Source organism: Poecilia latipinna, unplaced genomic scaffold, assembly GCF_001443285.1.
Source record: "Poecilia latipinna isolate Pla-1442-1.1 unplaced genomic scaffold, P_latipinna-1.0 Scaffold312, whole genome shotgun sequence".
Taxonomy (NCBI): Eukaryota; Metazoa; Chordata; class Actinopteri; order Cyprinodontiformes; family Poeciliidae; genus Poecilia; species Poecilia latipinna.
Window position 1 is genome coordinate 1 of NW_015112928.1, and position 57126 is coordinate 57126.

General features: G+C 37.6%; 1 protein-coding gene across 3 annotated transcripts; it reads left to right on the forward strand.

The window, feature by feature from the left end:
• The first annotated feature begins 1215 nt into the window (after window positions 1-1215).
• kiz (kizuna centrosomal protein) lies at window positions 1216-30441 on the forward strand. 3 transcript variants are annotated; one of them, XM_015034795.1, is made up of 15 exons: window positions 1216-1311; window positions 2045-2107; window positions 2831-2993; window positions 3992-4063; window positions 6267-6861; window positions 7017-7275; window positions 11830-11949; window positions 12550-12702; window positions 13745-13895; window positions 15879-16035; window positions 17655-17717; window positions 20005-20094; window positions 20286-20355; window positions 27674-27714; window positions 28285-30441. In XM_015034795.1, exons 1-15 carry the CDS (start codon window positions 1238-1240, stop codon window positions 28386-28388), a joined length of 2175 nt encoding a protein of 724 aa, XP_014890281.1. In that variant the 5' UTR covers window positions 1216-1237; the 3' UTR covers window positions 28389-30441. The 3 variants fall into 3 exon arrangements, with proteins under 3 accessions (XP_014890281.1, XP_014890282.1, XP_014890283.1); XM_015034796.1 differs by lacking the exon at window positions 2045-2107; XM_015034797.1 differs by lacking the exons at window positions 20005-20094; window positions 20286-20355; window positions 27674-27714; window positions 28285-30441 and adding an exon at window positions 17791-19997.
• Window positions 30442-57126: the final 26685 nt, after the last annotated feature.

The following is a 57126-nucleotide window of genomic DNA, read 5'->3' on the forward strand; positions in this document are numbered from 1 at the left end:
TGCTGTTATGTGCTGGACTGTCTCAGAGGCCTAAGTTAAATTCAGGGCAATCCTGGCAGAAAACTAATAAGAAGCTACAAAATACCTGAGAGTGGGGAGTGATACACCTTCAACCAGGACGACAAACTAAAACACACAATCAAAGCTGCAATGGGATTGTATACCTTAGCACATTTATGTGTTAGAACAATTCAGTCAAAGTTGACCAATATCAAATTGGGAATCTCTTGCAAAATTTAAAGACAAATGCTCTTCGTTTAATCTGACTGAGCTCGAGCAATTTCACTAAAATAAATTGTGAGACATTTCAGTCTCAACATGTCTAAAATCAGTGGAGAGACACCCCAAGGATGTCCAGAGGTAATTGTGCGGAATGTTGGCTCAACAAAGCATCTATGTATGGGGTCAAAATACAAATCAATGCCAAACTTTTCAGATTGTTATCTGTGAACATTTTTAGAACAATATTGGGCTTTGATTTGAATCTTACTTCACAGTAAGGCAACACAATTCTGTTGGTTTACCACATATGCAATAAAATATGCTTACGTTTATGGTAACCTGTCAAAATGTTAAAATGCCTTTTCAAGGTGTGTGTGTATTTGTGTACTTGTTTCTCTTGGCACATCATTGAGGCTATGTTTCTGTAAATTCTAAAAGGCACTTATGAGGAAAAAGGAAAAGTCATAATTTAATACATAATGGAGAGAGAGAGAGAGGGTATAATGATAATAGTAACAAGTTTTTAACATGCTATGCTATCTTATTTTAACAAGTTTGCTTCATCAAGATCAACATGGTAAAACATGACATTTTGAGAAATGTCAGTGATAAACTGTGATCCAAGATGCTGTCTAAAGATAATAGGAAACTGCCATTATCTGTGAAAACGAGACATCAGTCTTTTTCTGACAGAGAAGGGAACGCTTATCAAACAAAAGACAACGGCTTTTGATGGATGATATTTAAGAAAGTCAGGTTATAATTCTTGATAATCAGAAATGGCATTTAGGCACTTGCATATGCATTTCTCAAAAGAAGACACTTCGTTTCTAGCACAAAGAGTTAATTCGAAAAAAAAAAAAATAGACCATGTGCATTTTGTGTTTACCAGCAAAGGTTTCTGGGAAGTCGTTCTCATGGTAACCACCGTAAACACAACCGCCTTTCTCTCTGCCTCCTCCTTGTGCCTACCCTTGCTGGTCTCGGCTCTGCTGCGGCTCCAAAGCCGGTAAAAATGGCGGGGTCGACTTACAGCGAGGACCGCTACTATGCAAAGATAGCGTCTATTCAGCAAAACATGCATAAAAGGTAAGCTTCCTCTCTGTTCTTTCTTACCAGGAGCGTCGGGCCGAGGTAGACTAGGGGCTCGAGTTGTAATCTCTGCCGCCTGGTGGTGTCCTTATGCCGCGCGACTCGGGCTAGCTATGCGGCGAATTTGAGGGGCTAATTATCTCTGAGGCTAACTTAAGCTAACGGAGGTAAACCTAGGAGCTGCTCTTGTGTTCATACTTGAATACTTGTCAAAGTTAATCTCTGTTTATTGATTGAGCTACTGTGTGTTTCTTTTATGAGACTGCATGCTAGTAAATAATAGCGTTAATGCTCTTAATAATTAGTCTAGAAATACCTTTTATGTGCTAAGCTATTTAGGTCTTTGAGGGTGCTGGAATCCCCTCCTTGTGGTTTTGGTCGTTTTGTACGTAACTTTGTCAGGTACAAAATGGAGCTATTTACCACCGGACGTTTAGGACTTACTATACCGTATTCGTACAAAGCAAATGGGCAGGTGTAAAAAGTTTAAAGTACAATACACATGACATTTAAGTGTTTTATGTAAGTGTACCTCCTACAAAAGAAAAAACAAAATTATATGCAATGGTTAAGTAGTTATATGGACGGAAAAGGTTTGTTTACAGACGCAATATGAATGTAAGAAGGGACAACATGGAATTGGGTGGGTATGAGAGGGGGTCATTATTTCACTAAGGGGCAATTGACCAGAATGATACCTTTTGTTTACTTGTTTCATGCCTTTATGCAGTGAGAAGCACAGACTGGAGCTGGAGAGGGAGCTGTTTGCTTACTCCAGATCAGATGCAAGAATGTAAGTTTCACCAGCTGACAAAAATAAGAATATGTGGACATTTGAACTTCTCATTTTTGCTTTTTTATTATTTTGTTTATTTATTTATTTTTTCACATTTGCTTGCACATGTGTGCTGTATGGTATTATTATTCACTCTCCAGAGGAAATCTCTACATTGCAACAAAAACAGCCGTTCAGTAAAGTATCAAACAATAGTATAAATTGATTTCTAAAGATTTTATTCTTATTGTTCTAAAAATAATTTTAAAATGCTTAAGTCTTTGCCTTTGGTGAGAAACAGTTTTACCTTCGTGTTATGAATCATTATTTTTCTAACAACGGAGAGGTCATTGTTAGTATGAGGCAAAAGGTACCTAATATAAGGTTGTTCTTTATGAAAATTTGCATCTGGCTAACATGTCATTGTAATAGCTCCATTTTGTACCTGGCAAAGTTACGTACAAAACGACCAAAACCACAAGGAGGGGATTCCAATGACAGCGACAACTTAGCAAGAGTATTATAAATGGTGTCTGAGCCTTAGCAGGGTGTTTTCAGTCTCATTCATATTCACATTTCAAGTCAAAACAGCAAAGCTCATGTTGATATGAGGCTTCTGAGCAAGCTTCAAATTTAAATCATATTGTGCTTAACCTTTTCTTATGAGAGGTCTACCTCTTAGTTTTTGACAATGCTCTCAGATAATATTTCCCTTGAATAACACTTCTCCATTGCCTTCAGCTTGCAGATAAAGTGTTCCAAACTGCGCAGCTATCTCAAAGAAATCTGTGGCAGGGAAGCACGAGCGAAAATGAGAAACCTTCAGCTTAAGAGAGATGTGGAGTGCATGGAAATTAGCATGAAGGAGTACAGTTCTGACCATGGGCCCCTGCAACAACAAAAGGTACTACATTCACTGACACTGCTATGTATTTAATAACACAGTTTCAGATTGCTTATGTAGATTTTCCCTTGATAAAAGCACTATCAACAGACTGCAAAATCCCCAACCCGAGCAAATATTTTATTCATAATCTGATTAAAAAACACCTCTAGCGGTAAACAAATGACTTAAAGAAAAAGATTACTTCAAACACATTTTGCACACATTAGCTTAATTGCCACATTGTACATTTACTACTTAGAAAATGCATAGTAGACAAGTAGCCCATTGAAATTGCTCGCAGTGGCTTGATGTGAGCGAAGTAAACACTCAAACAGTGCAATTTATCACCACAAGCAAATGAAAAAGGGACAAAACAATGAGCCAGTCAGATTATCACTTAAAACTCAATGACAGTGCTTGACAGCTTAATATCAAATTAACAAAATTGGCTAATTATGACTCACTGAGTTAATTGCCCAATATAGAGACTCTGAAGTGCTCCAGAGGTTTAGTCATTCTCTCCCCTCAAGCAGTTGGTTTATTTCCTCTGAATGATTTTGAGCCCTATATGTTTGTTTTTGTTTTGGCGATTTTTAGCATCGCTCTTGCATTAATGGTTTTATTACCATGATTATGACACCTGAAAAAAGAAATATTCCTACACTAATTGGGGAAGGTTTTTTCTTTTTAAAATAAAAAAACATGTTAAAAAAAAGTGTATGTTTGAGCTAAACCAAGATTTATTGTTCGATTGAAATACAATTACTGTGTGAGTTTAGATTAAGGCAGTCAGTCAGATAAACGTTAAGGAGAGTATCTTATTCTACACCAGGCACGCTCACTTGAGTAAACTCGCTTTGACTGATAGCCTGCTGCTCCAAGGTTGCCACTTTAGGTTCTTTGTAGTCGTATAATATTGAGCACTGTTAATGGAGGTATTCCTTTTCTAATGCAGTGTGAATATGTTTATTTTTCTATATTGTATCTGGTTATTTAATACATTTTTTTTTATACAGGCTGACTTCTTAGAAAAGATTTCCAGATTCACTGAAGCGAGCAGCAAGACAGAGGAGCTGGAAGCAGCAAAGGTGAAAACTGTTCATATTTTGGTGCGATTAATTTTTTTTGGGATAAGACCGTCAAGCTTCTTGTGTATGCTACATTTTGTTGCTTTTGTGCTGCTGCTTTATATTTTGTGCTTATTTTGTTGGTTCTTTTTAACTCGTGCTCGATGCTCGTATTTAAAAAATGTTTACAAGTTTTATGCAAATTACAGACAGCTCTATCGGGGCTCTGTTTTCAGATTTAGGAGAACAGAAGAAAGCAGACATTATGCCTGGTAAATCTGTAGAGGAGTCTACGTTTAAACTGTGTATCTGTAATAGCACAGGTGTCTAATCCTTGCTGGGGAATCTGCACAAGCAGTGTAGTTCAAGCCCATAGCTGCTTTCTCCCTTCACTTAAAGCAGTTAAAGCTCTTTTAGATGAAATGTCTAAGACATCTCACAATAACTTGGAGCATGCTGTCTAGAGCAGTCACTTGTAACTGTGTGCAGCCCCCCCCCACCCCCCAACCCCCACTCCCTCAGCCTGTCGATATTGTAATGAGCAAAATGGTACCGTCACTCCATTATGCATACAAGCCATTGGCTGGCAGTGTGCATGTCCCTCAGGCTGCAGCATTCATTAAGGAAAGCTTACCGGGCTGAAAGCTGGAGACAGATGATAACGGGATATGATTTTCATATTTAATACATTCCTTGGAAGAGCACACGCGTGCCGCAGATTGATAGAAGAATCAATTGCTACTTTAGTGAAACACTTTCTACTTTGCCCTGCAGCTACCGATGGAATCACTCAGCCAAGAAATTAACTTTTCCTCTTTTTTTACCTACTTTGTGGATCTGCTGGGCAGGCTGCATGGGTTACAGTGAATGTTATTAAGCAGCTAACTGTTTGGTATTTAAGACTCTTATCAGAAAAGAAACAGAAGCTACGCTTTTTGTTGTTATGTTTGGAGGGAGGCTTTTTTTTTTTGCTCTTTTCTCTCTCTCTCTCTTCCCTCTTGGTGACATTGCAGACATGAATCAAAACTTGTCTAAAGGATTTTTCACAAGATTAAAAGTTAAAGCATTGATCCTGACACATTAGTGTAAAAAATAGTAAGAATAAAACTCTAACCTTTGCCCAAATAAACTACATTTCTTATGAATCAGGCTGGCGACATGTAGCAAGTGAATCTCAATAAATAAGGGTATTATTTTAAATTGTGTTTATGTGAGTTGCAAATCTACTTAAATCATATAGAGATTAATTTCACAGAGTGTGGAATTTGAAACCTTTTCATTTTCCATTATTATGGCTGACAAGTAATGGAAAATTCTGTGTTTTGGAAAACTTTAATATTACATAGCACCAATAATAAACGTAATTTTGATAATTTTGGTTATAATTGTAATACACAATCACTCGGAAGACTCCTGGCTTGATAGTTATCCAGCAGACAGTCATTGGCATCCTTCATGGATGAGGCATGAAACGTCATTGCTAAAAATCTGGCTGTTCAGACTGCTGTGTGCAAGGATTATTCTTGGAAAGTTTAGTTGAAGGGGAAAAACAAGCTGCCTAGATAAAATTTTGAAGCAATACCCAAGAGTTTGCATGGAACGTGGAGGGTTGAGAAGCTAATTTATAGTTGAGCTGGAATTAATGCTGCCACATTCTCCAATGCTGTGCCAAAAATACCAGCATAAATGCCACTTTCTGATCTCCTCCAGTGCCAAACAGTTATTAATACAAAGGAAACCAAAACCAAAGTATTGATTCTATATACTTTACAGTACCTGGACTTATGGCTCAAATAGCCGACATCGTTTTTTTTTTTTTTTTTTTTTTTTAAGTAGGTCTTATGATATAAAAAAACATGTTTTGTAAGATTCATGCCAAATTTTGAGATGAAGGTTTTAAGGTCTTGCTTTTTCTTCATTACAATGTTCCCACAACTCAGCGTCTAAAATCAAATACATTCACTTTGGGGATTTTGGAGAGTTTATGTTCATCCAACAGACTAAATATATTGTTGACCTTTAGATTTTTACTCTATGGCAGTTAAATATATATTGTCCTGCCAGATATGAATCTGTATACTGTATGGGATTTGTTATTTGAATTGTTTAAATAATTTAACTTTTGATTATAGTTTACCAAAACACTTCTAAATGTGTTAAATAACACTTTCCTTTTCAGAAATAAAACTCCAGATGAATGTTTTTCTGCTTTTCCTGAATGCAGATTAAAGCCGTGCAAAGACGACAGTGGGACAACAGCAAGAACTTTAAGCAAGTGGAAATTTTTATGGACCGCCAGACCTCCAGGGGCTATGATGCCGAAGCTGGCACCACAAGTGTACACTCACACCAAGCAGTGCAGCGATCGCCCAATCGCAGCGTTCAGCCGTGCGAACGTCTACCGAGTGGCCTTTTGAAGGACTTCAGAGTTGGCGGAGAGGATGCCGCCAGTAAGCGAGCGCATTTATCAGATGACATTTCAAGCTCAAACGATTCCCCTGACGGCTGTAATTTGAGTGACAAACATGAAAGAGTGTCGGGGCTGCTCCCATCTGCTCGCGCCTCAACAGCGGCAGCTGGTTGTGTGGCTTCTGCAAGTGATGATGAACGAGAAGCTTCACCTCTGGTGACCTTGACGAGGTCTGAGAAGAATCCATTTCCCGGCAACGGTAACCCTGCGATGGCTAAGAATCCCGCTGCAGAACCCACTGACTCCCAAGAGGTGGCTCGCAAGCCTCTCATAATGGGAGATGAAGAGAGAGGTCTTAGCCATTTGAAGCCTGAAACCACTTTCAGAAAAGGAGCTCAAGAGACATCAGGTTTGCAGTGATATTTCTTCCTTACTTCCTTGTTGTAGCTTTTATCTGCCTTCACAGAAACAGTTTTTAGCACTTTATTTTGCCCTTTGAAGTTTTTTATATTTTTCTTAAAAAAAAAAAAAACAAGTGATACTGTTTGGGTTGTTTACATTCAGGAAAATGTGAGAGTGTTGGAGAATCATGCTCAGATGTGCAGTTGTCAGAGAGCAGTTCCAGTGACCTGACAATTTCTTTGACACAATCGGAGCTCGAGGAGGATTTACCAGTGGAGGCAGCATCAGAGAGAAATACCTCTTGCAGAGGAAGTGGTGATCACAAACAGCATCGTCCTGATTCATCCCCCCACTCTGATGAGTCTAAGAACACAGAGCGGTTAAACGGTGAATCCTCAACACCGGGGGTGACTTTGAAAAGGTAAAGTATGTTTGAAGTGTTTTGGTTTCTGAAATTTTAAAGAGACTATCCAATGTTGTTTTGTTTTCACCTGTAAAGCTACACTGACAGCTAAAGTACTTCTGGGTAATGTTGCATGGATTTCCACTATTCAGGGTTTTACAAAATATAAGATTTGCACTGAAGAAAGAAATCTGCATTTCTTCCTTATTTGTGTTTGGGTTGATGACATCACAAGAGGGATGTGAATTTAGCTAATCATCGAGTCATGAACACTACATGACAAGAAACTTTTAATATAGCATTCAAGTTGTGTTTAAATACAAGGGGTTGAACTTTATGTTTTTGATGGCCCCCAAGACATGATGGATGGCGAACAGTGATAGTGAGTGTCTTCTGGACTTTAACTCTTAAGACTTTGTTCTATTTTCAGTATTTTCCATTTGAGTGGTGTCCCTACATATTCCTTACACAAACATCATCTCTCTGATCTCTCTCATCATTTGGGCCCACTCTTCTGTACAAAGTGCTTCCAATATATCTTACAGTTTTTTTTAAATAAAATTTGGATACGTGACTCTGTTAAACAACATCTATTAGTAGAAGGTCAAAGTTTTTGTTTGATCATCAGACGTTCTGTGTTATGTTAGAAAATCCTTGTGATCTTGTGATAAATTCACATTTCCTTAATTCTCTCTTTTATGCTTCCAAATTTTACTGTGACCTTTAACCCCTTGATTACTGTAATCAGTGTCAAGTGTTTGCATTCTGTACAGACTCCATTCTGAATTATCCTATTGAGATGCAAAGGGTGAACTTATGGTACTTTGACACATATATTAATTCACTATGTAGATGCAGTAATACTATATTCATGATATGTTGTGCAGCCTTATCTGGAGTATTAATCTGTCATATTTTATAGAAGTCAACAAGCCTAAATAGGGGATTTTGTAGGCAGTATACTTCTATATTTCCTAAAAATATTGAACTACACGGAAATATAGAAAATATGAAAACTGGTACAAAATTGTTTGTTTACAGGCACGAAATGGAAGCAGGAATAAATTAAATAGGAATGTGTACGTAAACAAGAAAACACCTGGAACAATTTGATAAAAACACAAAGAAAAATGGGAAAGAACAAAAAAATCTAATCAGTGGCTTTATGCCTTTTTTGTGTCATGAGAGACATTTTCACATGGACTGGTTTATGGAAGGATTCACTTTCCTCTTTTCTTATTTAAATTATTTGCATCAAACCAGCAAAATAAATCAAAACCAACTGACAACGGCACATTTTTTCTGTTTTCTTCTGTTATAGTACATTGTCCTTTTAGAATTGGCACAACTTAGTGAACCTTTTTCCAAAAACCTAAGCTAAGCTTGCATAAAAGAATGTTCTGCACGCTCATCCTGAACCACATTGCAGTTAGTGATAGTGGGTGAAGTTCTTTGCAAGTATCAAATCTGGGGCTGACAGAGAGGAGCTGAGGGAGTCACAGTCCATGCCACAGTGTTGTCTGCAGCTTCGCATTAGCAGTGGCTGTTGTGGCAGTGATGCATCTTATAGAGGGGAGAGCTCAGGACCTGTCCACAACAATATTGCCATAATCCAAGATAATGCTCTAACAGAGCAATTTTCTGCTTGAGAGACCTCAGGAAGTCCCCACTGGAGGAGGAAATTGTGGCACCATAGAGTGTTCTGGAGGGTGGGCATGTGGACAGCACTTACAGCCACAAATCCTTAGCGTGATGATGGCTTCTGAGTTGAAGGATCACTTTGGATGGAGTCGGAGTCACAGAAAACCCCATGTGAATGTTTTTGCACACAGTGCTTCTGCTTTTTCCCCTCTTCATATAAGCAGGCCCTTGTGTGCATTTTACAAACCACTTTATTTTTGTGCATTTGTAAACATATTTGTTTATTTTTTTTTTCTTCACTCTCCCCTTATGCTACATTATAGATTATACTCTGCTTACTGTACCTGTTATAAATATCACAAACCTTTCTGAGCACTGTCTAATTGGAAGCACATTATTTAAAAGTTGGTACAGCCTTTGTGTATTTCTAAAGGAGTTTGAAAGATTATATTTCCCCCCCTAATGATGCAGCAGGCACATTTATGTGTGGTCTAGCATACTTTTTATGCTGTGACCCTAAGAGGAGTTGCAGTTAGCCTGCAATGGAGAGACGACGGTGGGGGCTGCTGCCACCATTGTTAACACAGAGAGCTTCTGTGTCTGAGGAAAGAACCAGAGGCTTTGATGTAAAGCTCAGAGAACATCCAGCGTCTATCGTCTGCCTCTCTTTCCCTCTCCCTTAAGGTTAGAGTTTATATCGCTCCTTCTATTCAAACCCCAGTCCCAAGCAATTCATTAGATTATCCCATTATATTTTCTTCCTCCAGCCCGGACAGACTGAGAGAGACTGAAATATTGCCTGGGTTTCTTCTCATAATGGCCCCAGTGTGTCCGCCTCACAAATACAGTTTCACCTAACTGCACAATGTCTCGAGGCTTTTTGGTACTGCCAAGCGCCTTTAGTCCAAATTAAAGAGCAGTACATCATGTTAGCAGTACAGAATTAGTTATAATTAATTCTTATGTAATCACAATGTCGTTGTAGGAGCATGCAAGGTAAAGGAAGGAATATACTGCATGTATTGTACTGTGTATATTCAGACATACATGTATATACACTATATAATGTATAATAAGCACTGCATTCCATTAAAGCTTTTTGTCCCTCTGCAAACTGCTGTCTGCTTATTAGATACTGGTGGTGATTTTCCATGAGTATCAGCCTGGTTGAATCTTTCTTTCAAATCTTCCAGGCAAATTCATATTTTTTTTTGCTGTTTGTTGGGTGCTTGTGCCGCCCCAGACACTATGCCACCCAGGGTAGTGAGCCATATTGCCTATATCATTAAAAAAACAAAAAAAAAAACATTTAGGTTTAACACCACAAAGGTCATTCTGGGACTAAAAAATTATAAGTCTTTCTCATGCAACTGGAGAAAATTCAGGACACTTCAGTGTTTTCAATGTAACCTAATGGAACTTTTTGGTACTTTGAAACCAGAACTTTTAAAAACCTTTCAATACCTCAGTACTGCTAACAGATCCATGCTTAATATTGTTTTTTACTTTTCTCATTTGTTTGCTGTTTTTGTTGTGACTGGCATTGTTGTTTCTCTGATTCTCTGGCCATTTTCTATTTTCTCTCCCTCTAGTCCTGCTTGTCCCTGTAATAGATGTGATTTCCCATTCGCTCTCATTTGTTGATAAAATCTGCCCAACACAGTAAAGCAACCAGAACCTCCCATACTGTTTGCATAAGCTGTCAGACCAGGACACAATAAGAAGATAAATAACAGAGTCTGTCTCTTGAATTATCGTCTTATTGTGGAACATGGACAATATTTAAAGCCACAGCTGTGTTGGGACTATTTGTGGCTGTATTTGTCAGTTTGGTTGAGTTATTTTTGCCATCTGTGCGAGCAGTGTGCTTCCTCCTGACACTAATCACTCAATTTCGGGACCAATTCTGTGTGGTAAAAAAATTACCCAAGTCAGAACTGTGTATTGTACAGTATTACTGCTGACCTCTTCCACCTAGTTAAAACATCCTGTGAACAGCAGCAGCATACAAAGTAAAGATATACACCTGGACTATTTGCAGAAAATTCACTAATTTACTCTCTCCATCTCCGAGATGTTTTCTATAATAATAAAGTTGAACAACTTGTGGCACACCTAAGACACATGTTTTGCCTATTCTTTCAGAATGTTACCAGGAAACAATCTGCGGAAAAAAGGGGGAGCAATTGTCTGCTGACCCTTAACCTGAGAGCCTATTACAGACTGTCATAAACTCTCTCCGGCCTCTATTTAAAGGATGGCGGCTCAGAATGTCTCTGTTGGGGTTTCTGGGAGAATTCAATGAGGGCCACCCAGAGCTTAATGCACAAGAAAGAGATGAATTCTGCATATCCCCATGAATTAGGGATCCATTTCTCATTTCATAGCCTCACTAGGCCAGATTAAAGTTTAAATCTTCAACCAAAAGAAATCACCCAGACTCCCCTCTATTTTTCTTTTAGGATTTTTATTTATTTATTTTTTTCTGTGAGCTTTTACTGTGTTTATAAATTCACTCTGGTTAATACTACGTTACTTATTTTCTGCATAAGTAATTTAACTGGACAGGATTGAGCCTGCGTTTTACTACAGCAGCAGACAGAAGTTCTCCTTTTTGAGTGCCAGGTGTCAGAGCTTTTCTGTGCAACCTGTTATTACATGTGGCACCATCAACAGACAGTGAAGTGTTGAAATCCTGCATTGTTGCCGTCACGTTTTGATGGCCGGATTCTCCGGTGGTCCTTGAGTATCTCAAGGAAATTGCCTGGGAAAAAAAAAAAAAAATGTGTCAGATTTTTGGATCAAATGGCATCCTTTTATTTTTTTTGTTTCCTTTTACAATTTCAAACCAAATCGATTATATGACCTCCACTTTTTATTTCCTTTCATCACAATATTTGCAATGTTTTTTTTTTTTTTTTTTTTTTTTAGCCTCTCCCTGGAAGGACTCTTTAATCTGCTAGACAGCATCGAAGGGCGACTCCACGGCGAGCAGAGCCACGTGTACAGAGATTCCTCAATAGATGGGAGACAACTCAATAGGATTATCAGGTACATCCTTCCTGTCTTTCTTCAAACTTTACAATCTTATCTCCCCCTGTCTAAATGGAAAGCCATGTAAATTTATTTAATAGCTGTGGAGCAGTTTGAGCAGACGAGAAAAACATATTATCCTTCTGCTGAGGGCTCTCACATTAGATGAAGTGTCATCACCATCAGGCGTGCGTCTTTATTTCTGAGGGGTTTTTCAAACGCATGGGATTGTTATAGTAACCACCCCGGCTCGATTGTTATTGGGAGTCATAGAGATAGAGGACAGGGAATGTGTTTCATTAGACAGGGCTTCTTTTTCATAAGGTTTTTATACTTCATAGCATGAATCATTTACCATAATTGCTGCTCCTGTCGTAAAGCATAAAAGAATAAATGTTGCACCAGAACAGGGCTGTCTAACTACATAGTGTGTACTTACCTCCGTCAGTTGTGCGACCGTTTGGTGTCACGACCCTCATAATGTTTAGTCGCGCTGATGTTTATGATTATGCTCGTTTAGGATGTTTGTTTGTCTTCGATGCGTTCTCCGCAATGCTGGCCTGGGGCTCACCTCAGGGCGCCATGGCAATAGCTGACCGCTTTCTATATATCGGGCAGCCTTTGTGACGATGGCGCGGGCTTGATTGACGAGGACCTTGAAGCATGTGGAACTGTCGTCCTTCATGAGCTTCGGAGGTTGTCATGGAGCACGGAGAAGGGCTGCGTCCTACCAGAGGAGCTGGTGAGAGCGCATCAGCCTAATGAAATAAGGTAAGCGTCAGTGGGTGTTTTTTTTTTTTTTACTATCATGGTGCCTCAAAAGTGATAAGAGGTATTTCTGTTTGAATTTTGTTAATTGTTGCAGTAGTGCTGAATTATTTTGTCTCAGTAATGGGTTTTTGTTATTGTTTGAATTATGCATTTACAATGACAATTGTGCAAAACTGTTTTCAATCTCTTAGCTTACTAGCTAAAATATTTACTAATTTATATTAATAAGATTATTTATTATTATTATTTTTTTAAAATGAAATAGACAAAGGTTCTTCAGTTTATAATAGCTTTAAAACAGACATCCAAATCATTATTGCTATAATAGCTGGAGTTCAATAGTTTTCTTTACTAAAAGCATTCTCTCACAGCAGAGGTGAAATCTGCTTTGCAGACTGAAAGTTCGCTGTATGTTCTTTTTTACTTTTATTTTATTTCTACCAAAGGCAGTTTCTGAGATATCGCATGTTACAGTTTGATCGGTCTCCCTTGTCCACAAACCCGAAAGGTCATCTTTGGTGTCACCTCACACGGCATGGGTGAATGTCATGAGTAAATTAAAATGCCCTATCTGCGACTTCCAGTCCTTTTGGATAATGCGCAGTTATACTCTGAGCCAAATCTATGTTCTGCTTCACTAGCCTATTGATTTCACTGAGACCTTTTCTATTATATACTCCAATTCTAAGAGACACATCCAGCAGCGTCGTCCTCTGGAGATGCCAATTGGTTGACCTCGACCTACTATCCTGCTTTTCAGCCTGAGGTCATACCGGTATCTGTGTCTATTCAGTGTTAACTGGAAATTAATCGATAATCTATAGTTCTGACATTGTTTATAGACGTTATGTTACAGAAAAAAAATATATAATTTCCACAAAACATCTGCAGAAATATTAACCTATCAAATGTAATTGGTCTAGTCAAACTTGCTCACATTTATGACTGCTTATGCTCATGATCTTTGTTTACATTTTTTTCCTAAAGAAGGCACATTTTTTGTTCATTTTTCTTGCTGCCCTACCCCCCACCTTAACTACAGCACCAGCCTCCCTCCCAATGCGGCTCGGCTGTGGGATCGCTGGTTCAAGCACGCCCTTGTGCTCAAGGAGAGCCGTGTCCTCAGCACTGAGCGCCTGGTCCAACTGTTTACGCCGCTTCTGCTGGAGCGTGATGCCGACTACAGCCAGCAGGTAGCGTCAAAGACACACATACTCTCTCATAGGGCACACAGAGAGCCATGCAGTAATAACACATCCACCCATTTTTAACAAGCGGACATGGCTTGTTATTATTCTTCTGTTTCTTTTTTGTTTTGCTTGCCCTTGGAAGAAAGTTTTGGTTTTCCTGCTCATGAGATTATTTTTTAATGGAGAGCCTTTTCACACAGCAGTAATTACAAATCACTCTCAAATGGTTCACTATTAAGACAATACTTGCTTTTAATTAAGGTTTTACTCATCAGCTGAATCAGTTTTAAAAAAAAAACATCTACTTTTTAAAAACTTTCTCTTCTTTTTTATTGTTTGACATTTTCCTGACACTCATGTTGCAGAAGTATTCATACAATGCTTTCACATTTTGTCACACTAAAGCCACTGGTTTCATTGTATTTTAGAATGGATTTTTGTGATAGACTAATGTAAAGTAGTTCAAGGTTGTAACCTGGAAACAAAAACGACACTTAAAAAAATATTAATGATAAAACATGTCATCTGTGACGGGATGTTGCTGCCTCCATTCTTGCTTTTCCACTGAAATATTAATGTTTGGTCTCATCTGTGGAGCACCTTCTTTCATTAGTTTGCTGCGCAAATACGGAAAGGTTTCAAGGGGTGCGAAAACTTTCATAATCAACATGAGATTGTTTACGATCACTGTCCAGCTATGGACCCTTGTGTTTTGCTCATTTGTTTTGACTCATATTACTGGGATTATTGTGGCTTCAATTTGTTGCTGCAGTACACCCGACTCAATGAAAGAGGCAACGAGGAAGGCTGTAGAGCCTCTTGAAAATATGAACTCACAAAAGAAAGAGGGGTACAGCCATCTACATCATTGTATCCAAGTGCATCAGAAAGAGGCTGAGTGAAATCTTTCTCTTCCTTTATTGCTTTGAGTCTCGCTCCATCTATTCCTCCCTCCTGCCCTCCACTCCCCCATCTCTCTCTTTATGTCCCTCTGTCCTCCCGTACGACCGCTCACTCTCTGCACATGGGCTCAGACAGACATTTCCATTCACGTCCTGCCACGCAGCCTGGCTACTCCAACAAATGGGAGCATGCAGCTCGCATGCACACACTCAAAGTGGCCCTTTGAATATTCAAGTGCTAACAGTTGCATTCATTGATATTTAAAATGCAGTGGATGAGCGAAAGCCCTCAACACACGGTACATTTAACTAAATCTAAAAAAAAAAAAAAGGGATTTTATGGACAAGGATTAAGACCGTTTCTTTCGCGGGAAAGTCAGATCGGCGTGTGTTTGCATCGTTTCCTCCTCTGAAAAAAAAAAATGAAAGCGTTCGCATTGTTGATCTTTTCTGTGACCTGCTGATAACGAATTACAATGCACTTAAGTTTTGTCACTGTCAAAATCCTCCTGATCATCCCCTTCATATTAGCGTTCATTTAAAGTTCCAAATGGCTGTCCAAGGCTGAGAGGCAGCCTTTGATCACAAAAGAGAGATCATGATGGCAGGATTTGATTTGGGTGTGGAGAAAGGAAATCTGTGTGTGGCATCTCCCTGAACAGCTTCTCTTAATTGTGTATCCTCATCACCACAGAGATAAAAATGAGCTGAAGAGGCGGGAAGGAGAGTAGTTTGTCTCGATCCTCTCAACCAAGAGGAAAGATATCTGAAACGTGTTGCACATGCAGGGTGATTGCATTCTTTAGAAAATTCTCTAATCTCATGGATGAGAAGAGAGGGAGTGAGAAAAGCTAAAGTGATTGAAGGGGAGAGCAGGCGCAACGGCGTGAGAAATAATCTTTTTTTTTGTTTTGTTTTGTTTTGTTAAACGAGTGAGGGGACTTTAAGGTTATTGGATGTTGGTGTATGAACACATATTATGGCTGCACCTCGGCGTGAGCAGCCATGGCCAAAGTTCAATTTGACGCTTCCTTCACAAAATGAGAACAATTAAGAAGGTGGTTTTAATTTGTGCTGTGCGCAGGCCAAAGTGTTGCTGAGGGCACTTCTCTCCCGGTCCAGTGAGGAGGGCCCCTCAGCAGAGGATGAGAGTGACTCTTCTTCTTTGTGCAATAATTCCTCCGCCTTGGCGGACGCAGACGTGGAGCCCTCCCGATCGGTACACACGCAACACATCCAAGGTAACTGCAGATATTTATATCGCACATCATGCTTACAGTGAGAGCTCTAATACAGTTGTATGCAAAAAAAAATGATACACTTAGTACAAAAAAATACAATAAAATCAGAGCTTTTAATTCATTTTAATAAGTTCTTGCATGTAATCAGATCTATAGGTTGCACCAATTGAACCGAGATTTGAACTCTGCTTCTTATGCCACTGTCAACTGTTGGTGTTTTCTTTTCCACAAATTTCTCTCCAGAAACTAATAAATAAAAGTAAAGAAAAAAAAATTATTTCAACCTTCCCACAGTAAACGGTCATCAGTTATTAATATGAGAAGCAGAGGTGATGTCCCACTGGGTGTGTTAGAGGGCATTTTCTTTAACATTTATTTATAAATAGACAATATAGACTGAAGATTTTCTGACTATATTTTGTCATTTTTATGAGATCAATAAAAAAGAGATTATATAATTATTTAAAAAATGATCCAAGTTTTTCTGGCAGTACATGTCACATACAATCAGTAAATAAATAGTCACATTATCTAATAGTCTTCTTCAGTGCACTTATTCTGTAGACGACAGACAAAATTTAATCATATTTTCAAAAATATTATTTATTGAAATTAAGTGGAAAAATTGACTAGACAGCAGAAGTACGCATCTTGACTTACAAAAACCATTACTTATCACAATAAATCTTAATTGTATTATTTTATTTTACCAGGTAGTTAACCATTTAGTAAGGTTAGATTATTGCAGAGTTTTAAGCTCACTTCAATTTATGCTAATACTTAACAGTCTGTGTTACTTTTGCTGCCTGATTTTGAAAGGCTTTTTCAAAAATCATTGTCAAACCCAGCACGTTCCATGACAATGGAGACTGAAGCTTAAAAAGGTCAAATACAGCAATGTTGCTGTCCTTGGTTCATCCTTCCTGTTAACTGTTACAATACTTTTTTTTTTCTCTTTTTCTGTATCTATCATGTTTGGAATCCAGGATTTTCCCTTACAGATGGAGGCTAAAAGCTTAAAATAAAATGGAGCAGTGTTCTACTTTCTTCAGCCTTCCTGTTATCTGCTGAAAGCCTTACCCTCTATTGCCATATTACAGCCTCAACAAACCTCAGGCATGTTTTGACATGTCATAGAAATAGTTTCTTTTTAAATAAGTCTCTGCTTCCGCTTGCTTCACTGATGCGGCGAAGAGCGACTGTTAAGTACCGTTCTCTGAGTAACAGCATCCACACTGAAGACTGCTTTGGTTAGAATGACATGGAACGCATCACCCAAAAGGACTAGATTTTTGAGCTTACAAAAAGCCAACCACTGGTCAAGGCCAAACAAGCTGGAAATCGTTCAATTCAGGTTCCATAGACAGTTTCTTTGATCTTCTTCATAGATGTAAACTCTTATTCATTGCTATTTTACTTTTGTTTTTTTGACTCTTTTATACAGACAAACATGCATGTTCTTTTGTGGAAAGCATGTTTGCAAAGAACATGTTATTTACTTTGCCAGTTTTTATGCAGTCTTTCATTCAGATATAAAGAAGGACCCCCTTACCAATTTTTGCCCAAGACTCACTTTCTCCCTTGCGTTGCTTCTCAGTGTGTGCTTTCCTTTCTTACAGAACTACAAAGCACTGAAGAGGACAGCCAGGACAAAAGCCTGGTGGAAAGTGGTCCTATTAGAGGTAAAAAGGCATTGCTGGTGCCTCAGCATTCACACTGTCCTTATGTTGTGGTTTGTTTTTCTTCCCACTGCAGTGAATAATGGGCTCCTTTACACAATGGCTGAGGCAGGATGATCAAGGTGAATCCAGGGTCAAAGTCCCACCTGAAGAGCCATGCTAGTTCTCTCTAATTATCTCCCAAGAAAACACTAGCAGTGTTTCCAGCCTGGTCCGATGAATTTTGGCAGGACTCATAATTCGCTGGCCCGGCATAATGCGGTTTGCTTTAATTGTCAGGGCGCCAGTGTAGGCAGTGCAGAAGATCTGTCATCGGTTCTCATTATCTTCTAAACAATGCTCCGGCAGGGCTGGACTTGAAAAAGTACTAGATGTGACGGCATCCTGGAAGCAGTTGGTGTGCCCATCCCTCAGCTCACCTCTGAAATGTAAAGCCATTCCCACATTACCCGTGGCTGTCCGATTTCCAACTGGGCTTTTCATGTCTTCGCATCCCTAAGGTCCACAGCCTGCAAAATGAGTCCAGTTTGAAATTGTACACCTAATCAAAAGAGCTATAACCAGCTTAAAAAAAAAAAAAAAAAAAAAAAAAAATTACTAAAGATTTTGCAAGGAAAAGATTTTGCTTTTCTGAGCAACATCAGTGTCGCAATCAAATACCATGACCTTGGAACTGAGAGTAATTGCTCAGAGATGTGTACCTGTAGCCTTAGTGGGTAGATGTAAAAACGGAGGCTGCGCAAAGAGCTCTGGGAGATTGCTATCCTATGTCAACACTTTCAGCAAAAAAATAAATTTTGTATTATTCAGTGTCAGAAACTGAATAATTACTTTTAAAACTAGTTAGGTATTGATAGATTTGGCCACAAGAGATCACAATATTATTTTCCTGATTTCAAATGTGGACATAATTTTCACTTGCATGGCCTTCTTCTGTTTTATTTAAGAATATTGTTTCAGTAATCACCCCAACTATACATTGTCTTAGAAAGTATTGACACCCCTTAAAAAAGGTTGGTATAGAAAGTTCTCACTTTCTGTCATGTTAGACACTCAAACTGAAATATATTTTAATGGAGTTTTATGTGATACACCAACAAAATGTTCTACATAATTGTGTCGTAAAGAAGTTACGAAACATGGATTTCATAATTTTATACAAACTAAAATTTGAAAAATTGTCATGCAATTATCTTTTCAAACTTTTCTCTATCGGCTTTGCTCATCTTCAGATTTTTGCCCCTCATTCTTTTATGCAAAATAACTCAGGCTACATCAGATTGGATGGAGAGTGTCTGTGAACATTTCCAAGCCAATCTTCTCAATTGGATTTAAGTCTGTACTTTGACTAGGTCATTCTAACACATCAATATGCTTTGATCTAAATCATTCCATTGCAGCTCCGGCTGTTTGTTGAGGGTCGGTGTCCTGTTGGAAATTAAAGTTCTGACCAAGTTTTATTTATTTATTAATTAAGTTTATTTGACAGGGACAGACGCACAATAAAGAAACTGAATAAAGTAGCGCTCCCATGCCTGTGTCATGGCGCTTATAGCGTAAGTTGATTTGCAGGACTTGTCCCTTGATGAGCTTTTATAAACAGTACATCTAAGATATGAAATAAGACTAAAATAATAAAATAATTAAAAGTGATGACATAAGCAATCACACACGAAGCAGAGTTTCAAGTCTTTTCCAGCTTTTAGGTTTCCCCCATATGTTTGTTTTTTCTCCTAGCCAGTGTCAGAAACACCAAATCACTTGAGTGAATGATTAGTAATCTTTAAACTGTAAGTGGTATGAACTTCTCTAGATCTATTCTAGTCATTCTGAAGACACCAAGTGCTTTTACACTTATCAGTTTCCGTCATCCAGTCTAGCTCACAGCATTTTAACGGTCATAAACCGATATGCAGATGGTACACAACTTTGGATTTAATCCACATGTGACAGGAGAGGCTGGAATCACAATACTGCTCTACTCTTTGATGGTCCATCATCTAAAAATCCAATTAAAATACATTGAAATTTATCACAAATTTGTATTTTTTTTCTCTCCCCCAATAAACACCATTTCTTCCCCTTAGATATTGTTTCCCAAGATATTGTTTCAGTCACGGGTATCTCACTCCCTTATCAGCAGTGAACCAAAAAAAACAACTAAAACAAAATTCATCATGTCGCCTCATCAAACACTAAAACCTGTGGAAGTCAGAAACCCGGCCTTTTAAGCAAATATGTGACCGTGACTTTGTATGTGTTTGTGTCTGTGTGTGTGACCCCTGAGCAGAGACAAAAGCATATCAGTTACTTAAACAGTCAGCCATGCAGAAAAGACTGCCGAGTTCTGAAGAGGAGGAGGAGGAAAGCAGCTTTTCGGGTGAGCGACTGCAACTTGATCATTTAAAATCTTAATGTCTCTTGTTTCCTCATTTGTGCATATTAAGAGGAGCCCAGGACTAGTTTTGAGCTTCCTTATAAGTATGAATGCAAGTATGGACGGTGAATTAGTCTGTGATGAGATCAATCAGGAATCAAATGGTTTTATCTGGGCTTGTTTGCTCTTTTAAGGAATAAATCATGGCCATGAAGAGGACCTGGGGAGGGCCAAACGCTCCTCACATCAAGACCCTTACCCTCGGTAAGAACATTGTTGTTATTCAACGGGCCACAGGAAATGGGCCACCAGACACTAAAGTGGTTGATGTACATTTGCATGGCGGCTCTCATAATTCCCTGTTCATTTCCATAAGATCAAGGGGGCGCCACCCATTAACTCGCTTACAAAGACAAAAGGCCCCTAAAGCCCCTCTTACTCACTGTTAGCCGGGTTCAACCAGGGTTCCAGGATTCAAAAGCAAATCAGCTGCCACGAAAAATAAATTGGAGCCGTAATACTACTGTTTCCAGCCTTGTTGTCAGAATGCAAACAGATCATGTCAAGAACAGAATCACCGAAAACTGTTTCAGAAGAAGGGGACTCGAGAGTCGATAAGGACAAATGTCCTCTCATTTGTCACCCTCCAAACATTATTTACCGTCTAATGATAACTGGCTCAGCAGAAGCTCACACCGTCTCGGTTGCATTTGAATATCAACACAACTTCATCAAATCTGCAATCGCTTTTTAGGTCCTCAGAGCGCCTCTTCACCACAGACCCATTTGGGCTTTAGTAATGGCTGGGTAAACGTTATGAGGAATAATCTTCTCTGATTTCATGTGATTACTGGGCAACACGCTGACACGAGGGCTGAAGTCTGTATCTCCCTGTCAAACAAGCGCTCCAGTCTGCCTATTAGTCCATGGAAGGGTCTAATGGCCTGGCTCTATTGTGGTCCTCCTCACTCTTGCCCCTGCCAGCTCCACTGACCAACGTATTTAATAAACATGAGCCAATTTTGGGAAAAAAAAAAAAAAAAAAGCCCTTCTGAGGTGGTGTCTGCCTCCCAGTCAGGGATGTGCATGTGGAATCCACAAAGTGTGTGATTAAACAAAATTTGCTGGGCAAAATGCTGACATCCCGAATGCAATGGTGAGACATAAGGTGTGTGTGTAAGTAAAATAGGACAAATGGGTAGTTAGGCATGCCTGACATTGTAATCTCCTCTCAGTTGGGAGAGAGAGACATCCTAATCTTCCCCTTGTCGTAGCACAGATATCTCTAATTTTTCCGCTGTGCTCTGATTTAAGCATTTTCCTTACCACAGCTACTTTTGCAGTTTATTGCTACCACAAGTGGTCTGGAAGCCTCACACTTCAACAGAAGCACAACACTGCAGCTTTTCTCCTTCTCTCCGTCTTTCTTGCCCCTTCCTCATCCCTCTTTGCCTTTTCCTCCCCTGTCATCCCGTGTTTTCCTCTCCCTCCTCTCCTCTCCCGCTTGTTAATTATTTGCTTTATTTTGTCAGCGAGCTGATGAGTGACTTCAAAAGGAGGACGGAGCTGGACTCGAAATATACAAAAATGGCTCCGTCTCTGTTGTCTTAGACAATAATTATGATTTGCCTGTTAAGCCTGGGACTACAGCAGAGGGATTGTAGTTTAAAGCAGAGGCTTTGGTACAAAAATGCATTTATAGCCCTTTGTGAAGCTCCTCATTATGTGTGGGCTCGATTCATTAAGTAATTGGTTTGCAGTTGTTTACATGAGTATTAAGGCCTTCTATTCAGGGCCTTTGAGAGATACATTGTGCAAATGTTGCATGTTATGAATGCAGAATGAGAGGCGGGGGGCCAGTGCTATTGGCCAAACACTGCTCCCGGCTGAAAAGCGAGAGAAAAGCTCTGGGTGCTGCTTTGCATAGTAATGACTCGGCCTTAATAAGCTTTACAGATTAAAAACATGCAGTCTATACAAGATGCAAGGAGATACTCTTAACACATTTATATGCGCTCATTTCTCCATTATGGAGTTGGAGAGATTTGGAGTCTTTCATATTCTTTTTTTTTTTCCCCCCTCTGCTTTGCTTTCTCCCACACAGCGTTTTTCAGTCTGATACTTTTTATGGACTGTTCTGTTTATTGTGTTATAACTTGCAGGGAGGCGGCTGATCTGCAACATTTATTACAGATTTTTTTTTTCCCCATTGTAAATCTTTTGCAGTCAAATCACTTTGTGGTTGAGTGGGGATGAAAAGAATAATGCACGAAGGAGTGAGTCTTAATAAGCAGCTGCACTCCATGTAAAGACCACTTGTTCCCCTTTGTATGCGAGTGCATGCCGCTGCTTCCTCTTGTGGAGGGAATAATCTTGCTTTTCTCTTCTGCAGGCATTTTTAGACGCCACTCCCTTCTTATTTTTCAGTTCAGGTTTTTAACTTACCATTTTAACCCACCCACCCTTTTCCACCCAGGAAAAAAAAAAAGAAAACATCCTCAACGCACGTGCAGACGGACAAAACAAAAGGGCGCAGCCGTCCAACGGGATAATAAGTGCCATGCCTAGAGCCTGCTTGACAAAAACCTTGACTCAACCATTAGTGGTTTACAGCTTTGGTTTGGACAACAGGATGTGCTCAAGCATTCGACCTCAAATCACTATGTGTCAAAATCAGAAGCTCTATCTGTCTCCCTTTAGACCCCTCCCCTCTGCCTCGCGTGAGGTGGGGGCTGCGTTTGCAGCATTGACGATTCACCTAAAAGACAGATGGAGGGCTGGAGGGGGACGTGAGCTGAGAGAGGGGAGGGAAAAGGAGGAAAAATAAAAACGAGAGCAGGAGTGGGGATGGAGTGGTCTTTCTGCTACAAAATCCAACAGTGAGCTAAGTTAAACAAAAAAGAAAAAAGAAGAAAAGCAATGTGGCACATCAGAAGGATTATTTTTTCTTTTCTTCTCTGAATGTGTCATTGTGGAAGCACACTTCATAGAAAAATAAAGAAATTACTAATTGTTTTCTGCTTTTTACACCAAACGTTGTTGGGTTTGCCACTTTCAGCTTAGGCAATAAGAGAAACCTAGAGATGCACCAATCACCTGAACCGAGATCATAATGAGCCAATTTTCTCCTTATTTTCTTTGATCAGCTGATTAGACTCTTAAAAATATTTTATTTTATTTTATTTTCATTGATTATATATAAAGAAAGAACTTTAAACACTTGAAGCACTTTCTAAGCACATAAAAATATATAAATATAATTTTTTTTTTTTTTTTTTTTCACAATAATGGAGATAATCTGGTAAAAATAGAAAATAAAAAACCTGTTAGACTAATACATGTATCCGAAACATGTATTAGTTTCAGGATTGGTGTTACATTTGGAATTGACAGGTCAGACCTCAAAGTAATCTGATATCACTCACACCTGATAACCATTAACCCTTACTCCCTAAAATAACTAAGAAGAAAGGCAGCATTTAGAAAGTCTGACCAGTGGAGGTCACTGTACTACACTTGCTTTTTAGGATTTAACATCTTGTGCGATTATAAAACATGCAATTCTATTTTTGACACGTTCTATTCTTGAATATTTCTGAATATTTATATCGGTGAGTTCAGACCTTGGAAGAAACAAGCCCCCAAAAGCACAAAATATACTATAATAAAAGGGCTGGTGTAATAGGCTGTAATAAAAGATTCTCTTTTCTAAAGTGTAGCTGCAGAAACAGCCAATCAATTTCTGCCACCCCTTGTCTGGGCTATAAAGCAACAGAAGCGCCATGAATGCGCTGCCCTTCATCCAGCCTTTACACCGACAGTCTCCACTAGACCGCCACCAGTCACTGGGAGAGCGTGTTGTGTTGAAATCAGTGGCCCAGATACCTCTCACGTTGAGCTGCAGTACTTGCTCGCTGCCAGCAGAGAGCACTCACACGTTGGAGAGCACCCACTCATGCTGCACTCACAGGCGCCTCTCACTGTTTGCCCCCACGGAGGGGCTACATCCTGCTACCATTCAGGCCCGTTAGAGCACATCTAAGCGGAGCCTAAACAATGTTTTTGCAGGGTCATAGCTGGGATGGGAGTAGGAGTTGATGGGAATGATGAGGTGATGGGTCTCCCTTTACCTTTAGACAAGCACAGCCGAGCAAAAAGTGCTATTGTGCTATTAGCATTTGTGCGTGGGCGACAGGGGCTTAAAAAAAAAAAAGCCTAGGATAAATAAAAGCAGGTTGTAGCTGTCGGCAAGGCAGTGATAAATGCTTGGTAAGCATTATTTTCCTTGACAGTCCTGCTTTTTCCTGGTGAGACTCCTGGATAAAATGGAAAATGCATCTTTGTGACTCTTGGACACTGGTGTTATGAATTTGCTTGATTTGCAGTTAAAGGTTTTATGGTTGTGTATTTGAGTATAGGCATTAACTCACCTCATACGCAAATTGCTGTTGCATTTGTTTAAGCATTATACTGTTAGGTGCATTAGTCTGAACACTTTTGTTGTAATTTGTCATTATTAATATAATTGAGTACTTTTTTAAGTGGCTGCAGATGCTGCTTGCAAATGCTAGATCAAATGAGAAATGGATTCCAAATTGAGAAATAGGTCAGAGTTCTTTTAGTGAGTTGTAAGTTGCTGTGATATTCTTAAAGTAGCATTGTTTCTTTCACTAACAATTATTGTGCGTGAAATAGGAGACAAGGACTGTTTATTAATGTAAATATTTGTATATGTTAACTATATGTCAGTGCATTTCTGACCTCAAATACATACACTACTTTATAGCGATCACCAAAAGCAATTCATACTTTCATGATATTAAAATTTGCTCATTTTTATGCTGTAACTTTTCAATGACTATATTATAAAGTGGCAAATAGAATGTGGTGGAATTTGAGAAAACTTTTAGTAAATGTAAGCTGCTTTAAGGGTATCTTGGTACTTTCCAAAATTAAACATAACACAAAAGCTGGATAATTATTCAGGCTATATGCTCCGGTAGCCAGCTTGCAATTGATTGTCTAAGCGATCTACACTTTTAACACCGCCTTAATAAAAGGGATGGCTTACCCTACTTTAGTTTAAAATTTCCTTACATGCTGGGATTTCTCTCAAACCAACTGAATTTAACTTCTTGTTTCTGAGGGACATGTGTACAGTTTTTTTTAATTTTATTGATCAATTATTTTCAGCTGACCGGCAGCTTTCAGCCAAATATGCAGCTTTATTCTGAAAAATACAGCTGGAAAAAAACCCCCTCAAAATTCTCTTGCATCTCTTTAAAAGCGACTTTGAAAGTTTGGAAAGGTTTGACATAAAATTGGCAAAAAACATAAAAAACTTTAAAACCTTGCTTTACCATGTAATGGTAATGGACACATGCCTAGTAGTAAAACATAAATTACCCTAAATCAAAGTGAGAACTAAAAATGTGTTTCCTCAAGATTAGGAACAACAAAGTCTGTGGGGTCAGTTTGGTTTTAAAGATTATTGGGAACAACTGCTATATTCGGAGATAAACAAGAACATGAAACAATTTCAAATCCCACATAAAGTGAACAGATACAACAATAGGGGGGAAATACATTACAACAACTGTAATTTGCATCATTTCACACATAATGTTCACCTCTGTCTTTCTAGCCTGTGAAACACATGCCAGCCAGTTCTTACATATTCAGATCATTGCCTCGTTTAAGGGAAATTCGGGAAAAGATGAACTGTGATAAATGTTTGTGGAGACTGAATTTTCAGGTCCGTGGGGTCAGATCCAGGCTTGGTTCATTGTGGTAATGATTCTGTCTTAAAATCAATACTGCGCCTCAGTGAAGTGGAATTGTTGATAGGCCGTTCCCGTTCTGTGGGGGGAAGTTCGAGAAAAGAAATGCGCAATTTGCTCTGTGAAACGGCTATTACTGCGGCAGAGGAGAGGAAGTAATTTCACCGATTATTGCTGTGTTTTTGCTGCATCGTGGTCCGCTTTGGGTCCTCTATACCGCAGCTTTAAATGACTATCCCTCCATTGGTGTTTTTGTTAAGCATTACTGTTTGAACTTATCTGTTGTTCAGCGTAAAAACATGAACACTACTATTGTGAGAGTTTCTCTGACTTTACAGGAACTCATTATCTTTATGCTGTAGCAAAGACGCAAAACCTGTTGCGTAACCATTTTCAGGTTTATTTACTCAAATGAAAGACTATTCATGTGTGTTCAAGTACCAAGCTTTTAAAAATTTGCAGCTGCAAAAATATGAAAATCTTTATAGTGTTAGTTTGCTAACGACAGCAAGGTACGAGTGACATGTCTACAACCTAGCTGACTGCAAATTGGCTAACTGAGCAGATACTCCAGCTAAACCATCGAATATCAGCTAATATCTATCAAGAGCAAAACAGGAAATATGTCAAATATTCTACTAATACTACTTTATGTAGTAAGTGTTTGTTAAATATTTGTGCTGAACATTTCTGATTTTCAAAATTTCTGAAATGACCCAAAGTGGACATTTTACCCATTGCATTTGCTAGTTTGCTAATTATCTGTTCTTAACTTTCACATTTTTTGTATGCTTCAATGTATTGTCTGAACAAATTTATGAACTATTCATTTACTAGGAAACACTCTTATATGAATTTACAGGTTATACTGCGGTGATTGTTATGTAGTTTCTAACACAAAAGCAATCTTCCAGTTTGGCCAGGGAGGTTCATCGTTTTTTCTCCTTTCCTCTCGAGTCTTGCAAAGCACCAATGTATAGTTTTAAGCATGAGCAACTGGAATGGAGCCAAGGTAATTTACTCCTCATGCTCGTTCAGTCATATGTGCCAAGATTTAGCGGAGGAGATGAGGGTGATTGAGAGGACAACAATCAAAGAGGTCATGGGTCTGTAGTGATGCAGATGGAAGAAATCGTAACACAGCTCTTTTTCCGTAGTGCAACAAAACAAACTGCATTATTTCTTACTTTCTTCAAAAAGTAAAAGATAGACATTTCATCTATGTGTGAAATAGATGACGGAAAAGCCATGTGGATCTGTACGCTAACCTGGGAGACGATGGGAATATGATGTAGGGGCTTTGAATAGGCTCTGTCATGATGTAAATTAAAGAGGACGCCTTTAAAAGTGGAGGGGGTGGCCTTATTGCATATGCATCGAGGTAGATCAAAGCCTTTTCGGAGGTCACACATTTACATAGCGATATCACCGGAGCTATGGGAACCTGGCAACCCGGTCTTTGGGCTATTTTTGAATAAAGAGGGCCTTGTGGAAGTCTTTTGCCGTCAACAAACTTCCTCCCGCTTTAGTGTCTGAGTATAGCTAAACCTTATTCACTTCTGTGTGGCAGAGTTGTGTCAATTTTGTGCAACTGATTGATTTGTGTCTCTTTATTCTCAAAGATTCTGAGTGATTTTTACGTTGTATGTTTTATATTTGAAGTATAAACTTTCAGCTTAGTTTTTAATGTACTGTGTGCACAATTACTGATTTTGGTGTAAATTTTATACTTGCATTTTTTGTGCGGAAAAAAATAAAAAATTAAACTTTTACCTGTCTACTAACTAGCTCTGTATTTCCAGGAAAGGAAGTTCAAAGGTTCATTCTGCTTTGCAAACAAAAGGTGAGTGTAGACGCTGGTGTCTAATGTAATATATGTTAATTACACCAAACAGACCACCATAAAAAAATTGCCTGTTAGCATAGTGGAAATTCTTGTAAAATTGGAGCTTCACAAAAACTCTCAACCGTTTGATTAAAATTTTCTGTGATTGCAGCTGAGTCTTTTGAAGGAAAAAAAAAATCTTGAAGCCAAATCTAGTCCGCTGAAAGCTTCTTTTGAAGCCACTTATTCAGATGATAAACAACTAAAACGACCTGTTTGGGGGAAGATTCTGCCTCTTATTTATTTATTTTTTTATATAAATATACTATCATTTTTATTGTTTTATAATTTACTACTAATAGAGGAGAATGTTTTTGGCTCTTTTGGCTAGCAGACTGGTAAAAATAAATGATAAAGATAATAAAGAGCAAAGAAAGCTGCTTTTATTTGTGTTAAAAGTGAAACTGGTTTTATTTTTATTTATTTTTTTTGCAATGTTACATAGCGCTCTCTTAATATTGTCTTTTTTAACTTTGTTGTTTTTGCAGGAGATCTTGCTTTAATCATGTGATTTTGTGTTTTGTAAAGACTTTTGGCAGGAATCTGATGACAGCGACTTCGAGATTGAAGCGGCCCTACGTCCTCCGACTTTCAGCGCAAGCAGTGATGGCACCCATGACTTTTATCATTGATGTTTCTGCAATGCTCCGTATTATATCAGTGCGAGACACATGGCAGATCGGCTCTTAGTTATTCACCCCCTGACCATACTTTTATTGGTCTGCATTCTAAATCATATGCACAGCATATTGTAAAAACAAATAATAAAGTTGACAGCTCTCACGCTGGATAAAGTATGTGAAGAGTTGTCCAACGCTCTGATGTTAACCCCGCTTCAGTCTCTTTATCTGAACAACTCTCCCGGCTCATAATAACAGCTCGAAATAGATTAAACTGATCTTTTAAAGTGATTTGTTTGCACTGGGCTGAAAATCCTGCATTTCGAATGCTGCAAGCATCTCAGAGTGCTCTACTTGCTGCAAGCTGGAGTGTAGTGATGTGAGTCACCTGTGAAACGACAAAGCACAATGGCCACTCTGCTCGCTCCGGTGTGACCCGTGAACCCGCTGAAGAGGCTCATCTCTCAGGGCACAAAGTGTAGCAGCGCTAGCAAACTCAGAACATTTAGAGACCCCAACAAATGCTCTAAACATTTTCTTAGGGCCGGAACAGATTTGTGAACTGAAAGTACAAAGATGTGGTTAAAACCTCTCTCTTTTAGTGTGCTAATGACTCATAAGTAGCTGAAATTATGCTTATATTGCAAAATAGTCTTCTGTAATTTAGGATTTTCCCGCACATTGAACACCCTGTGTCTATTATTAACTGTGTGGGAGGCTACATTCCAAGGTTTACATTTATAGTTCATTATTTCTGCCGTGTAAAATTTCCAAGCTGAGATGTGGTAAAAGCCCCCTGGCACACAGTGTCAGCAGGATTCCATTAGTCAGCTTTTGGTGACTTTATATGCCTGAACCTTTCAAAGTAGGACTCCACATTCATTACCAATAATGGCTTCAGTCGGCCCTGACCCAGCACAGGAAAGGGAATGGGGCAGAGCAATTTACAGTTTGCTAAAAGGTTCCCTAACATAATATCCAGTTAAGGAGCATGTCAACAGATACTTGTGTGCGACTGATGGCTCATGGTGAAAGTGGAGTTATATTGTACTAATGTGTACTAACAGGAATATTTTTTATGAAGATCTTCTTTGAGTCTGTGCCACTGAGACAATTGGGATGCTATTCATATCATTTCTTTCACTCTGTTATTGGCGCAAGTACGTGTTGCAGTTAAAAATGGGATTTCAGACTCAGGTTGTCAATGGATGGAGCTCGTCTCTTATGCTTGTTTGGTTTTATCAAAGCAGCTCATGTTTTTCATTGACATTTTTACCTACATTGCCACTCTGAGGTTTACATACATTCATTGTTGCCATTAATGCTTTTAACGTGGGACCTTAAATGATTCGAACTGTCCCTTTATAAGGTGCAATAATATAATGTAATATTGCTTCAGTTAATTTTAAAACTATCAATTTGATGCACAGGCTTGAGTTTATTTGGAATTTTACCTAAACGTGGGTCAAAATCATAAGGACAAGCTCAACTATATGCAGGCACAGACCTGACTTTAAAGCTAGATACTTCATACATTTAAGTCTTGTTCAGGTTGAGGCCAAACGAGAAGCTTAATGTTGCTTTTTTAAAGCAACGATTCTGTCCATGTTTAATTCATACAACCCAAACTGCCACCATCAAATGAGATACAAGAAAAAAAACTTATCAAAATGCTTTTTAGCCAGCTGCTGGATAGAAAATCTTGGATAAAATTGGTTGTGGTATCAGTGCAGTGATCCCAAAAAAACAGGATTTCCCCCCCAAACTGGTGTTGGAATGATTAAAGCAGACTGAAAATACCCTGACTTCAAATCAATCAAAAATATCAAAGCACTAAATCTAAAAGCCTTTTAAACCAAGCTATGTTCTTTTTAATAGGAACAGTGTTTAAATGTCCAGTCGCCAAGTTCATTGGTGAGAACAAAACGTTATTTGTTTTTTTAGCAATTTGAGAAGGGTATGTTCAAGCATGCATATACAATTTTGACTCTGTGGATTTGAGAAATTCTGCCCCAAGGCTGAAATTGAAGTTGAAGGCTACATAAATGTGTAATTGTTCCAAAAAAAAAAAAATAAATAAATTGAAAAGCATCCTTAAAAGCCAAATAGATCCAACATTCATGCCTATGATCAGCATACAGTAATTGATTGGCACGGTACACTATGTTTTTTAATGCAGAAATGTTTTGATAAAAATTGTTTAATTTTATGAGTGCCAAAATTTCAAAAGCTATATTTTTTACAGATACTTTACATATGTTTATTGAAACTAATAAGAGAGAGAGCAAGGAAAGATGTTTTGAATGAGTCAATCTTTCTTGTAACCAATGAAGTCCCCTAATCAGCTGTTTCTGGGAAAGTAAACGGTGAATGAGAGCTGTGTCTACACATTGGGAGGAATGTGTGCATGTAAAAATGTGATTCGTGATTCGTATCTTTGGAGACTTTGCTAAAATATGTAATCAGAAACAAGGGAAATTCACTACTATGAGTGATCCCTCACTCAAATGTTAGGTTTTTTTTTAGGATTTGAATTATTGCCTCAGAGAGAAATGCCAATATATTTGCATAATGGTCCAAAAACTTTTTTTTTTGTTTTTTGTTTTTTAAGGTTAAAAGACCTTTTCAGTTATTTCCTCACTTTGGGGCAATGTCTTTCACATAGGCCTCCAAATTACCATTGATAAAAGGAACATGCATCGCTAGGGAAAGTAAAATAAGGCAATATTGTGTAAATCTGAAGCTGTTTGATGGTGTAGCTACACCAACAAACATAAGTTGAAATCTAAAATAAAAATAAGAATGTAAATTTAAAATGTTTTCCTCATTCATTCAGCTAAATTAATAATTTCCTTATTACTGGTTCTACCTTTGAGTTGTATTTTTAGCATTTGAGCTTTTTGTTGTTACTTCTCATTCAGATCCATCTATTTTACTTAATAGGTTATGTTAATACTCATGTATGTGATAATTATTTACTTGATTTTCAACCTCATTATAAAAATAATTATAGTAAAGAACTTCTTCCATGAGGACTCTTGAGTTGTAGAAATATTTTTTGTCTTTATTAAATGAAACAATTTCCTAGATTAATTCAACATGTCTGGAATGAGCGTCTCGATTTCCATTACATTTCAGATTAAAGCCAATTATGAGAAGTGGTCAGCTCATCATATCTAATTTTTTTGTTAGAACTCTGCAATTTGAAATAAATGCTTCCTGTGTAAGTGTGATGAAAAGCTGATCTTGCTAGTAAAAGTTTCTTTTCATTGTGTCCAAATACATTTAGTCTTTTTTACAAACAATATATTTTCGGAGTGATTTAATGGAATTAACACTTATTATTTCATACATGTAAAGTGGAAGGATAATTTTTTATTTTATTTTTACAAATAAAAACTTGAAAAGTCCAGTGTACATGTTTACTCTGGTTATTGATTAACATCTTACAGATCCACCTGTTACTGTTATAAGTCTTCTTGGATTCGTCTCTACCAGCTTTCCACGTCTAGTCGTAATTGTTGTCCATTCTTGCTAAATAGATCAAGCTCTCACTCAATAGAGAACATCAGTAAAAAGGCATTCTTTTGTCACGGTTTGAGTTTGATTTTGGTTTGGACTTTAACTAGGCCATTTTAACACGTGACGTGCTTTAGTCTAAAACAGCCCATTGTAGCTCTGGCTGTAGGTTTAGGAATCATTCACCTGCTGGAATGTGAATCTCCACCTCAGTCTCAGGTTTCTGGCAACTTTAGGTTTTCTCCCAAGATTTAGCTCATCTACTCAAAATATTAAAATACAAGGCACGATAGTTATTTTGAACAAGAAAAACTAAATAAAAGTGCCTGTTGAGGCTGCTTCACTGTAAGTCAACTATTTTTCCCTTTTGCTCTTATATAGAATATTTATTCATTCATAGAATGTTGTAGATGAGAAGAAACTCACAGCTGAAGCTTACTTTTTCAAATTCCAATGTCACTTTATAGTTGCCGTCAATCAAAGTAGTTGACCATTACAATATCGTCTATCAGTTGCATGTTGAGTAAATACAAGCCTTTCAGTAAATGGAGTGATGCACTTGTGATACACAGAGAAGCTCTCCTGACTGACAGGTCAAGGTCTGATATAATGTGGTTTCATTAGATGTACATGCCTGCAGAAGCAGCTGTATTCCTGCTTGACAATCAAGTAACATTTCAAAGCTGATTTAAAAGAAGAACCAAACATCGAAAGCCTGCTACCAAACAGCGGGCAGAAAATGGGAAAGAATGGCTTCCCCATTCCAGTTTATTCAGCCTCATTTTACCTACAAGTTTACGGCATGAAAGGAAGAAATACTGTGATATGTTGAGATGCTCAGACTTCTGATTGCACTCAAGTCCATTATTCAAAATACAACATATCTTGTGGCTGCATTATGGTGCACCGCAGTTGGAGAAATTGTGTCCTGTACTCCAGATCTCCATGTTTGATTGTTGAGCAGCGTTGCAAAATGGCTCTTCAGTGTGCGGCTTCCATTCTCCACACCACCCTACTCTTACTTTGCTCTGAATAATCATTTAAAGCAAGGTCATTTTGATCTTCTGCCTCAATAGACCTCAATTAAATATTCATTCATTCTGATGCGGCCTCTTCTGCATCTTCTTTGGTATGTGTGTTAAAGAGACAAAAGCTTTTGCGTTTGATTATACAAGCCTGTGTGTGTGCGTTTTTTTTTTTTTTTTAAGAGATCAGACATCATTAAACCTAGTTAAACAATCCTTTACCCCCGATCAACTGTGTTTAGTAAAAATGTTTGCCTAAGCTATTCTGATTTATGTCCTTGAATGTTTGAAGAGAAACAGTTTGTTCAGTTTAGAAAGCTCCTTTAAGCTATGTATCCAAGTCTTTTGTTTATGATGTTTCATGCTCTGCTGCACATCCGTCAGTAGGTTGTTTTAAAGTTTGCAGAAGGTTTAAAAATGGCAATGTTATGTGAAAGATTGAAACATATTACCATTTATAGAATCCAATGCATACAATAATTCTCATAGAACATTTAGTGACTTTGTAAGTCAAGTAAATATCCAATTTTTAGAGTTACATTGTGAATGTCTTAAGTTGATACCATCATTCCAGGTTAATTATAGCAACATGTTAATGTTGACTCAGTTACAGTTGAAACCACATGTTTACATGCATTGTATTAAAAATGTATCGCCTTTGTATCAAAACACCTGCAAATGATGTCTCATCATGGGTCAATAGGCTACACAATCATGTCAAAGACTGATGACAGTCATCAACACCCTTCGCAAGTAGGGTGTGTGTTTGTGCGTTTTGTATTTGATACATTTTCCAACAAATGCTGTGTTATGAGTATCAATAACGCTGTATGGGAGCCAAAGCCAGGGCCTTATAAGAAGAGCTGCTGTTTTTGGGTTGGGTTTAGAGTTAAAGTGTGAATTGAGCTTTGGTTAGATTTAAGTTTAGGCATGTACTGTCCTCTCAAGGCTGTGTGTTATCCCTGTTGCTGACGCAACTTTCATGCAGTTTACTTCCTCTCGACTTTCTATGAATATGCGTGGATACAAAACTGTGAAAAATCAGATTGTCTAGCATCGATCTTTGTGCCCCTCCTTGCGGATGGGGTCAGTGACTGTTTTCTGGACATTTGTCAAGTAAGCACTCTTCCCCATGATTGTGTTGCCTGACCAGTGGGGAAATTCAGGTATACAAGCAGCAAAGTGAAAGGCAAATGGAAGCATGTAGATTCACATAATGGTAAAAATATAAAAAAATAAAAATGAGACACTGTGTGCTAAGGGCAACTTGACAGCACCAGAAAAATAATACTATACAGTTATAAGAAACTACATACTAAATAACTACAAGCTGTATGTATGTTATGGCTGTGTAATTTTATCAGTTGTACGATATTTATCAATATTTTTTTTGTCCTCAAAAAGTATCAATTTTTCATCTGCGAGTATCAATACATTAAATCCTACTTTAAGTTTTATGTCAAATCCACATGAATTAAATGACAACTATCACACATGACATTTCTTACCCAGTTGCACATGTACACTAAAAATGACATGTAATTAAACAACCACTTACAATGAATTAAATAATGAAATGAAATGGATAAATTACATTACATAAGTGAATAAGACAAAAAAAGGTTCCTTTTCTCCATAACCAAACACACAAAGCTCCATAATTAACATTTAAACAAAGCAAATGTATGACAAAAAATAAATAAAAAATACACCAGTATTACACCATCAATTAATTCAATCCAAGTATATGGAACAGTCAGAAAATGTCACCAAAATCACTCTGTCCCTCTAAAATCTTTCAGAAATGAATGTATCAAATCACATTATTTGCCGAATCTTGTGATATATATCGTATTGTGAGCAGAATATCATGTATTTTATTGTATCATAAGATTAATGTACCGCTACAGTCTTAATGTGTATATGCTTAAAAACTGTTCTTTATAAGAAAGTAGAGTGGGGATTTGAGCAACTTATTTTTAAACATTTTTTTTTTACAGCTATTGGGAATGTATGGTTGTAGATGTCAAGTTTATCTCGTGAGTATACTAAAGTGAATAAATATACAAAGAAACCACTTTATCACACAAGGTTGTCGAGAAGGACGTAAAGAAAATAGGTTGTATTCGAACGTTTCAGCACCGAGGACAGTTCTCTGCTCTGCTCAATAGGTGGATTCACTGACCGCCAGTTCAGCACCGCAACACATAGATAGTTTCAGGCAAAATACGGCAATGACTTAGTTTATCTATTAATTTATTTCTGTATTTATATATATATATATATATATATATATATATATAAATATATATATATATATATATATATATAATTGACTCATTTTTGCATTAAATCAAAAATAAAATTAGAAATAAAACCTACAATCTCCAACTAAATGCAGTCAGCCCCACTTAAAATTTATTTAAGAACATTTTCTTTCAAATCCAACCTGGATTCGGTTCAATGAACTGAATCCAGGTTGATTATAATCAACAGGACATCTAACAACCTGCTCCAGAACTGAGAGCCTGCTAGTATCAGAATTAATTTTAGGCCTGGATTTTTCATCTGGTTCTTAGGTTTTGAATCTTAATCTGATGGATGTCAGTGGCTTTGAAACTTCTTTTTCAGAGTTTTCTGTTGCAGTTTTCTTTTAACCCTAACCCCTAACCCTAAAAATTAGAATTTAAATTAAGATACAAAACCCATTTTGTTAGACTTTTGAGAGACTGATCAATCTTTAGGATTTAATAATATTTGGAGTATTTAATTTTCTGGGCATAAGATGTTCCACTTTTAACTGTAGTTTGTCATGTAAAACTATTGGTGTCTTTGATAAATGTTTGTCAGCTGATCTCAGTCAGTATTAAAAATAAGTGATTATAAATTATTTTGTTATTTTTCATTATTGTGCTTATAATAGTTGAAGTATAAATATCTTTAGCTGATACTGAAAAATCAGAAGCTTCCGCTCTCATTTTTTTCCCAAAGAAAAATACCTCAATAGAAATTTAAAGATTTCATCTTTCTGATTGATTTCTCACAAATTGTGAGACTAATTGGGATATTAACATAACCTTGGTTGGCTAAACCACACTACACTACCTGTTTTTGTGGATTTGTATTCCAGTTTGATCTTATTTCATAATGAAGCTGTTAAAAAAGACTTCTTCATGTTGGCTTTTGTTCCAGCGAAGAGCATGTAATTTAATTTCCACCCTCTGAACAAACGCAAATACATGTTAAATCTGATACTGTCATAGTTGTGACAGCACAGAATGTTTTTTTGTTTTGTTTTTTTCAGCCCTACCTACCGTTAAATTTAGCACTACTTTAGCGCATATTTGAGTGCACAGCTTGTGAACAATGGGTCCAAGGATGATTTGCACATGAATGAGGTCTGTGAATAAGAGCATGTGTCACAGAGGAAGGCTGTCTCCATCGTCAGGGCAGAAAGGTTTGCTCCCTTCTGCCCCGACTACAAGGACCAGGTGAGGATCTTTGACACAAAGGGCCAAGTGAAAATCTGTTCAGCACAGACCTCTAAAGACCTTATTATGATGATGCTTCTGGGAGGAGAAATAACAAAAACACTGTTGTCCCCATCCATGTCTGCCTCCAATGTCTTTGCAGATCGATGTCACATGTTTATTGCGCTTTCATCTGTAGATTACGAAGCTACGATTCTGTTCAATCCTACATAATGTATCCATTTATGTGTCCCATGTTCAAGTTTGAACTGCGTCTATGCTAACTTTAGCCTGTGATAAAAATAAATAAATAAATAATAATAAAAAAGCTGATTCATTTTCTCTTTTCTAATTTATTTTCTACTCTAAGTCTAATCTGAAACAAAATGTTGCATTTGTCTTTCACCAGCACAGATGACTTTTTCATAGTTCTGGATGTGTGCTTGATTTTGCTTGGTGGAGCACAAAGTTGGTATGGCGGTGATTATGAACATCTGTCATGTATCTAATTTAATCAAAACTGTAAAGCAGTAGCATTCAGCTTCTATGCACCACAAATTTGGAACAAACTTCCAGAAAACTGCAAAAACACATTCCCTTTAAATCAGTGGTTCTTAACCTGGGTTCGATCGAACCCCAGAGGTTCGATGAATCGGTCTCAGGGGTTCGGCGGAGCCTCTGCCGCAGAGGTAAAGACACACTTGTGTAAAGTTGTGATGACGCCCCGCTTTGCCATCACTTGCTGCAGAGGATCACGTTACATTGCTTAGCCAATCAGTGCTGCGGGAAGGAGTTCCACTCTCAGCATGGATTTGAACTTGTTTTAGTCTAAATCTGCTTCTCAGTGGCATCTTTCCGGGGTTGCTACTGCCTCTAGTGGCGTGGGGGTGTTAACACAGCTAATAATTACATTACTAAATCAGAATACCGCAAAGTATTTTGTGCGTAGGGGGGCTGGAGGAATAAGAAGGGTTTGGTGAATGCCCATAAGAAACTGGGGGGTTCGGTACCTCAAAAAAGGTTAAGAACCACTGCTTTAAATCAAGGCTTAAAACCCACCTGTTTGGGGATGCCTTTGATGAGTAGTACCATAATAAATGGACAATTGATCAGTGTATTTGATGTTTATTTGCTTGATGGTTTTGATGATGGCATTTGACAAATTGAAAAGTTTATTGCACTTTGAACTGCCTTGACGTTGACATGTGCTATACAGGTAAGCTTGACTTTACTTGACATTTAGTATTAATCTCTTTGGATAACCACTTAGAAAGGCATAAAATGCATTCCTATTTCCAAAGGCTTTACAAAACAAAACACATAAGTCAATTTTTGTTAAGTTAATCTATGTGGGTGTTTCTGATTTTTTTTTTATTTTTTATTTTATTTTATTTTATTTTTTTTACCACACATAGTATTTAGTCAAAATGTTGTTCCTGTTTTTTGTAACTGTTATTGCAGCTTTAAATGACTTATCTTAATATTATTGCTTGCAATCCCAATGTGACATTATACAACCATAGTCATCAATAGTTTTATGAGTTTTTATGTGACAGATGCACAAAGAATAACACAAAATACAAAAAAGTACCAAGAAAAGGATTTATAGTTTTCAGCATTTTATGAAGAAAAAATCAAAAGGTTTGGCGTTTGCAGTCCCATTTACTCGCATATCCCCAATTAAATTCAGATTTCAGAAATTACCCAACTATGAAATAGAGCCAAGAAATTTGTGTTAAAAGGACTTTTTGAATTGGTGTTATTATTGGTAATAGTTCCCTTAACTATAGCAGAAATATGTCACATCGCTGTGAGCTTTTTAGAAGTAAAATCTTGAAGGACGCTAAAAGCTGCTCAGACCTACACTGACTATTTAAAAAAAAAAAAAAAAAAAAACTCTTTTTTTATTGGTGCAAAAGTCCTGACTGTGTTAGCAAACATTAGCAATCTACGGTTTCATAAAAGGTCCTTGTAATCCTTGTTATGTTTGGCGCTGTTTTGTTCCACATTAATTATGGAGTTATCTTGGTTGAAGAGCTCTATCAACCCAACCATGAATGGAGTCAACTTTTAGATTTTGTACTAGACTGTCAGGTATGCAAAAAAACAAAAAAAAAAAAACAAAACAAAGATGTTCCTTTATTTGTTGTATACTTTTGGTTTTAAGACTTGCTAATTCTCAAAATGACCCAATGAGGCAAATTGATACAAAATACAACTGACCAGCTTGTTATCCTTCCAGCAGTGATGACATCTTTCTTCTACATTCTCTACTAAATTCAGATTAAAATGTGTTATGCACAGTTGACCGAAAAGTTCAAAACCACACAGAAAAAGAAAGAAAGAAAAAAAAAAAACTTCACAAATGTGTTTGTTCCATTTGTGTGATCTGTCCTATGTATCTGGTGCAGTCTGCTTGTGTTGAGCTTAATGAAGAGGCCCAAGCTGATGCTCTGATCACAGGGCTTCCTGCCTGAGATGCTTCTGATCACATTACAATTAACTACATTTAAAATGGAGGGCAGAGTGTCACATTTATTATTACTTCCCATGGTTCTGTTTCTTTTTCTCCCTCTTCCTTTTTTTTACACTCTCTTCCTTCATCCCCATCTTCTCCCATCCCTATTTTCAGCAGTGGGTAATTAATATGGAAAAACGAAAAGACATCATATTCTGCAAATTCCTGTGAGATTGGCTTGCAAAAGCTGTTAAACCCAAGTAGGCAAATTAGTATTCATGCAGGTTTTCCAGTTGCAAGTCATTTTTTCCTGTGGGACCAAGTAGTAGATTGGGTAGACAGGCAGCGCTCGTCCTTGATTATGTGAGCAGAATGCTGTTGCAGAGCCAAAGCCCAGCAGAAAAAAAATATATAAAATTCCTTCGGCAGTAAATCAATTTCTGTGACCTGCTAAATGTAATTGACTACACTGTAATTCTTTAACCCTGCGTATGAGGCAGAAAACACATCCTGAGGTTGAATGATTATACCTGCCATTATTTAAATTTTTAAATCCCGGTTTCAGCATTGGTTAATATCCATTTACTGCAAAATTATACATATGCCACCATATCAGTGGCAATAAACAATTGCTTTAATGCAACAGCCATGTCTTTGTTTAGTCAATCAACAGGATCTCAGAAAACCTCCTATTATTCAAATGAGAAAATGGTTTAGTAAGGAGTTTTCTGCTTTTAGATGCATGAAAATCTGTATGTAAATTGAGGTGTTAATATTTTAGCCTGTGTGGAATACATGATATGGCCTGTAATATTATAGTTCATTTGACTGGACACGTTTTATCCAGTGGTGGTATGTATAACATTCTTTTCTGGTCATGGATCTGGATATTTTTGAGGTTTTGCTCCAAATATATATTCAGCTGTCTTAGATTCACTAGGATGTATCTGCGATCAACCTAACTCTACTGCAAACCAATCAAGACATCGTTCTGACGGGTTATGCTTTGAATAGAGTCATAGCTAAACTGCCTATGTTAGCTCTGAATGAGCTGCAGACATCCACAGCTCAGATTGTTTAATCTGTTAAAAGTTGGAATACGTTTATAATCTGCAAATTAAAGTCATAACAAGGACACCATAGTTTGCCTCAGTCCAAATCAGAGGAACAATAACTTAGCAGAAGAAGATGCTCTGGTCAGAAGAGAAAAAAAAACTGAACATTTTTGAATGGCTTAGATAAAAAGATAGTCCTGTGTTAGAATGGCCATGTCAAACACCTGACCCAAATCCAGCTGAGAATTTATTGTAAGAATTGAAATTTGCTTCTCTTCTTGTACTTGCAGTGCACATGCTAAAACATGGTAGTGGCAGTATCATGCTGCATAGATGTTGTTCTTCACCGGGGACTTGAAAACTGGTCAGAGCTTTGGAGAAAGTGGATGGAACAGCTGTGCTCAGATTCTTTACCTCTTATGGAGCCATTTAATTTAGAAATTCTCCTCTTAATTTGTGTCTGCTTTTAGAGGGACAAAAATACAAATGTGCCCCAAATATAAAACGTAATCTCTTTTTTCACCTTTGGAGCACGTGCATATTTGAAAATATGCATATCCTCCTGCCTCAACTTGTTCAGCTATCAGCGGAGCCCAGGACATGGGCTCTGACTTTGGCCAGATTAATTAGCAGTCTGTCCTCTTCAGTCTCTTCTGCCCGGTCCTATTAGACCCAGCTCAGCAATCTGGTGGAAGGTAATTTTGCACAAGCACACAGGGTTGCAGCACTGACACCTTATGTTTCATGATTGAAGGCAATCTCCTGGGGACAGTGATAAATTTATTCATGGTACGCTCTCCCATAGCCACTAGAGATATGTCTGTGCCCGCCCCAGAGCATAGCAGAGCAGCCACAGATTTCCTGCGCTGTATCATTCCCTGAATGCAATAATAATACTAAATGATCTGAGGGAGTTGCGTCTTATATTCTTATGCATGCATGCATGCAGGGGGCCCGGTGATCTTTCGCTCTGTGAGAATATGACTCTGAAAAGAAGCTAATGCATAATGTGAGTCCGGTGAATGTTTTTGCATTTGCAAATCTTCACCTTTGCAACCTCCAACTGACTCTCCTTCTCCAAAAGGGAATAAGCGTGTTAAGAAACATACTTGCGCGCACATGCTTCATGTGATCGGGTCACAGCAAGTGTCATTTGTGTAATTCCTTGTTGATGACTAAAATCTGTTGATAATAGAGATGTTAGTAAAGGTGATCAGCGTAGATTAGCCTGGGAAACAGCGGGGGTATTGGTTGGGCTCCCCATCATTAACACTGGCTGTTATCTAGGAGGCGGCACGCTCACCGCTCTTCGCTGGGGGAATACGGGGTCAACAATTAACACGGAGTAGAAATGCTAATGCCCAACTTGAATCAACAGGGCTCTGACTGCCTGCCAGTGTTTATTTACGGCTGGGATTTCAAAGGTGTTATTAGCTTGTGACCAAACAGATGCACTGCGGCTCTGATGTTGCTCAAGGGCACAAAAGGTCACTTATGTCTAATTGAGAAATTGCCTTCTCTTCATGAGATCCATGCTCTATAAAATAATCTAAAGCACTAGAATTTTTTTTTTTTTTTTTTTTTTTTACCTTTAAGTGTATCATGGTGGTAAAATGTACCATTAGGTCATAGTGGCACTGCTAAGAGCTTCAAAAGGTGCCCTCAGCTCTCGTGGTGATAAAAGTAAGTACGAACCTCAGAACACACAAATGAGAGCTGTCACTCCTGAGGCTGTAAACTTGTTTGGAGTTATTGTATCATCAGAGCAGAAGAGGCAAACAAGTACCCTCAAGTCTTGCAGTGCTTGAAAGGGAAGAGGTATTTTGACAATTAGCCCCATGAATTTGGTTCCCTCTGCATCAAAACCCAAGTGCCATCAATATTTGTCACATGGTGCATTCATATCCTCTTTACCACGCTGCCTGCTTTTTTTTTTTTTTAGTGACATTTTTTGACACAAGATTTCACTGCAGCTACAGTCATAGGAAAAAGACAGTAAATTATGTTTTAGTTGCACCTTAAAATGTATCCCACCATCCCTGTCACAAAGGTGACTCAATAGTAATTATAAATTAATTATTTTAGGGAAGGGAAAAATCTAACTGTATATCATTAAAAAGTGAATTGTTATTAAACACTCTCAAATGGTTTCATGATGTAAAAAAAAAACACAACAACTTTTAAACTCAACAGTTTCAGGAAAACAAGGAAAATTTAACGTTTTATATGTTATCTAAGCTGTTTAAAGGGATGACATTATGTGTTTTCCAGGTACACGGAGCCATTGTAAAGCACAGTCAACTAACTGTGTTGCCCTCAGTTGTTCAAAAAATGCTGCAAATGTCAAACATGCCTGCAACAAAATTTTACTTCATAATTTGATGCCTTGAAATTGGACCTCTCTCTCTCTAAGAATCTCTTGTTCTTTCCCAGCACGTCGTCATAGCAATTCTTTTTATCCCATTTATTTTGTCCTTAGGAGCATTACACCAGGTGTTTGCTAAATGCTGCTGCCACTAGTCTGAAGGAACTGTGTGGGGGAGGAGCCGGGCAGAGGCCCTCTTAGAGGCAGAGTGTAGCATTCAGGTATCCACAAATGAATGTCACATAAGATTCTCAAACATACATGAAAGAATAAAAACAATACTCCATGTTTGTATCTGAGGAGGGAATAATATTATAAAAATGATACAATGCTCATAAAATCAATTTTACATAACACCAGCCCTTAAAGTTTAACTTTCATACGCATCTTTTAGCAACGTTTTTCCGAGTTTGAAAATAGGAATTAAGTTACTGAATAATTAACTGATGTTAATTTAAGGCAGCGTAATCTATAGTTTTAGAACCACCTTTTCACTTGTCAACTTCCAGCACCAGAAGGAAAAGAAAACCATCCGTCTGTGGGTCAGCTGAGGGTGTTTGGGTTCTATTAACCTATCCTGTTGTGGCTTTATGATTCTGCCATTTCACTCCTTCTCTTTGATAGAGGGACAGTAAGCTCTAAGAGCAGTTCTGTTTGCCAGATGCATGCTAAAAAGGAAAGTGAAACTGGTCCTGCTATTTTTTCCTGCCCTATTCTTGACACCAAGGGAGAGAATAATAATATAAGCTAACTAGCCTATCCTTAACTGCACTAAAACAAATCGAACCTAAATTTATTCCAACATGTTATTTAGCTTCTCTGAATATCAGCTGTTACTAAATATTGTACATAATTTGCATAAGTTATGTGAGCTGATTTTCAACTTAATAAAAATATTGTTAGCCTGTCAAATGTTCGTGTCAAGTCTAAACTGTTGAATTGTATGGGTTTAGTCCTTGTTGCCCCAGGTATACTGCAATTACTAATAATGTGACTAAGCCATAAAAATGTTGGCCTTCTGAGAGATTAAAGTCATAAATACAGTTAGACTTTTTTGTGCTTTATGTTTGCTCAGAGTTGCAAAGTAAAGACATTACTCTTAGTAGTAAAGAAACATATTCACGGTTTAAAAATAATGTACTTAAAAGTATATGCTTTGGGAGAAGAAAGAGAACAAGTGAACTTAGAGAAATGAAAAAAATCACCGGTTAAATTACAGGAGAAATAAATTCTCTGTGAAGTTTAAGTGGGAGACCTTTGGATGACCTTCTTGTTACCTGTTGATTGCATGTAAAATTTGAGATTTAAATCATCCCCACCAGCACAACCCCACCATGCATACTTCCAACAGCTGTTTTTGCATATTCTGCGTGCTTATGCTCAATTTTGTAATCATATTATGCATGGAAATAAGGGATGGTCAGTAAAATTAACATTTATGAGTTATGAGCGCCTGCGATCTGCTAAATCTGATCGTTGCACAAAATAAATGACTTGAGTTGTAAACACAGAGGAATCAGTAGTGGCTATATTAGTTTTAGCAATCGCAGAACCTTTAACCTTACCATGAACAGCTGAGCTAATCAACCCAGTTTTTTTTACATTTTTAAGGAGATTACTGCAAGGATCTGATAGGAAAACCACAATGAAAATGACTAAATCCATGTTGCAGGAGTAAAATGACTCACCAGGTGACTTACTAGTCATCAAAATAAATGTTTATCTTACAAAATGAATGGCTTTGCCTCAAGCTCACTGGCTTGTTTGCACTTTAGCAGATTAGCACCACACACAATGAAATAAAGAGCTCTCTTTTACTTGAACAAGATTTCTAGTGGAAAAAATCTTCAGGAGAAATCTATAATTCTTTAAGGAATTCAGAAATAAGTTTGGCAGTTTGGTTTAACCATGTAGAATCATTTAAGCCTATGGGAGGCTGACCAATTTTGAATCCAGGGTTTCTTTGGAGATGCAGGGAAAGAAGTTCTTTTGTGACACCCCTCCTTCCTGTCTACTACTAATAATAGCTAATGCAGGTCATTCTGGGATTCTGTATTTTTTCCAGTCTGCTTGTTCTATGTATGTATTTGCTCCTTTCTTTCCTGTCATGGATGGACCCAACACTAGGCAAGGAAAGTATTAATCAGAAAAGCAACCAGGAAACTTGCTTTAAGAAAAATGGGCTAATCTTTAGCTGTAGATTTTCAGAGCTGGTAAGGACAAACTCCAAAAATCTGTTCTAAAAACTATTGTCAAACAGTACATGGATATAAATTCATGCAACACTTTTTGGATTTTTAATTATGAACAGTTTGAAAGTGATGTGCCTTGTTGCTACACATCACCCTGTGTTCTTCTAACATCTAAAATCCTGTAAAAATACATTAATGCTTCTATTTGCCACACAATGTGAAATTTCTAATGGCGCCTCGAGGCTTTTGCATAGGAACATATTTTGTTAGAAGCTCTTCTCTGCTAAGTAGCAGCACATTCCCACCCTTTGGCTCATAATGTGCTCTATTACGATATAAAGATCTCTCCCAAAGAACCTTACATTGTCTGACCTTCAATAATCTAATTTATGAATAGAATATTCATCCTTCAATCCTTCTGTGAATTCACTCATCTGTCCAGAGCAGACACATACCTTTATGTTCAGAAGGGCAATAAGGATTTTATCTCTTTGGAAGATTCTGTAGGCATGTTCTTCATCAATGAGGGTTTAATATGGAGAATAGTCACCATAAAGCAATTTGGTTTAGTAAATCTGTCAGATTTTACAAATTCTGATATAAAGCTCTGATATATATATATATATATATATATATAAAAACAAAAAAAAAAACATTTGAAGCTTAAGCATTGGCTGCAATTGCTTTTATTCCTTATTTTTTATTTCTGTTTAATTACTTTATATATATTAAGCAATATGGTAATATTACCTGTACGTACTAACTCTTGGATTTGCATAAATCTGCATAAATCTATACAAGTTCACAAGTCTGTCCTTTTTATGTTCTGGTGTTTCAGGGTCATTAAAGTTTACAGCTAAACAAAGAATCCTCTCGAGTATATCCAAATGATCATGCACACTTAATGCACTCATGCATAAAGTGAGAGTTTATCATTTATATGCAGTGTGAGAATGAGATGCATCATTGCCAGTCAGCACACTTAATTTACTCAGTCAGGAATCAAACTACATAGTAAACATGAGCATGAATGGGAAAACCTGAATTCCAAATAAATATCTACAGCTTTACCTTTAGGAACGTTTATGAGTTATGATTTAACTCAGACTGTGAGGGTTGAAGTTTGCATTGCATAACATGGACACCTTGGAAAAATCCAGCTCTCATCCATAAATTGCCATCACAGATTTGTAGCTAATTGTGATACTAATATAGTCAAATCATGACAGCAAAGAGTCCCGTTGCCAAGGGTCGCACAAACAAATGCCACATTTAGTATTTGTTTGTGCAAGCAAATGCTAAACCTATTTTTCCATGTATTTTTCATAAATGAAAAATAGTTTGGATACCTCTTTTCTTTAAGTAAATTAAATTATCAAGTAAAAATTACATTTTGTTTTTATTTACGATATATTAGTCTAATACTATGTTTTTTTTCACAAATAAATAAAAATGTAGGTGTCAAACTGTCCTGTCATCAACATTTTCTTACTTTTTGAAGTACAGAACCAAAGGCAGGATAAGCTTTGGATAAATGCTGGAAATCAAACAATTACTTTGCCTTTCAGTCTACAAAATGTTTCAAGAGCTTTTGTTGAAAATGTTTATTTTTGATTTTGCAGAAAATCTACATTTTATATAGACTGCATATATTTTTTTTTTAGTTTGGTGAAATGGAATTTGTCATGACAAATTTTCATTTTTTACAAATCATTTCCACTTGCTTAGAAATACAGGTTTGCAGCTAATCTTAATTTTTTAAAAAAAATTATTATTAATATTTTCTCCAATCATCACGTTGCTTTAGATGTGCAGCAGCCCAAAGCGTTCTGAAGTGAGCAGAACTCAACTGTATAGAGCGGATATACAGAACGAAGGGCATCGCGGTCAATCAAAGGCCACATTTCCTCTCTCGGCTCTTGCTTTGGGGTCTTTCTGGCGGTAATTCGCTGATTTGACTTTGATGTGCCAATTTGTGCTTGATGAATAATTGTCTGGTTTGCTGATAACTTGTGGGAGTCAAGTGTATTCTGGTGGCACTCAATGCAAATGGGACATATTTGGGTCCTTCAAATCACGACAGTGGCCCCTCTACATTTGCCTCTCCGTGCCGTGAGTAAACTGACCAATTAGCTGTGTTTGAAGAAGCCATTTTTGATTAGAGCAATCAGTAAACAGCAAATTCTCAGTTTGATTGTCGCTCTTCCCCCCTCTCCCCCTCTGATTAGATGAGTTGTCACTTGAGAAGTTGTTTTAGATTTTAATTTGTGGCCTTATATCACTGGAAAGTATGGTAATTACCCAATCCATTCTCCATGGTTCAGCACTTGGATTAAAATTCATCCATACCGCTAATGTTGATGACCTCATTTTCCCACCCAAAGTTTCTTAAGTAGTCTTTGAATCTACTAAATCAGGCAAATAGGACAGCCGCTATTAAGATTCTGACTTCAGTACAGATGACATTAAGTTAAATATAAAAGGCTGTAAAAACAAAGCCAATGCAAATTTAATTTAATTTAATTTAATACAAGTTAAATTATATTAGAGTGTACATAAATTTAATTCCAACTTAAGAATACAAATGTAACCATACAGTGTGCTTTCTTGCCGCTTTTGTCCTTATTTCACATGATATTCATTATGGTTGTTGCTTATTAATCTCTTATGACAACACATTAATTAGTATTTAAGAAACTGTCAGATACAAAGCGGATGAGAAAAACATTCTCCATTCAAAAAAAAAATAAAAAAATAAAAAAAATAAATCTCATTATTCACTTCAGTCTTTGAGAGTCTATGTGTGAGTCTTTAATTAACTCTGTAGACTGGTTAATGACCAAAAGCTTATGATAAGTGATAAATTACAGCATGGTGAAACCAAATTACCATTTTCATACAGAAAGGGCATTTCAAGCATTTGAAATTAATTATGATTTTTCTAATAATGTTACAATAAGATAAATATGTTTATTTGAGTAAACCTGCAAAGGGTGCAGTGAATGTTTCCAAACAAAGCATTGAATATTCTTCTTGAAAGGAGAAACCATTTGACAAAATGTCTAATTTAGTGAGGGAAAAATGACACATTCATTTGTGTATAGCGCTATTCAGTTCTCAAGGTAATTTGAAGAGACTTACAGAAAAAAACAAAAATATGGTGGAAGAAAACAGTCGGGTAACAAAATAGGACACCTCTTTAAATATCCAATTATTCACTGAGAATTGTTCACATATCAATGTCTAATTTTGATTTGGTGTAATTCTGAAGTAGAAATTTGTTAAATTACAGGTATAGAACAAAAGAAATATGTACAGCACTCATCTGTACAGAAACTCTTGACGCTGTGTTTGAGGGGTTTCATCCGTGTACAGCCTTTTGTAAAATCAACCCACAGCATCTTAACTGGATAAAGATCTAGGTTTGACTCAGCCGCTCTAAGGCCGTTTCTTAGTTTTCACTTAGTCCTTGTTGAATGTACTGATATGTTTCCAGTCACTGTCCTGTTTGCATCGTTTGATTCCTCTCTAAGCTAAGCTGTTTTTACACATCTTCTCATATTTCCTTCAGTCACTCTCTGATACAGAGAAGAGCTATGGTTGATTTTATGACAATGAGCTGGGCTGGTCCTGCTGCCACACAACATCCACAAACCATGACACTTCTCCCTCCATGACTCACAGTTAGTCTGAGGTTCCTTTCCTGGAATTCTATATTTGTATTAAACCAAATATGTTGTTAAAGAAAAAAAAATAAACATTTTAGAAACATTTGTTGAAAAGCAGTTGCTCTGAAAGTCAGTGATAAAGGTCTGTATAATGTTCATATTTTAATTAGAAGGCAAAGATTTCCTTGTTGCACACCTCAAGACATCATTCATTCAAATTTAAATTAAATTCAAAAGCATTTTAATAACCTAAAAGGGAGATTAAATGTTATTGTACCTCAAGTTATGCAAGTTTCTGTTGCTGTCGATAGTAATGGCTTTGGGAAGGAAGGCTTCCCTGTTGCTGCCTGTATTAAAGTGGGCCTGAAGAAGCCTCTGCAACAGTCAGACAATCTTCATCATATTTAAGTGATTAAGAGGGTACTATGCGTTTTATAAATGCATTGGCACATACTTTATTATAGTAATAATCATTCTTTGCACAATGATCTTCAGAGGTTCCAGAGCATCTAAAAGTTACAGTGTGGTAGCTCTCGAGGACTGGACTTTCGGATCCTTGCTCTGTGGCCTCCGAGATGAGGGATGTCAGGGAAATTGGTCTATAATCACTGAGGGCTCATTGAGGACCTTCTCCTTGGTCAGGCTAAGGTTGAACAGATGCAGAAGAATCCCACTTCGCAGCTCAGACCGTCAAGTCTCGGGGGCTGGACCTACAGCCTTTGTTCTAGTTCAGTCTGTCCAGCTGCCTCTTCACCTCACTTCTAGAGAAAGACAGGTTTGAAGACAAAGGAACCACAAGAATCCCTTGAATTGGTTTGCAGACAAACATTTAAAAGCAGAAGGGGTCATGACCGAGGTGGAAGATAAACATCTAAAATGTGACAGGAAAGCATTGGTTCAAATGAGGATGGGATGTCTGTTTACCTGAGGGGAGGAGAGCTAGATGCTGAACTTGATCCTAAACCAAATCAATGTCCACTCAAACTCCTGATATTGTTCTGCTGGAATTTGTTCTCCAGAAAGATCCTGTACGCCGCCTCTAATCTCGACTTTAAGCTGCCTCTGTATACTCCTCCATTTTTCCTTGTCTTCCTCCCTAAATGCTCTCTTTTTATTGTTCAACATTTTCTTCAGGTCACGAGAGATCTTGTGTTTTTTTTATTTGTCCTTTGGGGAAGTATCTCACTATGCTGGTTGAGGTTATCTTATCCCTCAAAGCCATCTATGTCTTTCTTGCAGTAATAACTTTGTTTTTAATCCACGAGGGTAAGATTTGTGGAGCGTACAACTAATATTTCTCCTGCAAACAGCAGGAGAAATATCTCTGTATTCTCAGTACAAATAAATATATTTGTACTGAGAAAGGTGGACATTTACTAATTTGAGTTTTGATTTTGTTTAGTTGCACTGGACTTTGTTTTAGGAGTATCAGAGTAGTGATGGCTGAAAAGAAGAACCACATGTTTCCTTCCCATTTCACAAGTATGACCTACTTTGCCTTCACCTATCATTTACTATCGCAATGGATACTGTTGTTGTGTCAGGGTATTGTTTTTTTTCTTTCAAAGACACTGTAGGAGAAAACATAGTATGTCTACGACTTGGATCATCATTCTGAATAATGATTGGTAAAAATGTAATTTATGTAGTTTGCAATGTCTTCATTGCAAACTCATTGTCCCAACAAACATTTGAGTTTTGTCGGGACAGTCATTGCTGAGCTATTTTAAGATTAAATTACTCAAACCGAAACATTGTTAAATCTAACTACTCAATGCATTGTTCGACAGCCACACTTACAGTGAGCGGTCTATAGCGACCACCCTATAGAATCTCCTAATCAATACAGCAGACGGAATAGGTAAGACACAGGATGGGTATGTATGACACAAAACCAGGATTAGGGCTGATTAGGGCAGTTTTAACATGTCCTGCTGATTAGGGGCCTCTGAATCTGACTGCTAATTACATGTGAAGTGTGGCTGACCGCACAGACAGGACAGCAGACGCTCTAGGGACGGGCGCCCCAAACTCGTCTCCCTCCCTCTCAATGCCCACCCTTGTCCACTTTCTACCCCCACAAAGGGAGTTCTGGAGGCCCTTTGATTGGGTCTGCTGAATTGTGGAGAGGGGACTTGAAAAAGAGTCCGTTTTCCCTTTTGCTGTGCTACCACCCCCTGCAGGGAGGAGTCAATATACCCATTCTATGCTTTCGTATAGCCAGCTGGCTGCAGAGGTGCGAATAAACACTCAAAGTCCACTGGCCCGTATTTATCTGAAGCAGAACCTTTGTCTCTTGTGGACTGTCTTTTAATTGGTGTTTCAGAAACAAATTCTGAGATCACTATTTGTGCTGATGAGGTTTTAATGAACAGAAAATACACCTTGAGATTAAAATAAAGACAAATAGAAGGAGCCTATGTTTGGGTTTGTGCATTAAAACATTTGAGATGCACAAAGTTCAAATTTGCAGCTACACATTCAGAAGTTGAATACAAATAAACTTTTCTCCCATCCTTTGGCATTCAAATAAAGTTGACTTTTCTTGTTTTTAAGTCAGTTGGGATTAAAGAAAAATATCCCAACTGACCAAGGAAATTGATTGATAGAGGAAATGTTTTACATACATTAAGATTACAATGCCTTCAACGTCTTTTGATAAAGCCTATGATGTCACAGCTTTCGTTAGCTTCTGATTGTTTTTTTTTTCTTTAGCAACATGGAGTCAAACTAAGGCACACCTCTGTTTGAATTCTAAGAAAAGACCTCAAAGGAAGCACTTCCTTTTGTGACTTAAAAAAAATAATTCAAGTAAAATATCAGAAAAAGAACTGTGGATCTCAAGTCTGGTTCATATCTTGGTATACATATTGATATGCTGATATAAATAAACATGGTATGGTAGCATAACATTATGCAACCATCATGACATATGGGATGATGTTCTTCATCCTGAGAATTAATGTGTTTTGGTATAAAATGTGCATATCAACCTCAGAAAAAAAAAAAAAAAGCAAGACCTTGTGAAGATGCCGGCTGAAGCTGGTAAGAGAGTGTCATTATCTACAGTGAAAGGGTCCTGTGCATACCTGAGCTGAAAGGCCATTCTAAGAAAAATAAGTAATTCCAAAAGTAGCACAAAAAGGCACAAATACAACAACAAATACCAAAATTTCTGGAGACATGTTCAAATTTTAACCTCATTCAACTAAAAGTGAAGTGTTTGTCAGCCTAAGTAAGACTGACTTTTATTGTCTTAGTTTGGGCTAAATTTTAATTAGGCATATTTGCAATTTACAGGACATTTTAGCAGCCTTTGATGGGCTAATGGAGTGATCAGCCAAACAAAGTTATAAAAAGACTTCAAGGGGTGGTATGTATTGTCCAGGGACATAGTAGCATTTAATAGCACAATCAAATAATTATGTTACCTTCAGTTATAAAAAAATAACTGAATCAAACATGACACAAAATACATTTTTCTTTGCAATTTGATGCCTTGAGATTGGCTCCCGTCTTCTTTGAAAAGTTTCTGCTCTTTCCAACATGGCGTCTTCAGCATGTCATCACAACAATGGCTTTCCTTTATGGTGTTCACAACTGTTCTTAGGCGAGTTAGACAGAGAAGCAGCTTGTATGATAAGTTCATCTGACCTGCAGGTCCAGCAGGTGTTTACTAATTGCTGCCGTCACTAGTTTGGTGGAACTGAGTGGGATTGAGTGGGGGAGCAGTAAGAGAGCTGCTCAACCTATCCATCGCATCCAGAAATATAATTGGATGTTTTAGATAAACATATGGTCATGTCAGAATAGCCTAGTCAAAGTCAGTAATTGAACGCTTACGTTTACAGCATCTACCCATCCAGTCTGACTGAGCTTGAGGTATTTTTTTTTCAAAGACTAAAAAGGGGAAATCCGTTGACTACATCTGCAAATCTAGTAGATACATGCCCTAAATAACTTGCAGCTGTAATTGCAATGAGGTTCAACAAAGTATTGACTCAGGAGAGTCAAATCCTTACCAGTTACGTTTAAGTTTATAGCTATGTGGCAAAATGTGACAAAGGTCGAAGGGTGTTAAAATATTTGCGAGGCACCCCTTTAAAATAAATAATTTTTGAATCCATTTATATTTCTACCTATAAACAAATGACTTACAGAGGAAGATGTTTTTGTGAATTACTTAATTTTTTTTACAAAGGATTCTTCCAAATGTTCTGGTGCCCTGCAAGCTTCAGTTTAAGAGTTAAACATGAATGATAACCAAAGGTGATCAGCTTCATACACGACACATTATTATATATTCACTCGTTTTTTATATTAGTTCAATATTACTTTTGTTGCATGCAATTAGTCTTTTTGCAAAGTTTGCAGGGGAATCCAGCAATGTGGCCCCCTCCCACTCCTAGCCACCACCCACTGCATCCTGACCACCGCCACTCAGGAGGGCGAGGGGAGTGGGTAAAGAAACATGGGATTTAGGGCGTAATCCTGTTTGTTCTCAGGGTCACATGCTGCACAGAGTTGAGATTGTCAGCTACTGTCTGGAAGTTTATTCGAGGGACAAACAGCCATCTAATTGTAATTCCCTCTAGAGAGCAGTCAGTGTCTCCTGCTGAATGCTGGAGAGGAGACAGGTTGTTGCAAGATGATAATTGAAAAGAAAGTGGGTGGTCCAGTTTGGCCCCCATGGCCCTCTGGGACAGTCATATTGAGACGCCTGCGAGTTTTGGAGGGGGCAGATTAGCGCATGTTATATTTGAAGAAATCATTATGTCCTTCTGGGCTTAATTTGACACACATAGCTGTTGAGTGATGGCTGCTTCTGTTATCTTTTGCCATTCACGTTAGATTGCGTGTGTGAGAGTTTGGCTGTTTGCTGTTGGATCATTGCCCCCTATTAACTTTTTCCCTGGACACTTTTATGAGCTTTTATGAAATTTTGTCCTTGAGTTTTTAGATCTTTTAATTTTACCTTTTATTTTATATTATTTTTTAATTTGTCATCACTTTTTATTTCCAATTATGTTAATTAAATTGTAACAGATTGAAGATTCATTCATGTGTGACTACAAGCACAAAAAGAATAAATAAAGAAATAATAAAAGTAAGACAATTTTAGTGGCAGTCACACTTTGCAAAACAACTTTACGGTATTAAAGACACACAGATCTTATCCATTGCTTACCTTCACTGAACTGCTCTCCAGTCCCAGCCCTATTAACCAGTAATCCTCACACTGGCAGCTGGCCATTACCGTGGCAACGATGAGATGGGAAAAAACTGCTTTGCTGGTTCAAACGTAAAAAGGAGCGCTGTGAAGGACAGAGATGAACTCTTTTGTCCTGTAAATTCGCCTTTTTTTTCATATTTCTGAATGCAGGAACTCCACGGCTAACAAATTTTCACTTCATCTCCTCATCTAGGCTGTTTAAATATGATAATTAAATGTCTTTGGTAGTTTTAATTCTATTTGTGGATATTTTTTCCACATATAAAGACATATTCCAAGGGTGAACGTGTATCACATAAAAGAACCCCTACAGAACAGCCGGATGGTATGAATGCATCTTTTCATTAACTTGTGATTAATTTGATCCGTGCACAGAATAAAAATCACAAAGTTGGTTCCTTGATCATTACGTGAATTCTGTATCTGCATTTTAAAATTGATGATGGCTTTTGCCTGAAGAAAGCGTAAATAGTCTTTGGAATTACATTCATGATGCTTTAATGAGCTCTGCTGCTGCTTTTGCATCAAACATGTCCAGTCGGTTCTTACAATTTTATCCAAAACAACCTTCCGAAAATTCCTCAAGGAAGTGTAAACAGTTGAAGAACCAGGTTAGCAGTACGCGTCCATGTTTATGTCTAGCTAGGTATGACAGGGGCTGGGATGTGGGGGGTGCATCCCTTATTAGAAACTCATGTCACATTCTCCTCTGTGGCGACCAGGACTCGCTGCACTGCCAGTAATCCCCCCTCCAAGTCCCCGTCTGCATCTTATTCAGTTTTCTCATAAGTAGTTAGAGAAACTGTTTTCAGTTGCCACTAATAACTACTGACCTCCAGTGACACAGGCCAACAATGGATTTTTCAGACCTGAAACACACAGCTAAAAGAAGCTGATTAGGAACTCAAGAGGCTTGAAGCAAGAATCAATGGTGGCTCTGTCCTGCCACGGTGCTTCCAGCATGGTGCTGATGATTGTGGGACCTCTATTAGTTATGCCTCATTAAGTCCCACAAACTCCTCTTTCAAGAAAATTAGTTGGGCTGGTGCTGAAATCTATTACGGTCGGGAATACCCCACGGAGGTGCTTCTGCTTCCTGGCTTTGAGACAGAAAAGGCCGAGGAATGACTTGTTTTGGAGTTTAATAACTTTTTCAAATGTTGAATTCTAATTCCTTCGATGATGCAATATTTTGTATCCCTAAAAAAACACTCTCACTGAGGTAGATCTTATAAAATATTCATCTGATTCTGCCTTTTGAGTGCTAACATAGCAGCTGCCTGCAAAATAAATTAAAAAAACTTAAAAAAAAACTACAATCTTTCAAATGCAGGTGCTTTAAACACCAACTGAGAACATATGAACAAGGAGTTACGTTCTTCTTATCACTCTTGTTCTTTCCAAAAACATTTACCATTATATTTTTAAACTTCAAACCTTTTTTAAATCATTTTAAGGCTAATATATGAACTAATTACCAAAACCATTTAAGGAATGCTTTTAACAAAACAAAAAGTATTGTTTTTGAAAAATCATCTGATTTTCTCAAAGTTTTTTATTTGCATCAGTATATGCTTTTGCAGTCATGTAATCGTCATACCAAAAAGTTACATCCTGCATGCAAAATAAAAAATACAAAACACCTCAAACTTTTGTTGGTGTAGAATATGTGTAAATAATATTTAGCAACATGTTTACTGGACACTTTTAAACTTACTATCACCGTTGACCCCACAACATCAACTGTGTCTCCAAGTATCCATGAGACCTTTATCTCTTTGAGAGTAAGACAGGCTTTTAGAAAACTAGAACTTCTTTGAAATCATTAAATTTTTGACCGTCTATGTATTTTTCCATTTAAAAAAAAAAAAAAAGGCTACAAAAACGATCTTTTCCCTTTATGAGGCAAAAAGCTTGCAGTGACTAATTTTTCTGAAAACTAAATAAATCCAACACTTGCGATGCTCACACAAAGACGGCCTCTCCTTGGGCGATAACAAAGGCAATAACACTAATTAAAATCTTTTAGACTTAATCAATTCAGTGCATTCATGTTCTTAGAAAAAAAAAAAAAAAACATTTTACAAAGTGGATCTTGACACTTAAATTTATTTTTGAAAGATTTGGTCAATATTCAGACAAAGAGGGGCAGTAGAGGTGACAAGAACCATGTAGAAGTGAACAAAGACTATTAATCCTCAATCAGTTGCCTTATGATATTGTATACTGCCATTAAAAACAACAAAATGAAGTGGACCTAAATCAACCTATCACTCTCCTCATTCACTCCACCACTCAGAAATTAGGCCAGGTTCTGCTTTTAGCTTTTCAGTTTAATTGCCTCGCCACAAAGACTTGCAATATGGAACAATTTCTCATTCTGTTTGAGAAGTACAACAAAACATACCTGATTTGTGTACTATTATGGCTACATGTTGGGCCAATGTTCCTGTGTAAACTATGCAGCAAATAGTGTGGAGCCCTTGCCAATTAGCGCTCCCTAGGTTGCTAGGTCGCCATGGTCAATTGAGGAACACATCAATAGGACTTGAAAAGGTTTCTCTGCGATCAGACCTTCTGACATATTAAGTAGAATAATGGGGAGGAGGAGAGTCGGGTGGAGGGGATTGGGGGTACTGCAGGAGACTGAAGCAAGGCTTCCTTCTGTGTTCACATTATGCAGTGCAACCTGCAATTACCTGAGAAGAATAGGCAAAGAAATCCTTTACATCAGCAAAACACAATATCCCCTGCTCCGTGTTTTATTATAACTGTATATGGCATTGAAGTAATGATAGAGAACCTTTCCAGCCCTGATGGAAATATCTGCTTTGTATAATAGAGGTAATTTTATATAATGTATGAGTTATTCAATTGCTTTTTCTGTGTTTATAAATGTGCCTGAGCAAGAGTGCATATGCATGACAGTGGTTGTTGATCGCATCTTTTAGACAGCTTCTGCAGATAGATTCACATGCTGCAGCACCCAAACTTCCCAGCCAGCGATGATGATGATGATGATGCCACAGCCAATTACAGAACCAAACTTGTCTCATATTGCCATACAAAAAGAGGTAAGCTCCTCCACGATCTCCCAATAAACTGAGAGCAACAACAGGCACAATAACCAGTGATTACCTAGCATAGCCTATTAGTGCGCCATAACTGTGGCTATTGAAAAGAGAAAAGAATGGCTTCACCTCCACTTTCATTTCATGTGGTCCACCATCAAAAAGCTTTGTTGACAACTCAGCCATGCAGTAATTTAGACAGAAAATCTATGAGAAACGTCTTGCAGCACCAAAGTGTGTATTATGGAGTGCATCTCTCTAGTTTAGCAGCCCCTCTGACAGTCTTCTGAAAGTGTTGTCGTACTTTACTTTCAAACGTCAGGTGCATATTGGCTACTGGAGCTTCCTTCGAGTGCAGGGATGATAAAAACGTAACACATGCAGCTGTCAGGTATGTGGAGGTGTTTCTTTTTGGAAATGAAAGCCCTCCAACGTCTCTATTGAGATACACTGATAGCTATCATCATCATCATCAGAGGGAGTTATTGGAAAATTATTTCTGAACATGTTTAAAATCACCACAGGAAATGAAAGATAAGATTATCGGCCCCTGCAGATTTAATTGGAGGTTTTTTGGAGGACAAAGCCAAGGTGCTAACACAGGTATGACCTTAATACTTTGGAGTGATTATTATTATTATTATTATTATTATTATTATTATTATTATTATTATTATTATTATTATTATTATTA

Bases quoted from the DNA above. Each gene is read 5' to 3' on its own strand.
- kiz (XM_015034795.1), top strand. From the start codon at position 1,238: ATGGCGGGGTCGACTTACAGCGAGGACCGCTACTATGCAAAGATAGCG. The intron at 4,064-6,266 runs GTGAAAACTGTT...TCCTGAATGCAG, and splicing joins AGGAGCTGGAAGCAGCAAAG to ATTAAAGCCGTGCAAAGACG. The intron at 16,036-17,654 runs GTAACTGCAGAT...CCTTTCTTACAG, and splicing joins ACACACGCAACACATCCAAG to AACTACAAAGCACTGAAGAG.